We start from the raw sequence: 72,089 nt of genomic DNA, 5'->3' as shown, positions 1-72,089 counted from the left end.
TTTTCTTGTCTTCTTTCTAACTCCATCTTTTGTTTTGCAATAGACAAGTCATCTTTTGTGATAGCTTCTTGGTCTTCATTGTGTTCCTTACTTGATGTAGTAGATAAGACATCTGGACCCCATTCATACTTATTTGAATATGTCTCTGAATCATGATCTACGACTACTCCACTATATCATACAGGAATGTTGTCTGGCGCAAAAAGTTCCCTGATTTTTGCCATCTCTATTTTTACTGCTTCTGGAATATCTTGTTCAGATTTTGCATTTTTTTTGTATTTCCAAAACTTGTTGACAATATTTTTCTTTACCCTTGAAGGTAATCTCCTTGTCTTTCTTTTCATGTTCTTCTTGCTCCTTTTGTTTATTTGTTACTATTTCTGTCACTTGATGTAGCTTTTCTTGCCAATTTTCTTCTTTAGAAACTAATTTCTTTTTTCACTTTTGTTGTGGATGATTATGTTGCTTTTGATTGGATTTTAGATATCCAAGCACAGATTTATCTTCTTTGGATTGCGAGTGTGGACAAATAGGTTTTGAAATACCTTGATGTCGCTTCCCAATTGGCCCTTTTCCTTCATATCCCATTTTTTGCATGATTTCATAACCTTTGCCATATTGTTTTATGGGAATATTGACTTCTGCTGCTATTGCTATAGTTTTATCTTCATCCTTGTACAACCAACCAAGAATGTCTTTGTCTTCATTTTCTTCTTCAAGAGTTCCAGTACTAACAAATGTCCCTTTAAACATATTTTTTGATCTTTCTGATGTCTTTGATTGAATATATGTAGGCTTTCCATATGACTTAGGGGAAAGTGGAAAATTATGCAAAGAATATTTTCCCATTCCTTCATCATTTAATTTGAGCTTTTCCTCAAAATTTTCCCATAGCTTTGCTTGAATTTCTTTGGTAGGATATACTGATTCTCTATTATGTGGAACTCTTGTATCTTGTGTTGGCTTCAAATTATTGCAATATTGGCTAGAATCTGCAATTATAGTGATCTCTTGTCCTTCATGAGGAAATTTCACACATTGATGATATGTAGAAGGAACTGCTTGCATCTTGTGAATCCATGGTCGTCTTAGAAGAATGTTGTAAGAGAGGTTCAAATCTAAAACCTGACATAATGTATCCCTTTCCACAAGTCCTATTTTTATTGGTAGCACAACAGTTCCTTTAGAAGAACGTTCTCCTTCATCATAAGCCTTGATGGTTATTTTCTTTTTTGGGTCTACTACATTTTCTGAATATCCCAAAGCTTTTATCAAACTTAATGCACAAATATTTAAGCCGACTCCTCCATCTATGAGTACACGTTTGACACGAGTTTTATTAATGAATACTTCAACATGTAAGGGAGCATTGTGAGGATGTTGTAAGGATGCGTCATCATTTTCAGAAAATGATAAGTAATGAGGAGCTATAAGGTGTCCTACCATGTTTTGGAACTAATATATATCCAAATCTTTTGAAACTGTTGTTTCTACTAAAGCTTTCTCCAAAATTTCCTTATGCATAGGTGAAACCTTGAGAAGTTCCAGAACTGATATTTGAGCGGGCATTCTTTGTAATTGTTCTACTAAATTGTATTGTCGTGAAGTGGATGTTGGGTCTTTTCCTATACCTGGAAAGGTAACCTTTGCTTTGCTTCTAGTAATAACATTGATTGGCTATGAAGATGAATTATCTTTAACAATGATCAAATTTACCACATCATCATATGTATAATTGTAATTCACTTTGGCTTTCCCTTTGTCATCTTTTAATTGTGATGGTTCACCTTTGTTATAATTTGGAAGTGGAGTTTTGAAAGCTAGGTGTGATTTGTTTGTCTTATGGCTATCCATTGTGATGGTTCCATTATCGATTAGATCTTGGATAAGGTGTTTCAATCTTTGACAATCATTTGTTACGTGTCCTTTATTCCGATGGTAATTGCAAAAATGATTGTCATTCCACCAATTTGGCTTGATTGGTGGTTCATAACTTCTTGTTGTTCGTATTTTGGTATGGTTTTGTCATTGATGTCAGCACCTACTAAACACTAATCAACTCTGGCACTTTGGAGAATCAACAACATTCACCGACAAGCAAGTGACTCATGCACAGTCACCAGTATCTGGTACACCAACAAGATATAATGATCACCGACACTTGGAATGATATGGAAAACACTTGGTAATGTCAAAGACATTGTGTGGACACTTTGTCTTGGAGTTTTGTTTATTGGTATATTCATATTTGCATATTTGTTGTTACCGGCAAATAGGTCCAGGGTTACACCGGCAGGTTTATCTTTTCCAGATCAGCACGACACGCTATGGAGATGATTAATTATTGTTGTAAATGCATTAAGCCGACATGTTGAATCGGTTCTTGCATTGGATATTGTATTGTTTGTAAAATGTTTTTATTGTAATATCTTGTAGAGCCGACCTACTAAAATTGGTCTTAGGTTATGGTATAAATGTAAGATCTTATTTGTAAGATCAAAAGTGTGGAATGCGAAAAAGATTGTGTGAAGGTATATGCGAGAATAAGCAGAGCTATACACACAAACATCATTTGAAGATTGGAGGGTTTTTTTGAAGACAATCAGAGCTACACCGGTACTGAATCCAACATATGAAGATGCTATTTTGTGCTGTACTTTCTTATTGGATTTAACCATCCAACTGTAGTCAGTGTGACTCCCATTTTGTGATTGAGTAGTGAGCTCTAGGCGCTTGGCCTTTCTGCATGTGCAGACCCCATTTATGTACACTTTCTATCTGCAGTAATATCATCTGATTGTGGGTAAGGTTTCCCACTGTGGTTTTTCCCCTTACAGGGTTTCCACATACAAATATTGGTGTTATATGTTGTGGATGACTTTGTCTTTATGTTTCATGCACTAATCCCTACTGGTATAGCAATTAACTGTTAAAATTGTCTACCGGCATATTAAACTGGTTTACCGGTATTAAGCATTAAGTTGGTTAAGTTGTTTTTGGTTTGAATTTATTTGACAACTGATTCACCCCCCCCCCCCCTCTCAGTTGTCTCCAGGACCTAACAATTGGTATCAAAGCTTAGTCCTCTTTTGCAGAAGTTTAACAGCTTGAGGAGATCCAATGTCTACTAACTATTTCAGGAAGGACAATCCTAAACTTGATGGAACCAACTATGGCATATGAAAGATCAGAATGGAGACACATCTAAATTGCATTGGGAAGGACATCTGGGATGTTACAAAGAATGGTTATACTACTGCTGTACAAGGTCAGCCTAGTCCAACTAACTTGACTAAAGATGAGGAAAATGATTGCAAAGCAAGAGACGCACTTTTGAGCACATTATCAGATCAACAAATCATGGGACTATCAGATAGGTCTACTGCTAAAGCTATTTGGGATCATTTGGAAACACTGAATGAAAGAGATTCCATAGTCAAAATTGCAAAACTTGAAAGCTTCCGGGTCAGGTATGAACATCTGAAAATGGAAGGAGATGAAAGGATTTCTGCTTTTATGGAAAGAGTAAATGAGATTGTTTTGGGTATTAAATGTTGTGGAGGAACCTTAAGTGAAGATGAAATTGTTTCAAAAGTTTTAAGAGGATTGCCACCGACATATAAAATGAAAGTCACTGCTATAAATGAGTTAAGAACAATGCCTAATACATCAGTTACTAGGGATACATTGATTGGGAAACTTTCAAATTTGAAATTGAATAATTTGGTCCTGTTGCTACTATAAAGACAGATTTGGCCTTTAAAGCATCAACATCATCTGCTCCATCATTTGACAAATCTGATTGGAAAGCCTTTTATGCAATAGAACTTCAAGAAAGCAAGAAAGAGAATGAAGAACTTGAAGCACTATTTGCAAAGAAAATGCCTAAAGGTCCAGTTGGAAGTAAGTATGAAGGTAAAGCACCCTTTAAATGTTTTAACTGCAATAAGATTGGTCATATGGCTTCGAGATGCCCTGATAGACATGCTAGACTAAGAGAAGAAGCTAGAAGAACATTCAAGCCTAACCCTGAATATCAGAGATACAAATTTAAGAAGAATAAAGATAAATCTTGTTACATTGTTGATGAAGGTGTGACTGATGATTCTGATGAGGATCCAGTAGACAATGGATGGGTTTTTGTTGCTATAACAGAAGATCAACCGACACCTACTGCTCAACTGGTAGTACAGGCCCTGGCAGCTAAAGTTGAAGTAAAGGATGAATGGATCATTGATTCAGGATGCTCACATCATATGACTGGAGACAAAGGTAAATTCTTGAACTTTCAAGAATACAATGGAGGCTTAGTGAGATTTGGAGATGACAAAGCTTGTTCAATCAAAGGTAAGGGTACAATATCTCTTGATGGTAAGCATAACACTGACAATGTTACTATGTTGAAGGATTAAAACATAATCTTTTGAGTGTTGGTCAATTAGTTGAGAAAGGATTTCAGTTACAATTTAAAAATGGAAAATGCAAAATCATGAATAGAACTGGTTTGGAAATTGCAACCGGTAATCAGACTAGAGGTAATATCTTTCATTTGAATAATAGTGAAAAGACATGCTTGATTGCACATATAGATGAAAGTTGGTTATGGCATAAGAGACTCTGTCATGTAAACTTTGATTGCATGGTCAAAATCAGTACCACTAAGGCAGTTAGAGATTTACCTAAAATTGTCAAACCTCATAATATAGTATGTAAGGAATGTCAATTTGGAAAACAAGTTAGAGCTAGTTTCAAAAGTATTCCAGAAAAATCTAATAATGCTCTTGATTTGATTCACACTGATTTATGTGGTCCAGCTAGAACTAAAATCTTACAAGGTGATAGATATTTTATGCTAATCATTGATGACTATTCTAGAATGTGTTGGGTTACTTTTCTTAGAGAAAAATCAGAAGTACTGGGAAAGTTCAAACTATTCAAAGCAATGGTTGAAAATGAAACCAGTAAGAAAATCAAATGTCTAAGATCAGATCAAGGAGGAGAATTTATGTCTAAGGAGTTTAATACATTCTGTGAAGTAAATGGAATCAGAAGATAGCTATCAGCACCTCAAACACCACAACAGAATGGAGTTGTTGAAAGGAAAAATAGAACTATCTTGGATTCAGCAAGAAGTATGTTATTAGAAGCAAACCTACCACATATATATTGGAGAGAAGCAGTCAATACAATGGTCTATACATTCAACAAAGTTCACATCAAAGGTGAAACCGGTAAGACCCCTCATGAACTATGGTTTGGTAATACTCCTACTCTTAAGTATTTCAGAATTTTTGGAAGTAAATGTTATATCAGAAGAGATGAGTATATTGGCAAATTTGATCCTAGAAGTGATGAAGGAATATTTCTTGGTTATTCATCTAAGAGCAAGGCATATAGATGTTTTAACAAAAGATTATAGAAAATTGTTGAAAGTACAAATGTAAAGATTGATGAACAATTCAGAGGAACTTCAAGGTATATAGACTCTGAACCGGCAACAGAAATTTTGACAAATGAACCTACTCTAAATCCACCAGTACAGAATGAAGATCCAGTTACCCCGGTATCATCTGAGGATTCCACAGTAGTTGAGGAACCGCAACAAACAAAGACACCCCGGTATGTAAGACTGAATCATTCTGAAGATCAAATAATTGGAAACAAGTTTAAAGGAGTTATGACAAGAGGAAGATTGGCAAATGAAGAGGTATGTCTTATTTCTCAAATTGAACCATCATCTGTTAATGAAGCATGTAAAGATAAATTTTGGATTAAAGCTATGGAAGAAGAATTAGAACAAATTGAGAAAAATAACACTTGGACATTAGTTCCTCGACCTAAAGATAAAAATGTAATTGGAACCAAATGGGTATTCAGAAACAAACTTAATGAAGATGGTAAGGTTGTCAGAAATAAAGCAAGACTAGTGTGTAAGGGATATTCTCAGAAGGAAGGAGTTGATTACAATGAAACCTTTGCACTGGTAGCTAGAATTGAGGCAGTCAGATTATTTTTGGCTTTTGCAGCACACAAGAACTACAAAGTTTATCAAATGGATATTAAATGTGCATTTTTGAATGAAGATCTTGAAGAGGAAGTCTACATTGAACAACCTGATGGATTTTCTTTGACAAATGACAATGATATGGTTTGCAGATTAAGAAATGTATGGATTAAAACAAGCTCCAAGAGCTTGGTATGCAAGATTGGATAAGTATCTTTTGAAGATTGGTTTTACTAAAGGAAATGCAGACAACAATTTATATGATAAAGTAACTAATGATGACATCTTGATTATAGAAGTATTTGTTGATGATTTAATATTTGGAGGAGAAGATGGATTATGTAAAGAATTTTCTATTAAAATGCAACAAGAATTTGAAATGTCTATGATTGGAGAAATAAAATTCTTTTTAGGATTGCAGATTTCACAGACTGATAAAGGTATATTCTTGAGTCAATCTAAGTACTTAAAAGAGTTACTAAATAAATTTGGGATGGAGAACTCTAAACCGGTAAGCACACCTATGACAACAAATGACAAATTATCACAAAGGGATGAATCTACACCTGTTAATCCAACTAGATACAAATCTATGATAGGAGGTTTACTGTATTTGACACAAACCAAACCTGATATTATGAATGCAGTATGTATTGTTTCAATATTTCAAAGTAATCCTAGAGAAAATCATGAATCAGCAGTAAAAAAGATTTTCCGGTACTTACAAGGCACTATAAATCTTGGATTATGGTATCCTAAAGATGAAAACTTTGAATTATGTGCATACACAGATGCAAATTGGGCAGGAGATGTGGATGATAGAAAAAGCACCACCGGCGGAGCATTCTTTCTTGGAAGCATATTACTTTCTTGGTTGAGTAAGAAACAAAGTTGTACATCTTTATCAACAGCAGAATCAGAATATGTTGCAACAGCAACTAACTGTACACAAATACTATGGCTTAAGCAAATGTTGAAAGACATAAAGGTAAAATGCAAGGAACCTATTACTATCTATTGTGACAACACTGCGGCAATTGATATATCTAAAAATCCGATATTACATTCTAAAACCAAACATGTTTCTATCAAACTGAATTTTCTAAGGGAAAAAGTTGAAGCATAGGAAATACAACTGGTTTATGTGAATACTAAAGAGCAGATTGCAGATATCTTTACTAAACCTCTACCTAAGGAGACTTTTGAATATCTCAAAGATCAGCTTGGAGTCATACCCCCACCGATAGAGACTTAGGAAGATGATGATTGTCATCAACCGACAAAATTAACAGAGAAATCTTTTTTTCGGCTTTGATGGGAAGCTACTTCTTAGGGGGAGTAGTTGGTATACTAAATTGATTGGTATTTTGTATATGAACTTGGTTTTGTTGTAACTTTGGTATTTGATGTCAAAGGGGGAGAGATTGGTATGGAAAAACTTTGAAAAACACAAGGAAAACACATGTTGCTCCCAGGGGGAGAGATTGTTGTTTGGGAGAGATTATTACTCTCTGTATTTGTATTTTGATTTCTGGTTATGATCTCTTTTTGGAGATTGTTGGTTTTTGGTATTTGGCATTTCTGTTTTGGCACTTTGATGGTTTTTCCATCTTGTGTTGCCATCAATGCCAAAGGGGGAGATTGTTGGTATTTTGGTATGGTTTTGTCATTGATGTCAACACCTACTAAACACTTATCAATTCTGGCACTTTGGAGAATCAACAACATTCACCGACAAGCAAGTGACTCATGCACAGTCACCAGTATCTGGTACACAGGCAAGATATAATGATCACCGACACTTGGAATGATATGGAAAACACTTGGTAATGTCGAAGACATCACGTGGACACTTTGTCCTGGAGTTTTGTTTATTGGTATATTCGTATTTGCATATTTGCTGTTACTGACAAATAGGTCCAGGGTTACACCGACAGGTTTATCTTTTCCAGATCAGCACGACACGCTATGGAGATGATTAATTATTGTTGTAAATGCATTAAGCCGACATGTTGAATCATTTCTTGCATCGGATATTGTATTGTTTGTAAAATGTTTTTATTGTAATATCTTGTAGAGCCGACCTACTAAAATTGGTCTTAGGTTATGGTATAAATGTAAGATCTTATTTGTAAGATCAAAAGTGTGGAATGTGAAAAAGGATTGTGTGAAGGTATATGCGAGAATAAGCAGAGCTATACATGCAGACATCATTTGAAGATCGAAGGAGGGTTTTTTTGAAGACAGTCAGAACTACACCGGTACTGAATCCAGCATATGAAGATGCTATTTTGTGCAGTACATTCTTATTGGATTTAACCATCCAACTATAGTCAGTGTGACTCCCATTTTGTGATTGAGTAGTGAGCTCTAGGCGCTTGGCCTTTTTGCATGTGCAGACCCCATTTATGTACACTTACTATCTGCAGTAGTATCATTTGATTGTGGGTAAGGTTTCCCACCGTGGTTTTTCCCCTTATAGGGTTTCCATGTACAAATATTGGTGTTATATGTTGTGGATGACTTTGTCTTTATGTTTCATGCACTAATCCCTACCGGTATAGCAATTAACTGTTAAAACTGTCTACTGGCATATTAAACTGGTTTACCGATATTAAGCATTAAGTCGGTTAAGTTGTTTTTGGTTTGAATTTATTTGACTCCCCTCTTAGTTGTCTCCGGGACCTAACACTTGCTTCTGGTAAAACAATCAATTTGTTGGCAAGCAGAGTTTTTAGAGCTAATTCCAAAGGTTCTCCAATGTTTGTGAATTTCCTCCAAGGATTGGAGAAAAAGGACTTGGCTTTATTATTTTCTAGATTATTATTGCTTGGGATTTGACTTGATAGATTAAAAATTGGTTGCTGTTGTTTTGTAGTACTATTATCATCATTTCCTTCATTGCTGACATTCCTATTCTTTGACCAGAACTTGGGTTTGTCATTGTTATTGTTGTTGTTGTTGGAATTGTTGTTGTATGAATTATTTTAAAGTTTTAGTTCTCCTTTCTTTACCATTGCGTTCTCTATTTTCAGACCATTCTCGATCATTTTGGCAAAAGAGGGAGGACATTGCATTCTTAGTCGATAACTCATTTCACTGATAAGGTTATCAATGAATATGTCCATTTTTTCTTGATTAGGTACATCTCGGGGATACCTATTAAACATGTGTTTCCATCGTTGTAAGAAGATCATAAAAGATTCACCATTCTTTTATTTAACATTGTAGAGATCTAGCATCGTTATCTCATTCCTTATATTGTAAGAGTATTGTGAAATAAACCTATTCACAAGTTTTTCAAAAGATTTGATTCCGGATGGTAATCTTGAAAACCACTCCATTGATTGTCCATTTAAACTCCTAGGAAAAAGACACATAAGGTAAGTTTCATCATGAGAAAATTCCATTCTCATAGTACAAAACTCCCTAATGTGATCCTAAGGATCGGATTTCCATCGTATTTGTCATATTTAGGAATCTCGCAATGTTGCGGAAATGGTATCATATTCAAAGTCTTATCGAAAGGATATGGGCATATATCTTCTAATGAATACTTCTTGGAGCTTGTTCCATTTTGCATGCCTTGTATCTGTTGTTGTAAGGTTTTCATTTGTTGAGTAAGGTTTGATAATGGATTATCCACATAGTTTCTTCTTGTTTCTTCGTGAGTTCTTTTTTCACTTCACTCTTTTCTTGTGTCATCCCTTTTTTTCCTTGTTTCTTCATGACTTTCTTTGCTCATATCTTCATTATTTGGATCATCTATGTTTTGGGTGTTACTTGCCTCTACATCTTGTTTCAAGCTTTCTATGTTAAAGTCTTGTGGTAGTTTAGCTCCAGATTTTGCCAACATCAAGAGATATTTCTCTTTTTGTTTTGCCAACAATTTTTCCATTGGCCTATCAAATTTTAAATCTTGCTCGAGGTCTCTAATGGTGCTATTGACTGCTTCTTTGTCAACAACGGTAAATCCAAAAGTTTGAAATACAGGATTATCTTCTTCCTCCATTTGTTGTTGTTTTCTAAGTTGTTCATATTGGGCTCTACTCCAAATTGGCATGTGAATATTTCAAAGTTGTTGAAATTTCCAAAGAACAAAGTCAATAGGTGATTATTGGTTTAGGAAGATATGTTTTGTTAATTTTACCGCTATTGTTTGTTCTTTGTGATAAAGCGTCTCTTTGTTGAAAAGAATGTCTTTGCAAAATTTCACCGTCAAACTCTGTACCACAGCCACGTAAGTAGTGACAAAAACGGTGTTGGAATGTCCTATGTTTTAATAAGATCTTGCGATTGATATACAAGAATCTTATTCTTTTCTAAGTAGCTTTATAATTGGGTTTTCTTTTCTTAAGGTGATACTTAAAAGTCATATAAGCATTTGACAATTTACAAGTTTGTTTGATTCCAATGTTGGTACAATTCTGATTTTGATATAACCTAGGTTCAAAATAGGAAAGATATATCCAAAATTATGAACCTAGTATAGATTGATCAAGCTTCATGATAGAGGATTTGATTATCCTGATGAGAGACTTGATAATGATGTTGATTTTTTTGCACTTAAGATGTTTGAATCAATAGCTTGTTGAATGTTGAAGTTTATAGAACTTTTTGGGAATAACTTGTTGGATTAGAAACCTAGTTGTTGAGCTAGTTTGAAAATACATGATGGTTTAGAGACAAACCTACTTCAAGAATTATTTTGATACTGACGTTTTGACACTTTGGTTTTGATCTGGTGTTTGAAGTGTTAGAAAGCTCTTGTATTACCCTTTTGATCAAACTTTTTCAGCAATTTGTTGGATTTTTATTCACGCGTAGATGATAATTTTCTTCAATTTTTTTGACCATTTGGAACATGTAAAAAACATAGAAGACACAATGTCTAATAAAAAAAATGTACAAGCAAGTACAAATCTTATGGTAGGCTGAGACAATAGTTGTTGAATCTCACATGGGGTTTCCCTTGAGGCTACGCTATTCAAAGCGGATATTTAGATGCTTGACCCCACTGGCTCCACCCTCAACACTTACTTCTTTGGGGCAACCAAGCACCAGTTTCCATGAAAACTCCCCATGGCAAACTTTATATCTCTACTAGGAACCGTATGTGTGTGAGCCGCTTCAGAGGTCTGACCTCCTGCGCCAACAACTAGAACGATTTTGGCAACTAGTACAAGTGGTTATTAGTAAAGGCTTCCGGTCATGTGGCCATACATGTGACACTTTCAGCTCTGTAAATATAGAAAGTTCCCAGCCTATAGAGGTTACGCTCCATAGGGTTTATGGGGAAACATAGTGTTGGTATGAACTTATCAACACATGTTGTTTGGGACTTTCGTCACAAACAGGATTTATTTATAGTGGATTGGAAGGACTCGGTATTAACCCATTTCCACTTTAGGTTGTTCCCCTCTCACTGCCCCTCTCAAGGTAGCTCGGGAAGGCAGACCCTCTAAAGGATTTAATTGCTTGAAATTAAAGAAAGCATAAAAGAGTGGGTTTGGCTTTTTGGTCACCCAATTAAGGGGAGAGAATATACCTACCACTTTCGAGACACAGAATATAAGTGTTCTTTTTAACCTTTTCAAAGCAATTGTTGGCTAAGTCCTATTTGGAGATGTTGCTCCAACAAGCATGGTGTTTATTTTAGCCTTTTTAGAAGTCTATGTGCAACTATTTTAGAGAAGTTATTAAAAATGCAAGTTGCATGCTGTCAATTTATCCTCTTAGTTAGATTAAATGAACAAGACATGATATATTACTTCCCAAAATAAGGCCTTTAATTAACTAGATGAGGAAATGCATAAATTTGTCTTAAACACCATCCTGCACATGCATGTTAGTAATTTGAAAAATCTAATTTCTTGGACATTCGGGCCTGCAAGAAAATTTTGTTAGTTGGAAACAAAAACGCTATTCTAACATATGCGCTATCTTTCTCCTCAAAAGCGCTAACCTGTAGAGCAAAAGCGCCAACCTAGACTACAAAGGCGCTGCTCTATGGATACAAAAGTGTGATTTCTTTAATAAATACGCTAATCTAGAGGACAAAAGCGCTAACTGATGATGCTAATGCGCAATTTTTCATACAAAAGCGCTCACTTGCATGGCATATGTGCTAGCCTGTGATGCAAATGCGCTAACTTGTGATGCAAATGCGATAACCTATGAGCAAAAACACTATTAGAATTCACACATGCGTGTTAATTTTACTTTTTGCGAGATTTTTAAAGGTATGTGCGAGGTCTATGAGCCCCACAGTGGGCGCCAAAATGTGTGAACTTGAATTTCATCCTCAGAATGTTAACTGCAACAAGTTAGTTTCACAAAATATCAATGGAAATGCTATAAGAAATCCAAACTCAACTAATGAAACTACATGAAATACATATGAAATAAAAACACTATTACTACCTTCATGATTTATGTCTCATTGTGTCCTAACTCCACTGTTCCTGGTTGCAGATGGTGTGCTCTCAAACAATGCACTGATAGCTTCCAAGATGGCATATGAAGAATGGACTGATAACTGATAGTTAACAAATGTGATGCATAAGTTTCACAAATGATTTGCTTGAAAATGTACTTGAAGTCTATTGAAGTCTAACTCTCTCTCAATTGAAGCTCTTGATTTTATAGACTTTGAGAGGATGAGATGATGTGGCTTAGATCAACGGTCATGATCAAATCTGTAGATTTGGATGGCTGTGAGCAAACGTGAAGGTTAAGAGAAAAGGGGAAGGAGAAGACAAGTGTCACTCATCTCACCTTGACTGGGTTGCTGACTGAGGGAATCTAGGGATGGTTGGAGAAGATTTAGGCATGATAGGACAAGTGGACTCAAGTCGTTCCTAATATGTAGGGGTGTTGGAAAGAATATAGGAGATGTTATGAAATATGTGTACGTACACAATATTCATTGAATTTGGAGGTTGAAGATAAATGATGAATTAATATTTAAGAAATATTAATTTCCTTAGCCACATGACGGATGAGATGGCAAAGGGAAGATGAAGTGGAGATGGAAGGTGAGTTGGAAGAGGGGGATTAAATAATTTAAAAAATTATTTAATATTTGAGACTATAGGATAGGAGAATAACTATTAAATATTGGATATTTAATAGATTGGAGGAGATAATTAAATATTTAGATATTCAATTAACTTGGTTAGAAGAATAATTAAATATTAGATATTTAATTAATTAGAAGAATAGGATAAATGAATTAATTAATAAAATATTAATTAAAGACACGAAATGAATTAAATAAATTAATCTTTTCAAATTAACTATTTAATAGAAGAATAATTATTAAATAAATATAAAATATTTATTTAATTGCTCATAGCCATTTTTATGTGCACACACACACACACACACACACACACACACACACACACACACACACACACACACACACACACACACACACCTTCCTCTTTGTCTCTTCCTCTCTATCTCCTCTCTTTCTATCTTTATCTCCCCCTCTCCCTTTTTCTATTTTTTTCCCTCCTCCTCTTTTTCTCTATCTTCATCTCTACCTCTATCTTCATCTCTCCCCCTAATCTCTAGTTTTGCTTCCTTCAATACATCCATCTCTCTCTCATTCTCTCTCTTTTTGGACCTCTATATCCATATCTCTTTTCCTCTCTATATCTATCTCTCCCTATCACTTCTCTCATATTCTTTTATCTCCATCTCTCTCTACCACTATATCTCTCCCTCTCTCTCTATATCACTTCCTATCTCTATCTTTATCTTTCAATATCTCCATCTCTCTCCAACTATTTATTTTTCTGTTCCATATCTATATATTCCTCTTCCATCTCTCTCTCTCTCTCTCTCTCTCTCTCTCTCATATCTCTCTCCTCTCCATTTTCCTCTCCCCATTCTTCATCTATATCTTCAACTCCATCTATATCTCCATCTTCTTCTCTATCTCTATATCTATCTCTTTACCCATATCTCTCTCACTCTTACCCTTCTATATATCCCTCTTTCTAGCCCTATCTCAACCTCTCTCTTGAGCTCACCCTATTGCAAACATAACATGAGCATGTTGCTAATAAAACTTGATCATCTTCGTTTCATTTCTGTTATGATTGAATTCTTGTAACTGGATGCATAGATGATTTTAATCTATCACCTCTCAATTAAGTCCTTTTTTGCACAAACAACATCATGGCCACAATTTGACCTAATGCACTACACAAATATATCCAAAAAATAGACCAAATTTTCTCCAATTGACCTTCCACACCTCTTCAGCATACTCGTTGCACACCAAAGTGCAATTGCTAGTTTATATTATTTTACTAAAATAAGAGTTGTAGTTAATTTTACATAAATATAATATTCTAATATATTTTTAAAATAACAATGTTTCAAAACTATAATAATTAAAAATTAAAACAAATATTGTCCAAGGGGTTGAGCTTAATTGGTTAAAACACTAGGTTCTCACTATGGAGACCCAAGTTCAATTCCCAATAAGGACATCTAAAATGAATTCAAAGTTGTGACTCTTGGCCTTCCATAAAAATGGGGTAATAATAATAATAATAATTCAAAATACTGCCATCTATATTTAGATAATCACTTAGAACCTTAATATTAATATTTCCATGTCCTAGTTCAATGTCACACTATATCTGATTGATCTCACACCATATACAAAATTGATCCTCAAATTTCAATGTTAAAAATTTAAATTTTGTTGAACCTATCAATTTTGTTCATGTTATACATTGACATAGTACACATTTTACACAATTAATTATCATTTTTTCTCATTTAATGCACATTCATTTATCAAAGATCATTCATTAAAAATCTCACATTTCAAGAAGCATCATTCTAAGAATATTTCAATTTGGAGTATTAAAATGGATATAAATTTTGCATCAACATTTTAGAACATTTTCATAATTGAAAGGTACTAGCTTTGGTCATTTCTACAACTACAAAAACTAGTTTAATCAATCGACTTACTTAAGAGAACACGACTCTTACAATTTAATGATCTCCACACAATATTTTTAAATGTTGCTAATTCTCAATAGTTAAAACAATGCAAAAAATTGACAAATTAGAAAACAAGAAAGCATACTAGAAAATATACATAGATCCTACAACATGTACACAAAGATTTGAGGTGTCTAAAACTTACTAATAATAAAATAAAGAAAGAAAAAAACAAGATTATGAAATGATATTCAAACAACAAGAATCCATTTTCAATATATAGATAAATAGATTTTCCATATATAATTTGAAGTTCCTTCATTCAAATTACTTATAAAACTAAATATCTTTTTCCTTTTCACATTTAATTATTCAATTTATCATTCCAACTTACGATTAATAATTTAATCTAAATTAATAGAAATTAGGAATCATCAAAACATAAGTAGATCAATCAAAACATTAGACATGATAACATAATCAAAAGAACACTCATTGAAATGAACCTAATTCCAAAGCACATTCAATAGAGGCACAAAAACAAAACATTTAAAAGAAAATATCATGCAAACCATATGCTTCTTCCATGCGGCTCCATTGTTGTTCTTTCCTCTTCAATGGGTTTGTGGATCTCACCTACAAGTGCTCACACAATTGAAAGCAAAAAGCTCAAGAGTACTAGAAACGAAAGTTCGGTAGTTTGATAGAAATTCGGATCAGGTTTGATTGAAAATCATCCAATTTATAGAGAAATTGGATAAATGACAAGATTGGCATGATGCAATTCAAATGGAAATTGCAAATCAATATGACAAATTATGACAAATTATGCACTTTCCATGCACAATTTGATTGATTGATAATTAATGACAAATTATGACACATTCTATGTCAAATTGATTGATTGTCAATTATGACAATTTCATGACAAATTGAAATGTCATTCCCATAGAATTAGGAGATGAAATAGGAGGGAAAAGAAATTAGAAATTAAGAAAATAGGAAATTGAAATTGATGACAAATTAGGAATTTAGAAATTGAAGGAAAATTAGAATTTAGGAATTAGTGAATTAATTAATAATTTTTCATTTATTAATCAATTCACAAAGAGGAATAATTAGCCAATTAAATAAAGATTTAATTGTAATAAGAAGATCTAGGATAAATAAATAAATAATTTAATCCTAGAGGAAGAAAATGATAAGCAAGGTTAAATGACTAAATCATGAAACCCTAGAAGGCGAATTAGGTCTTGAAAGATGATTGACTCGATTTGATTTGATTTTGGATTGATAAATGACCAATGCAACAAAATGATTTGATCGATAGATGCACCAATTGACGAGGAACAATGACAAATTGATCCAAATTGACATAATTAAGACAGACAATGATCGATAGCGAAATGATTGCGAAATGACAAAATTGACAAAAGGACAAGAATCGATGACAAAATAGATTGCAAGATGACAAGATTGAACATGACAACAATCGATGACAAATCGATCGTTAAAATGACAAGATTGATAAACTGATCGCCAGATGACAAGATCGAAAAGAGGACAAAACCCTAATTAGGATTGACGATGTCCAAAATGATGACAAATGAATACGCCCATTGATGCGACAGGGTAAAATTAATCAAAATCATGATTGGATAATGTTGTCGACAAGACCAAATTTAAGGACAAGATGATTGAAGAATGTAGAAGAATGACTCGATGTTCGCAAATGATAAAGACCAAGTGCGTGACATAGGAGAAATGTTAATGCGACGCAAAAACCTAAAATGAGGCAATGCGCAAATGTTAAAGTATGACTTCGCAAGCGTTGACCATTTTTGGGTGTCTACAGAAAGGTACTAGCTTTGGTCATTTCTACAACTACAAAAACTAGTTTAATCAATCGACTTACTTAAGAGAACACGACTCTTACAATTTAATGATCTCCACACAATATTTTTAAATGTTGCTAATTCTCAATAGTTAAAACAATGCAAAAAATTGACAAATTAGAAAACAAGAAAGCATACTAGAAAATATACATAGATCCTACAACATGTACACAAAGATTTGAGGTGTCTAAAACTTACTAATAATAAAATAAAGAAAGAAAAAAACAAGATTATGAAATGATATTCAAACAACAAGAATCCATTTTCAATATATAGATAAATAGATTTTCCATATATAATTTGAAGTTCCTTCATTCAAATTACTTATAAAACTAAATATCTTTTTCCTTTTCACATTTAATTATTCAATTTATCATTCCAACTTACGATTAATAATTTAATCTAAATTAATACATTCAAAGACAATATAACTTAATCCTCACACATTTAAGTATTCAATTTATCATTCTCAAGTATAATTATTACTTAAATCCAAATTGATTTGATTTTCTCCAGCAAAGTAAGGACTATTTTCCATTACGATCTCTAAAAGAATGGAAATAGATCGGAGAGTAAAATGTCGGTGTGGGAAGAACTCGACTTGTTGAGATTACGGTTTGGGACATTGGCAAGAATGGAATGACCAGGTGAACGGGATTACTTGAAGGAAAAGGAAATTAAGGAATGTACAGCTCTGTCGAGGGTGGAGAAAAAGAGCAGCAGCTGCGAGGTGTCCTCCGACGAGTAGTAGAAGGCACAGCCCAGAGGGAGGATCGGTAAAGGGTAGAAGATGGAGGGTTGTAGCATGTACGCGTTGGATAGGGGAAAGAAGGGGAAGGGGAAGGGCAAGAGCAAAGGCAGGGAGTTGGACATGGTGGAGGCTGAATGCGTGGGCAGTTTGGAGGTGCAGCAGCATCGGCAGGTGGGCTTCATATGTGGCACTCTCCCTGTCACTGTTGCGCTCCCACAACACACTCTCCTCTCTCCACCTCACACTCAACGGTACCCTTGCCCTTTCCCTTTCTTTTCATCTCAATTTTGACTCCAGATTCTTTTTCAGCGCCTGTGCTTTTACTTATGCTTGATCATGCTCCTTCCTGTTGTTATTGCAGCGTCAGGGCACCTCGTTACAGAATGCTACCTACGGAGACGGACCTCAACACCCTTCCTTCACTTGGAATTTTCCCTACTGGAGGAGGAGGAGGTATGTATGATGTTAATTCTGAATTCAGGGGACTTTGTAATATATAGGGACTTCGCTTCATACTGAGTAGATATTTATCACTTAATTGAATTGATTTTGAGTTGCTTATGATTTAAGTCACACTTATTGCTATACCCAAGTTAAAAGCTCGGCTGCGCACAAATTCTCCAGCAGATGTTACACACCGGATTACGACCAATTGCAGGAGGAATCATCGCAACTTTGTAAACAGAGGAAGCCCAATTGTTTCATCTTGGCGTACCTATCAAGAATATTTTACCTTGCCGTGTTGTTCATTAAGTCGTGAGCCCACGCCTGATTTTGTTTTGATGTCTTGGTGTTGTCGGTATTGTCAATCGAAGTGGTGTTACTCTGTTAACGATCGTGGGACCATCTTTCAACCTATTCTCATATAGCTCACTTTTTCAACTTTGCGTAATTGATCATAAGTTTTACGTTAGGTCAAGCAATCAAGTACCAACGGGATTTGAATCTCTCTGATTTCTCCATATCATGCAGTGGCACCATCACATGGAGCCATTCAAGGAATGTCTGGTGTCTTTCCAGCATTCCAGGGACTGCATTTTGGGCTCTTATGTGAGACAGAAGTGCACGCACAACCATTCTTCAGTTCTGCACAGACTAATGGCCACTCAAACAGGTTGAAAATGGCCGTATCACTTGGATCTGGAAACTTCCCGGGGACCCTTACTAGATTGAATTCATAAGGATGTGAGGTTGTTGTGGTGTTGAATGAATAGATTATTTACTGGAAGTTAGCATTTGCACAGATCTATCTGTACCTCGCATTTATTGACTAATTGTAGCACTCATCACAACTCTTCATGACATCTCCTTAAAGTTCGATATCTCCAGTACCATTTTAAAGCTAGATTGATCCCTTATCTAAGTGACTTCAATCATAGTAATATTTTTAAAGGATGCATGCAATCCCAGTTGGCAAGCATTCTTGTTATTTCCTATAACGTAAAATACCTTTAGATTTAGCCTCTTAAAGAGTACTTTAACTGACTCAAAAACATGACCGATATTATTTAGAGGTACATTCTTCTCTGTCGTGTTCTATAATTCTCATTTTGGGCTTTCAGCATGGTTACAAGTTTGGAAATCAGGATTTGTTCTGGATTGTAAAAACATTGGGCTTTCAACATGGTTACAAGTTTAGAAATCAGATTTGTTCTGGATTGTTAAAAGATTTGGGATTCCAGCGTTCCAGATTTGGAAAGTCCAGTTTGTGGAATAAATATACAAAATTATACATATACATACATAGACACACACATGCACTCTCACGCACGCATACATGCATGCACATACACACACAGAGACGCACGCACACTCATCATAGTTGTTACACACACATGCACACAGGCATGTGTGCACACACACACACACACACATGTTGATTAGACCATTGTTGTCATGTGCACACTCTGTCACACACAGATGCACGTGCATGTGTGTGCACACACACCACGCACACACATGCACATACACACGGACACTCACACGGACACTCACACTCACACTCACACTTAAAATGATTAGAGCATAGTTGTGCAAGCTTTTGGAAAATTACATGGGGATTGATATTCTTTGGAACTTAAGCTCCCTCCTCCATAGCACATGCACCTTGTGCGCAACTCTTGCTATCATCACGTGCCACCACACATTGTTCATCGCATGCCACTACACATGACTATGCATAGCTTCACATGCACATTCAACAACTTCAGCAGATTTGTACACATGGACTTCAACCATGGAACAAAATGCTAATTGTTAGGATCGTTAGGTAGTTGGAAGGTTAGTGGTTCGAGACAGCCTATTACAACTTCTTCTTGTTTGTAGTTGTAATTCATTTACATATTTTTTCATCTCTTTGCATTGGTGAGGAGACAAATCATTGAATAGTTGTAAGCAAACCAGTTTGAGGTGTTAAACTCTGTTTATTCATATAGATCTTCATTTATTCCAACACAATCTATAACATCTATTGTACCCTATTCATTTATGATCGTGAATAGAATTAAGTAGTATACACATTTGCTAAAGTCTTTTGCTTGGTTGTTTTTGATTTTGTTGGGTTACTGTTGTGACGAATTCACATGTTGGCCCATTGCAAATGGGGACCCCTTCTTTTTGCTCTCTAGGATAGTTTCCTTAGTTATTGATCTTTGCATTGGAGAATTTTTGGAGAGCTCTTTGGGATAAGATGGTCTCTTTGGGCTAAAGTGAGTAAAATGGGTAGCACAGGACAGGTGAATTTAGATTTCCTTTTTGAAAGCCCCCCCCTTGGTTAGGCCTAGGACTCGTTTCTGGGTTTGAGTCTCGATTGGGTTTGAGGAAGATCAACTTGAATTCACTTTTGAAAGCGAACTGAGACACATTTGAACTTGAAGTTTTAAGTAAGGAAGGACAAAGAATTTGAGCATGAACATCAAATTTGCTCCTGACCCTTCCAAAGGTACAGGACTGAATTTCCCTAAAGCACCTATTTGCTCCTTGTTTGGGTCAAAGTCTTTGTTCCCATGGCGTGAGTGAGAGAGGATCAATGAATTGATGCCTTGAAAAGTGCCTTGAAAGCGAATTGCATGCACTTGGATCATGGAGAAGTTTGAAATTTGAGCTTAAAGAAGAATTTCGCTCTTGACCCTTCCAAAGGGACATGAGTGAATTCTCCTAATACCCTCCCTTGGTCCAAACTTTGGACCATAAACCTTACTCCTACACCTTGATTGAATGAAGATTGATTGATCTATGCCCTTGGAATGAGTTGCAACAATATTGGATGAGGAATTTGAGTGAAAATTGCCAATTTTGCTCCTAACCCTTCCAAAGGGTCAGGAGCGAATTTCATTAGAAGGTCATGTACCTCTCTAGGGTACACAAGCGAATTTCTAAAACTTGATGTTTAACCTCAACTTTTGAGCAAAGGCGCCTCCTTAAGGTGACTTCTTAGCATGATCTTAGGCCAAGGCAACTTGGATAAAGATGAAGATAGAGTGTTTGAGTGAGATCCAAGCTATATCCCCCAAATTCGCTCCTGACCCTTCCAAGGGTACATGAGCAAAATCCTTAGCCTTAGAAAGGTCTAATTTCTCACCAAAAGCACTGAGTGGACATCACTTTGAGGGCAAATAGACTTGATTGAGATGGAGGAAGGACCCAAAAGCTAAGTCTAAGAGCAAAGTTGAAGGAAATGATGAGAGTTTGAGTGCAAATAGCTATTTCGCTCCTGACCCTTCCAAAGGGTCCATAGCGAATTCTCTTGAAACCTCCTTTTGCTCCCAATTTACATCAAGCCTAGCCTTCATTGAGGTTGATTGAACTTAGAGGCATCCTTAGACATGCATTTGAGTGAGTTGTGGTCACAAAGTGTGAAGAATTTGTGCAAAAATGCAAAATTTGCTCCCGACCCTTCCAAGGGTCCAGAGCGAATTTTCTTGGAGGGTCCTGACCCTTCCAAAGGGTCCAAAGCGAAATTCCTAGGAGGTCTTGTACCTTGCCTAAGCCCTTGAGTGAAACCTATTCCTAAGCATTTTTGAAGGCAAATGACTTGTTTTTGATGAGAAAAGGATGAGAAATGAATTTCTATGAAGGAAATTGAGCAAAATGCCAATTTTGCTGCTGACCCTTCCAAAGGGTCTAGAGCGAATTTTTCTTGAGGCCTGTACCTTGCCCAAGGTCCAAAGCGAAATCCTTCTTTTAGGCCTTTTTGGGGGTCAAATAAATGTTGTCTTCAGGAGAGAGGGATTGAAAGGTCAAGTCTAAGACAAGGCTAAGTGAAAAGGAGTATGAATTGAGCCTAGAGGATCAAATTCGCTCCTGACCCTTCCAAAGGTACAGGAGCGAATTCTTTCAAAATTTACATCTCACCTCCAGTTTGGGTAGAATCCTTTGTTCAAGAACTTTGCATAAGGAAGAATGACCTCATCCAAGCCTTAAGGACCTATAATCATGGTTTGAGCTAGTAGAAATGAGTAAACTTGATGAATTTGAACACAAATGTCAAATTCGCTCCTGACCCTCTCTAAGGTACAGGAGCAAATTTCTTCTAAAAGTGTGTCTTTTCCTCCTAGCTTCAAGGGAAATTGATTCAAATATCTTCTTGTTGATGATTTAAGGTAAGAAATGCCATGCTAGAATATATATTATGTATTCTTAACCATCTTTTGTTTTCTTTGTAGATCAAGAAGGCCGGGCTAGAAGGAAGAACAGACAAAGACAAGGAGGACGTCATTAGGAAGCTTCATCATCCTCAAGGGGCCCCTTAAGCGCATAAAAGAAGACTCAAAGTGCTAAAGACTTTAATTGTTCAAGGAATTGCAAGCAATAGAACAAGTTATCCTCAAGATCTTCATTCTACCACATTAAGAGATCACAAAATGTCAAAGGAGGGATCATACAAACATTTCAAGGTAAGATGGGCTACTAGAGAAGGTGACTTGACCATGACTTCCTATCACCATTATGCAAAATCAAGAGGAGGCTTCATCAAACACAAGAGAGTCAAGGAAAGGTACGTCATACATCAAGTACATCAAGGAAGAAGGAGGATCAACCAAGGTCAGTGCAAGGGTACATTGAAGAAGCAGATAGTTTCAAAAGAGTTAATAATCAAAGTTAGCTTCTCATCATCATCATATTGAATATCAAGAGATACAACATTCCTTGATTAAACAAGTACCAGACAAGGTGGCATCCCAGTCGCTATTCCTCCAGTCAAAAAAGGCCACATCAGCATGTCCAGATTTGATGAATCACGCTTATGCATGAAGGCACAAACTCCGATGTACCTACCCCTGTTTCTTATTGGTTCTCATGCATTGAATGTAATTTTCTCATTGGCTAAAGGAGTTTGTTGTAACAAACCCTAATTAGGGTTTTCATCTTGTAATCCTAGCCATTGATTCTAAATCAATCTGAGCCATTGAAATGTAAAGAGCTCTCTATATAAAGCTCTGGCTCTTCATTTGTAAAGGTCAATAGAGGTTAGAATAGCTAATAGTCAATAGTGAGTAGTCAGTAGAATAAGCAATTAGAATAGAGTAGGAGGAGAAGGCAAGAGAATGTTGCCCAAAATTGTAAATAAACCTCATTTTTCATTGAAGTTAAGGTGAAATGTGTTGTTTCTTGCAATATGCATGGTTTCTTGTTGGATCTTCAAGTTTGATGGTAGATAATTAGATTGAATGGAGAAAATTGTTGAACGCACTCGTGTGGAATCCGCCTAATCCATACCACTAGCCTCTTACTGATTGTAAGTGCGCCTTGTGTGGTCAACTGACATTAAAGAGCTTAATTTCAAATTGTTATACATCCATTGTTCATGCTATTAGAATATTTAATTATATTTTAGTCACCTATATTTAGTTCCTTGTTTAATAGTCATTTAGCTTTTAAGCTTTATTTAGCATTTAGCTTTTTCTTTTTAGTTAATTAGCTTTTAAGCTTTATTTAGCGTTTAGCTTTTTAGTAGTTCACTTTAAACGCTATGTTCTAATTATAGAACATTGTCTTGTAACCTCTATATATACGTGTGTATATCGTTCAATGTAATCATCCGATTATTGAATCATTCATTCAATTTATTTTTCATGGTATTAGAGCATGGAAATTAAAAATTTCGAAACTTTTTGTTATTAAAATTTTTCGAAGTTTTTTATTGAAGAGATTTTTTTTAAAACTGTTTTTTTTTTTTTTTAAAAAGAGCAGATTTTTTTTTGTAGGTTGAAAATTTTCCTAGGGTTTCTGCAATTTTCGACTAGGGTTTTGACCCTTCAGTTCAAGTCGAAATTTTATTCTGGTTGCAGATTCTTGGTGGGTTTTTTGCGACCTCAATTGGCTCATCGTTAGATTTTTCTGGGTGCATCGTTTTCCGTGGCTCGATTTTTGAGCCGTCGGATCTGCATTTTGTTTTCAGATTCTTGGTGGGTTTTTCGAGAGATTTTTCGGGTTGGTCTCAATTTTTTCTGGGTGCCTCGATTTTTGTGCCAGCGAATTTGCCTTGGAATTTAAAAACAATCAGCGATTTCTGCTAATTTTGTAGACGTCGGGAATTTTGGTGTCTTTTGGGTGCCGTTTATGTTGTACATCCGACCTAGGGTTTCTGCCCCTATTTTTTTTTGCGTTTTTTTTGGAAAAAAAATCGTCAATATTTTTCTTTTTTTTTTACAAAAAAATCAGAGAATTCTCCTCCAGGATTTCAGATTTTTTGTGCAGCTGCTTTTATTCTGATTTTTGAATTAGATCCTTCTGTCTCATGCTTTCATTAGGTTGACCTCGTTCAACCTCCATTTTTGTGATGGCATCTTTGACCAACATCATGTTGGAACACAGACAAAAGTTCAACAATTGCCACAACACCTAGAAATAGTGCATGTTCACGATATCTGAATATCGTTGCCTTGATCAGATTGATTTAGGCCAAACCTCGTCTTACAGGCCCCAAGGTTTTCACGATTTTTTCCTGAAAAATTGTCTGTCGGTTCTCTGATTTTTTCCACAAAAAATCATGGGAGGGTTTTCACAATTTTTTTCTCAAAAATTGTTCGCAGGGTTTATAACTTTCCCTTAAAAATTATCTCATCTGTAATCCGCGATATTCGCGTAAGATTTTAGTTATCTCGGTTTTACCGTTTTTTCCCACAAAAACGATGATTTGTAACCTCAGATTTCTTGGTTTTTCGATTTTCTCCTCAAAATCGTAAATTCTCTTTTCAAGGGTTCCCATTTTAGGGTTTGACGGTTTTTTTCTCAAAAATCCTGCTTTGTTGCAGTTAGTTTGGGTCGCACCTGCTAGGGCGAACATCTGCAACCGTGGTATCTTGCAGTCAGTTTTGGAGTTGGTACTCTTTTGCAAAAGGGTTTGCTGATTTTTTCCTCAAAATCATTGTTTCAGGCTTCAGTAATTTGTGTGTGCCAGATCTCTAATTCGCGTGTGAAGGCTACATTAGCTTGGATGGCTTTTGGTATTCTTGGTCATTAACACTTTTCAGATCCAGGGAGGGTCTTCACCACAACAGAGTGTTCTTTTCATTTGTGATCAAAAGACCTGCAATGTCTTCTGTAGGGTAGTTAGTAGATAGAATGACCATTAAGGGAGGGTATTAGAATATTTAATTATATTTTAGTCACCTATATTTAGTTCCTTGTTTAATGGTCATTTAGCTTTTTAGTTAATTAGCTTTTAAGCTTTATTTAGTATTTAGCTTTTTCTTTTTAGTTAATTAGCTTTTAAGCTCTATTTAGCGTTTAGCTTTTTAGTAGTTCACTTTAAACGCTATGTTCTAATTATAGAACATCGTCTTGTAACCTCTCTATATACGTGTGTATATCGTTCAATGTAATCATCCGATTATTGAATCATTCATTCAATTTATTTTTCACATGCTTCAACTTGGATGGTGATAGTATTTGATGGAAATGATTTGAAAATATCTAAAACGTCTCTTAGAAGATTGCACTGAGTTGGTGTCGAATTGTTCTGTCTGATGGTGAGACCCTAGCCCAGTAGGACTCCACCTAGTTGTTCATCTATATTCTTACATTCTAGGTCCTAGAATAGATTCTCTAAACCCTATGTTTTTGATATTTCTTTATCTCCCAGTGAGTAGTTAGTACTTAAGCTCCAGCATATCAAAGCGTTCAGGCAATCAAACATAAGTCCCTTTGTGAATCCCAACAAAATCACATCACACCAACAGAGCTTATCCACACGTAGATACCCTACATATATGAACCTTGGAGTTATTTCGATTGATCCTTAGGAAAATCTTCAGCATTCGAATAACTTTGTTCAAGAGAGGATAAGATACCTTGGTATTTTATTCTGTGTTCGCATGTGCATAAAAAACACATCAACAATTACTAATCCTTGTTTTCCTTGGTGTAGTCCATAAATTCATCTTTCTCAAGATGGGATTGCCCATTAGACCACATAGGATCTAAATCATTGATATCAAAGTAGTGTTTCTCACATGCAGATACAAAAGTGTGCACAATGGTATTAGGAAGGTTGTTTGCTCTGTTCATCTTCCAAGTTATTGGACAAACTTTGTAGCATAAAATGGCCGATGCAAAGAAAACATTATAAGTGCCTCTGGACATTTTCAGAATGTTCAATGAAGTGCTAGAAGCATGATGCCAAGAACTCTTAAAATGATTTTGCAAATTTACCTGGCAACTTGGATTGGTATCGAAATTCAATGTTTGTGTGCAACCCAAGGCCCTTTCGGGGTACAAGTCAACTTGGACAAACCAAGTTAAAAGGTAAGGTCAACATCACAATGTTCCACAGCTGGCTGTGACAATTGGAAGTGTACTTTTTGTCAATCAATTCACAAATGGAAGTGTACTTTTTTGGCATATGCTAAACATGTAGTGCAAGAGGGATCATGGTCTGATTTAAACATGGGCATCCTTTGTTAGCACTTTGTGGGAGGAGTACAACCCCTTAGATACAATGTAGATGAGTATGAAATTTTGGTAGTGGCATCAGCATAAGGAGCAATTAATTGAGGACTATACCAACTAGTTCCTTAGCTACTATGTGCTCCTACATCAAAACACTCTCGAGCAACACAAATTGCTGAAGTATATAAGCAGGTTATTTACCTTTCATCAGTTTATAGATGGAGTTAATAACTTGAGGAGCATTGGGTCAAGCATTTTGTGATGCATCCAAGATCGAAGCGAAAGCGATGCTCAAGTAGAAGTTTCTTCATGCATGAACAAGCTTGCGCAATAAATCACTTCGAATCCTTCCATGTAGAAGTAGAATGCGTTTGTGTAGAAGCAACAATAGAACTCCAAATAATTTGCAAATAACTCCAAAGCCATAACATTGTTTATGCCAAGCAAGGACAAAAGCAAGAAGAAGCAAAGTGATAAGTGGTGTCATCCTCATGGTATGAGTTCGCAAAGTGTCAATGAATGTAGTGCACAACAATCTCTCATTGTGAAAACCACATCAAATCCTTTGTAGCTTGAGGATACTCATAAGGAGGCATTGTGTCTTAACTCAAGTATCATGATAATTGTCTCTTTAGAAGAATAAAAACGTCTTTTCCATGAAGTGTTGTGTCTGTGGACGACAAGTACATCTCAAAAGCAATAGTGACAATGTTTGTTATGTTGCACCTGAAATTTAGTGCTTTGTGGTTTACATCATTTCTCAAGGTTTCATAAGCAATTGTAACTTTGGCTATTTCTTTGGATTCAAAACGTTTCTCACACATAGCATTTTGCAACATGAGGTATTAATACATAAAATGATGCTCAATCAAGTATGATGCTTCTAAGATTTGTTCAACTAAAATTTGGAATAGGAAAATAAGCTCTTATTGGCATTTGTGGTTTTGGTACTTCGGTATATTCTTGTTTTGTTAAACTTGGTTCATGAAAGTGCTTATGTGGCATTTTGCAACATGAGGTATTGATACTTGAAATGATTTTCAATTGAGTATTATACTTTGAAGGTATAGCCAATTGAAATTTGAATAGTAGAATAAGCTGTTGGGACCTATAAAATTTTGTTAGTTTGAGAGGCCCATTTCAAAATTCTGCTTTGCACTTTTAGTATGCCACTTAATGAATCAACCTGAATCGCCTAGTTTGAAGGCATGAAAAATGAAGCCAACATCTTCTCCTCGCGTGCTTGTGAAAAGTAAAGGCATTTCAAATTTTCAACCAAATGCAATGCCAGGTAGAAAGTCTGTTTTCCCCCCAATTTGGTGTTTGAGCAGACAATTAAAACTTCCAGGCAAATGCATCTTGGCGGGCGTAAAGGTTTTAGAACTTTCCAAGCAGTTTCAGTCGCCAGGCATGAAGAACCATTTATCCCACATTGGTGATGGGGAGGAGAGTTTTAATATTTAAATACAAAGCCCCACGCATATCAAGTGTCAAAGCTTAAAGGCTTTTGACAAGGCTAGCTCAGCGTTGGTGGGCCCCCGCGTGCGCGCGCATCTCAAAGCGCCCAAATTTTGCAGCAGAAGGGCAAATTAACTAGCGAACAAGTCGGGTAGATCAATAGTGATCGCAGATGATCCGACGGTGGTCGCTATACTGCGATAGAAAGATGCCCGCCAAATACTCATTGCGGCTTGGCGACAAAGCACAGTTAAAGATTGAGCAGATCGCTGAGATCAAACGGTTGATCCGAGGAAGATCAACGGTGGAGTAAAATTCCAGGACTATTAGTGGCTGTCGCTGTACTGCGGTTGTGAAGTGCCTGAAATGAATACCCTCGCGACATAGCGACTGGCGAGGTGGCAGATAGGTGGCGCCTAGATGGTGGCCAGTTGGATGCGCAGCCAAACCAAAGAGTGACTTATTGAACAGACCTTGGCCGCGATGGATCTCTAAAAGGATTCACCGAAAGCATCAGTTCCATCGACATAAAGTACATTGAAGAAATCAGAACTGGTCCCGCCGATAAAATAAAAAGTATTGATGAAACTACAGAATTAATGAGACTTGTGAACAACTCGACGAGGGAGGAAGTTTGGCTGAAAGAATAATATCGAACAAACCGACAGAACCAAAGGCGACGTGGCGGTCCAGGTGGATCCGCGAGCGGGTCGTAAGCTGACACGTGGCACGAGATGGACGAAGGATAAAGAGCGTGCAAGTTTGATGAAGATCAACGACCGTCGCTATACCGCAAGATGAAGATGCTCGCTAGTTATCCCCCGCGACATAGCGACTGGCGAGGTGGCATCCAGTGGCGGATGAAGTGGTTGACACGTGGTGACATGCGGCAGAAGGGAGCAGATCAGCCAAGGTAAAGGTCGAGTAGATCAAGGAGGATCAGTCGGTGATGCGAAAGATCCAACGGTGGTCGCTATATTGCGATAGAAAGCTCGCCAGTTATCCCCCGTGACATAGCGACTGGCGAGGTGGCAGTTGAGGTGGCCGTCCAGGTGGGTTCAGAATGAATCAGGATGTGCCACGTGGTAGAGCGTAGAAGAAGAACCAAGGCGGGCCCAAGTCCAGTGGTGGGTCTGGCCGTGCTTAGGTGGCAGGACAGGTGGAGTCTAGAGGGACTCATGAGCCAATCTAGAGGTGACATGTGGTAGAGATCTGCATGGGAAATTCAAAGTTTAAAATATAGTTTCAGACTATAGTGAAAAGGCAGAAATTTAAATGACTGAGCTCATCCGAGAGATTGATGGCTGAGGGATTATTTTTTGCCCGAATATATAAGTATTATATATCGTTGGAAAGCTCTAAAAACGAGGAATCCATTTCTGCAGTCAAGTGTAACCCACGACAAATATTTTTGGGGTAGTTACCTCGAGATCTCAGAATATATTTTTTAGTCAGAAAGAGAAGATTTTTAGCAGGCCAAGTGCGTGGGCCGTTAATGCAAAAATTTAGGATAGTTGTCCTTGTTTGATGAAACCTAATCTCGGTCTCTTCCTTCTTATTCTAGGGTCTTCTCATTTTGTAGGGGTTCCAGAATTTTTGCGAGCAGAGCTCCATATTCTGTGTTTCCAGCTTTGAGTTTTTTTCCAGAGTTTGTAAAATAATGTCTTCTTTCAAGTAATGGGGTATATCTTCTTGCTGTAAGTGTTTCTAGTTGCAGGTTTATATGTATGTAAGGCATGCATAAATTCACACAAGATTGTCTTTACATATGTATTTCTTTGTTACAAATTAAATCCTCAAGGAGGCTGGAATTTGTCATCTCAAGGAGATTGTTGTGATTGTTTGTGGGTATTCTTCAAGGAAGAATTTAAACTATGTAATCAATCATAAATAATGGAATATATATTTTAGATCTGATGATTTCGTGGATGAGCTGAGTAATGCATTTATGCAGGAATATTTCAATATGAAGATTGACTTGCAATAGAGGTTCTCATTTACAGTTTGATGAATGACTCTATGCCCTTGGATAAGGCATTGGTCTTGCAGATTCTGGGGATTCTCAGAGATTTTTAAAATCAAATATCCATTTACTTTTATGTTTGTAGTTTTAGTTTGTTCCACCTATCTCATGCTTCAACTTAGTTGAGATGTCAATGTAGATCTAGCCCATCTGCAGTAACCTCCTAGTTGTTTAAGCCTTATGAGATCTATCTGCTTTTATTGATGCTATCATATGTGTGTAATGAGTCTGAGTCAATGCATCAAAGGTACACCCACCTAGGTTTTGCAGAGCCTGAAGAGTAGAAGGATTTAAATCCTTGTTATGTTGTCCAAGTCCTGAAGTTCTTCATTGTATGAAGTTGGCTATTTCATAGATAGATTGTAGGTGAACTTGGTTTGCTCATTTTTGAGAACATCATAAGCTATGGTTGACAACCATTGAATTGGTATCTTTGGTATATTTTTGTTTGGTCAACTTTGATTCATGAAAGTGCTTACGAATTTCAAGTGGTAGTCCTCTTCTACAAACTTCTTAATATGGTATTTCTACTCTAAGGTTATTGTAGAATGCAAAATGCCACATTCCATATTATGTTGGACATATTAGGAATGGGTTGAGCCTTTGCTACCATCCTATGAAGGAGTTGTTGTAAAGCACCAAGAAGCTTTGTAGGGTCTAATTGAGTAAATTGCATTGAAATGGAATATATCAAGGGGCGAAGAATTACTTAGTGTAGAGTATATGCAGGTTTAGTGGAAGAGGTAAACTCTTGTAAGAGTGGGGCAAGACTGTCACTAGGACTAGTTGGCACTCCACCTATTGGTGTAGCATTTTTGAAATTGTTGTGGTTTGAAGTGAGGTAGTGAGTGGGTAGGTCTTATAGGATGAATATCCAATGTGTCCATGGGAGCACCCATTTGATCCAACCACAACTCTATGTGATAGATCTCATTTGATAGTGGAAGGACAAGGGTTTGGGGGAATGGGGGGCAAAGGAAAGAGCGAGCGCTTGGCTGCCCTCAACCTTTGTCAAAGTCTCCCTTAAACTTATTATTTTTTCCTCACTAGTTAGTTGCATACTCCTCTAAGGCTTTGACCAACTTGACTTTCTTGAATATGAAGTACCTTTTGAAGGATCGACAATTGTTGGTTAGGTCTCAATTGTTGGCCTTAATTTTTTATAACCATTTGGTAACTTCCACTACTTTAACTGATAACTAAAATAAGTCTTCATAACTTATTTAACATGACATAATAGTGCAATATTGGCTACATTATCACTACTACTTGGCAGGTTTTGTAGATCTCTTCTATATCTTGCTTTAGATGGTGTTTAGCAATGATTTTTGCTTCGTGGGAGCTTTTTACCATGTGTACATCTTGGCCCTTGGTATTCGTCTCTTGTTAGCTCCTGCCAAGGCAGGATACTATTGCATCCATTCGATTTTATTTTCTAATAAGTTCAACCAATCATGTCAAAGAATTAAATTTTTTAGACAAAAATTCTATAGCTTATTTCTAATTTTTATTTTAAATAAGTTAAAAATATCACTTTTCTTTTTTCCTATTGGTTCTAGTAGGAAAAAAATTCAATTTACACTCCCAAAATATAAAATTTTGTACATTGACTATTATTATTTTTTGGATAGTTAAACCGCTGGAAGGGCGAGCACCCATTTGAAGGTCGCTTTTGACTAGAGCTATGAACCGGTGGGGTCGCAATGGGGGACTCCATCCTCATGGTGGTGTAGCTGAGGCCTTAACGCCTCCTAGATTTGTCTCTTGCTGATGTCACTTCCATCATCTTTTCTTCTCAATGGCTGATCCATGCCACATCATCCCGCAACTCCTTTGCCTCCTTATCGCTCCGTATTCTCGCTACTCCTTTGCCTCCTTTATTTCTCTCCTTTGCCTTCTTATTACTTTGCATTCTTGCTACTCCGCTTCCTTATCACTCCACATCCTTCCTCCTGCTGCTCCTTCGACTCCTTATCGCTCCGCACCCTTCCTCCATTCCCCCGGCTGCTCCTCTGACTCCTTATCACTCTACATCCTTCCTCCAAGCCTCGTTGATCCTCCGCTTCATGTGTTTCCTTATCTCTCCGCACCCTTCTATATTCTTCTGCCTTTTTGACTCCTTATCTCTCCACACTAGCTCCTCCCCTTTGCACCACTAGTTCCTCCTAGCCTTCGTTCCTTCTCTGTCTTCGCCAAATCTCCCAACTCCTCCTAGCCTTTGCATCATTTTCCTCCTATGCGCCAATTTTCCCGCTCGACCATCACCTACCGGGTCCACGCATAGCCGCCTTCGAGTCCACGCACAACCGCCTCCTATCTCCTGCCTGCTCCATATCCACATCAGCAATCATGGGGATATTAACACCCCCATTGTTGGTCAATGATCCGCATCACCTGATCACACACCACCTGCAAGGGCTAGCAGAGATAACATTGAAACTGCCACCGTTCAACAAGTAGGTCCGAACATTTGAACCCATGACCTCTGTATAAACATGGAGTTGCAACTTCTGTTGCACTGCGGGGTGATCCCCTTGTACATTGACATTATTATTACTAACATTATTACTAATAAAATAACATAAACACATTTTACAACACTCGACGTTGGCAAACGTCAAATGTCATCGGTATTCATGTCAGCAACAGTACTTAACAATTTTTTTTAATATAATTCTCTTCTACATTATTACTCCCTTGTTGTACGTTATGTTTACTTTTAATATTGCTTTTCTTGTATCTACCGGAAAATATAAAATGAATTAATTTGCTCTGTAAATTTTTCAAATTACATTGATTTCACAGTTAAAAAAATATGCAAATAATAAGTTTTCCTAATAATTGGGAGGTTTTGTTTTTATTATTCGTTGGAATGGATTACATGTATACGTCAAAGATTTGTACTTAAACTTTAACAAATCCAAATATTTGAAAATAATTTTCTTTTAAAAGTTAATTTATCAATATAATAAAATTTTATTTTAATGTATTAATTATTATATCCATTATAAATAAATCAATTTTTTTAAAAGATATTTAATTATTATTGATTTCATAATGATTAATTTAATTTTTTATTAAAATATATTGAAAATAATCTTTTAAAAACAATCATTTAAAAATTGATAATTACAAAGTAGTTATTTGTAATTTATTTTTTTAACATTTTTTCATTTTACAAGTTTTTTTTTAACAATTGAAAGATCAAATTTGTAAATTAGTTTAATCTGTATATATCTTAATTACAATTGTTAGAGATTAGAAGATAAGGATTAGAGATTGTTATATTTTTAATACACAGAATTTTTGTTATATTAATATGATATTTTTTAATATGGTAATTAATAAAATTTAGTTATTTATTACTATTAGGTTCTTCTAAAATGGAAAATAAAGTTTTTAAATTTATTTAATTTAAAATTATTATATAGTAGAATTTAAAATTGGTGATTATTTTGTTTATAAAGTGATTGGTTCTTTTAAAAGTTAAAGACATATGAACCTTAGGGAAATTGTTACTAGGAAGAATCTCATGGTTTTAGGTTTTCCACTGTCTAACGGCAAAGCTTCTAAGTCATATAGTGACATCATAACTCAATTAACATGTTATATAAATTTAGTAATAAATTTTTAATGCAAGTTAAATTAAAAATTAAAAATTTAGTCATTCAAAATTAATCTAAGTTGCCAGATTCTTCCAGAATTTCTCAGGGTCTTGATTCGGTTTTGTAGAAATTCTGGTCCTTTACAAATTCTTTGCAAATTCTTCTAGGGTCTCGAATTTGCCCTATGGGTTTGTTGAGGAGGACTTGGGGAGAACTTTGGAGAATTTGTAGCGAATTTCAAATTCAGCGGCAGAACCTGGGCCGAATTTGGGCACTAAACACGTTTTTTAATTTTTTAAAAGTTTTTTTATTGCCTATTTTTGAACTAAAACATTGATATGGTGGTGTATTTTGGCATTTTGGTATGTTATTTGCCATTTGGACTAAAACATTAGTATGTATGGTGTTGTATTTTGCTATGTTACTTTACTATTAGTCTATTAGCATAGTTGAAACCTGAAAGTGGCATATTATGAATTTATTGGCTGCTGCATATATGTATATATTTTTTTAATTTTATATGTTTTTGTACGGATGAACCCAAAGTGAACCTAAACCCACCCCCATAAAAATTTAAACAAATTTGCGAACCCGAATCTCAAATCAGAATCCGAATCCGAACCGGGACCGGCAACTTAGAAATTAATTGTAATAAATTTATAGTAATTACTAATCTTAAACTAATATTCATTAACAACAACATTTATTTATAATCTAGTAACACTCATTTTCAACATTTAAGTACTAAAAGTACAACAAGGGAGTATCCACCCTAGCTCTCCTCCTCTCTCTATCTTCTTATATCCCTATCTGTATCTTTCTATCATAATGCCACATATGTGTTCCTCTCTCTACCTCTCCTACATCTATCTATCTCTTCCTCTCTATCCCTCCCTCCCCCTAAATATTTATCTATCTCTTTATCTTTCTCTACCTTAATCTCTCCCTCTACCTCTTCCTCTTTGTGTATCTATCTTCTTATATATATCTCTCTAAATTTATCTTTCCCTCTACCTCTTTCTATCTTTCTATCTATTCCTCTCTCTCTCCCTCTCCCCCTATATCTTCACCTCTACTTTTATTATCTACTCTAGACTAACTAACCTAATGGCAGGAACTTGACGCTTTGCGTTCCTTGTTTAAGATGTGTGTCCCCTTTAGAAAACCCATATGAGGGCATCTCTCAACATTTGAGGAAGCTTTTTTTGTCTATATAAATCTCCAAAAAGCATTTCATGAAAATTGAAAAAAATCTTAGAGAGCTTTCTCATATATATCTTATGTTTTACTTAAATGTTGATGTGAGGTTGGCAAAAGCTAAAAGTACTAAACAATATATTAAATACACTAATAGTCTTGTAATTATTTTATTTCTGAGTTACCGAGTTCGACCTCCTAGACCCCCGGTACTGGTCCGGTACGGTCCTGGTTCGGGGTTCGGGTCCGGTTTGCCTGTGGTTCGGACAGGGTTCGTGGTTCACAGGCCTGGTTCGAACCGGGGCGAACCCAAGAGGACCCAGGGTCGAACCCAAGAGGACCCAGGTTGAACCCAAGAGGACCCAAGTCGAACCTAGGGGTTTGACAGCCCAAAAATGGATTTTTTTTTTGCAAAATTTAATTTTTTTTGAATTCCACCACATAAAAAATTAAAATGACCCTAAAAGTGAGTTTTAAAACATTAACTTGGCTCATTTCACACAAGCAACATGACTACAAGCAAGGGGAACCGAAGATGTGGGATATGGAGCCAAAACATACTGATTTGGATAAATTCACTTCTCAGCTTGTTGCATTTGATGACTCAGTTAGCGAGCAAACTTAAAGTGCAAGTGCAAGTGTCATTGGCATTGGCATTGATTCATCTAATGTCAATGTCAATGATGAGGAGGAGGAGAATGAGGATGACGAATTAGAGAATCCATTTGATGATCAAACTTTAAATTGTTGAAAGTTGAAACAATGATACTTGAATATTTTATCATTTTGATATTAAACTTGATGTATATGGTGCTGTTATGGTATGATCATGATGCTATGATTACAAGTTTATGTTGGTTTTGTTGTTTATATGATGCTATGTGACCTGCTAATCTTAATTCATGCTTGTAGGCTGCATATATATATATATAATTTACATGTTTTTGTACTAACGAACCCAAACGAATCCAAACCCCTTTTCAAAATTTTGCCGTACCGGCGTACCGGTTCTTCGAACTTGAACCAGTGCCTGAACCCGAACTAGCAACCTAGTTTTATTTGTATAAAGAAAAGAATTTTCTTCAATTAGAATTGTTTAATATTGAAACCTTAAGGAAGCAGTTGGAATTTTATCAATTGATTGAAAATTTAGTCATCTCTAAGGACTCCTATACTGTGTTTTTAATATATTTGCATTCCCCTCCTAGCATCTTCACCATTTATACCATCTAAATTTAATTGTTTCTATTAGGATGCTGACTATCATATGTAAAATAATTAATCTTTGCTTTTCATTGACATCTATATAAATACTTTAAAATGTTAATTGTTTTAAAGTTTAAGCATTTTAGTATTTTTCATTCTTTAAGTTTGTATATCCATTGATGTGTTGACATCCAATTTGATAGTGTTTATACTTGCTTAAATCCTAACTCGCTTCCCCATGTGCCTAGGCCTCCATTCAACCATCATAGATAACCGATCTTAGGAAACTCCAAATGGGTCTCCTTTTACCAACTTTTCCCAAGTGTTGCTCTTCTTCATCCCCCATGTGCTTAGCACATCCTAGATGTTGCAAAGATCTCCCCCCCAAAAAATATAATTGTGTGGTGTTTCTCATTATTTTTTAAAATGTGGGTATCTTTTTAGAGTTTTGGAATTTTCTATCCGAGTATGTTTCTCCATCGACCCTTGCACTCCTATGCGTTATAGTTTACACTAAGTTATCTTTTGGAGTTGTGGTTTCAGTCATTCCTTTACCCACATTCTCTGTGGCATGAGTTCTTGGGTATCCTCAATCCTTGACTTCTGACATTTCCTTTCATTCACTTTTTTTCAGTTTTAGAGATACAAAATACCTTAAACATGATACTTTTAGGCATGCGTTATAAAGTGCTCTTGAGTCTCGACTCTTGATCCTTAACATTTTGCATGATATTATCCTTTTAGGCTCATGAGTTTGGACCTATCCTTATTTAATTGCCTTGGCAAGCATTTTCATATGTCTTTTTGGAGTTAGTGATGCAAGGGTATTCTAATTTTCTTGTTTCTGGCATGAGTTATGGAGTATCCCCAGTCGTCCATCCTCGACATTCTCAAAGCCTCAAAACTCCTAAATTAAGCACTATTCATCTCTACTTACCTCTTTACACAACTGAGGTTGCCATTAATGATCAAATTTGATGCCACTATTACTCCAAGGGGTTTTCTTATCTAGAAATATTTGTTCATCTCAAGGGAATGAATTGCATGCAATTTCAATAATGGAAGATGTCAACACCATGCCTTCATTAATGTGATGATTGAGTTTTTGACATGGATGGTTTCCATGCAAGCTCTAGGTTGCAATTCTGGCAGATTTAGTTGGAATTTGACTTGTTTGACATGCAACATTGATGGTTTGCAATTCTTTATCAATTTCCAAAGTGATAGGGCAAGCAACAAAGCACTATATATGCCAATTCATTTTCTATAATGGAGGTTTGCCATTTCTCTTTTCCACATGACTACAAGTGCCGGGAGCTTCAAGGATTTCATTTCCTTTAAATCTTGTTGTTGTTAGAGCAACATTTTTGTAAGTCACATGGTCATTGTATTGTGAATGGTTCTTATAGTTGAATGTCTGTAAGGTTCCATTTGTAGATCTTTTGGGAAATTTTAGCTTAGGGTTTCCACTTGCCACATGTGTTGGTATGAATGTAATAATGATTAGATGAAAGAGACAACATTCCAATTCGTTACAAGCTTTGTAATGGTCTTTTCTTTATTGCATATGAATTTTTGTAGTTTGGTATGGATAACTAAGAATGTCCAATTATTTGATATCATTGTTTGTGGTGTATGTTTATGCACAACTCATATTCCTTTGTGACTTCGATATGTTGTCTCTCATGGTACGCTATGACTATAATTCAATGAGCAGGCATTGGGCCTAGAAACATCTAAATGACAATGTCTTTCACTAGTAGATTAGAAGTAAGTAGTTTGCATGCACCTCATGGTTTAGTATTTCAACAAGGAAAACATCTTCAGTGATCTATTATTGTTATCATCTTGGAGAATCATGTTCTGCATACCCACATCTTGCATTTGTGCAATGATGTGCTTACCAGCTTAATAGAGGTCTTATGAGCTGTAGGTTAGTCTTGGGCTTAGCGAGAGCTTTTCGGACCAAGAATACATTGGCTACTATTGCATGTTTGTCTATTTGCAGTGAATATGTCATATAGTTTCGAGACTCGCTTGGACTCAGGGAGACTCGAGCCGGGTGACCCGGGCGAGTCCTAGGGGCTTGGACTCGGGCTCATTCGAGTCCAGAGCAAGACTTGCCAAGAATTGGGACTCGCAGACTTGGCTCGAACCTGGCGAGTCTCAATGCCTGGACTTGGCCAGAATCAATTTTTTTTTTTAAATCTCAAAAAAATAACAAAAACTGACATTTTTTGACATTTTTTTCAAAAAAAATCCAAAAACCCTAAAATGTCCCTAAAACTTAAAAGCATCCTTTCGCCCAATACAAAGATCATTTTGCTCTCCACTCTCGCATTTCTCTTTTTCTAGAAGTTTTTTTTCCCTTCTATTGTTGGGTTTTTCTCACATCTAACACTTTGTGCAGCTTATCATTGCTACCCCTCAAACCCATTAGTGTCTCCACTCCCAAACCCCCACTAGTTAGTGGGACTTACCTTAGATGCCTTCGTAGAAGGGAAGTAGGCTCCTTTGAGCCATAGATTTCTAGTTATTGTTTTAATATTTGTTTGGAACATTTGTTGTCATGGATTTCATATTCCATGAGTTTTGTATACATGTGACAATATTTAAATATCTAAGTGTGCTATTTCCTTCAACTATAATTTGTGTTTATAATTAATGGAATGAATGAATGTGTGTTAGGCAAGCATAAAATGTGTAGAACTGTTGAGTGTGGATAAAGAAAAGTTTCAATCAGAGATTTAGAAGAAAATATTGTCTGACTGGAAAACAAGCTTTGTTATCTCCCTGCAACAATGAATTACGAGAACTAATGGTTGGACTTAAACATGAATAGAGATGCCACTAATGCTTTCTAGAACAAGGACTAAAACTAGATTTAAGATGTCTTGTCTTAATAGGGGGACAAAAGCACCAACTTTTTCTTCAATATACTTTTAACCAAGTTCGCTATAGAAAAAAATGGCTCTATTCATATTCGGGGAAGGTTGTATGATGATCTAGAGGAAATTAAAAGGCCTTTTTATCATCTTAGAAGTCCTGTTTTCTTTTGATGGATGTAGTGAAGAGATTGAGGGGGCCAGAGACTTATGTAAGGATATAATCCCAAAGAAGTTGAATATGATTAATGCCTTGAATCTAGAATTTGTTTTACCACAGATAAGAGTAGGGTACTCATTGGATCATTAGAAAATTATAAATCCCCTCATTTGGATGGTTTGTCAATTGAATTTTGTAAAGCAAATAAAGAGTGGATTGTTTGTGACCTCTCAGAAATATATAAAGAGGCTTTTCAAGCTGGCTTTCTTGGGAAATATATTAACAAAAGCTCTTTGTTGAACATGGGGACAAATCTCTAATTAGAAAATGGAGACTTGAAATTACAAAATACTAGCTACAGTGATTGTTTTTAGATTGGAGAGCGTTCTCTCCCAAATTATTTCTTGGTCTGCATATTGGAAATTTTGATTACGAGATGTGCTGGGATGGAATGGCCATAAGCATTGGACATAATGTTTGTATGGCAACACTTGGCTTTGAAAAAGCTTATGGCAGAATTGAATGGCCTTTTATCAAATTGGTGATGAGAGCTTTGAAATTTACAGCTGTAGAATGGTTGAAACTCTAATGATGCCTTTGTACATGTGGCACTTAATGGATTATCTTTGACCCCTTGGTTCCCCCTTGTTTCTTCAGAGATCCATCAGAGAACCTTGTCCTCTACCTCCTTCCTTGGTTGTTGTAGCTGTTGAAGCAATGCATTATGTCCTTGAAGATTTGTCTTATAGGCCCCTCGTTAAAAACTTAAAACTGTTTCTTTCCCGCATGGCCCAGAGTTGGTTGATATTTAGTTTGCTGATGACACCTCCCTCTTTACTTATCTGGATGAAACTAACTTGTCTAATAGGATGATCAGACTTCAGTTGTATTGTGTTGCTTTTGGATCTAGGCTTTCCTTGTATAAATCTGTGATTATGAGTGGAATTGATTCTCCACCTCATTGTTGTAGGCCTCCAAAAATGGTTAAATACCTAGGTAATCCATTGCCCTTATTCCTTTTTGGGTGATATGTTTATGTGTTCTAAAATGTTGACAATTGGCAGATTTCAAATCTACCAAAAATCCTTTTCTTCTAACATTTTATATTATTCATCTGCATCGCTCAATGAAAATTCTTAGGTTGAAAAGCTTTGTAAGTAATTAAGAGATTTTCTCCAGTCTCATGGAAAAGGCAGTAAAAAGAGACATGTTGTTGCCTGGAATTGGTGTTGTTTACACAGAAAATATGGAGCTATGGGTCTTAGAGATATGAAACTCCAAGGTTTAAGTTAAGCTGTTAAACAAATTTGAAAGTATTGGATGGTGGTGAACCTTGGAGGGTATTGGTAAAATACAATATTATCAGCTCTATATCCAAAAACAAAAGGGACTGAAAAGACCTCTACCCTCATGATTTGTTGTTTGGAAAATTTCCTGTTAAATTTGCAGGATCTAGAGTCTTCTACAACATTTGGAGAGCTTGGGAATCTGTGAAATATGTTCTCATAGGGCATGAAGTATCTCCAGAAAGGATGCCGACATTCAGAGTTCCAGGTCTTTGCAGTGGATTGAACCCATCTCTTTCTAGAGGCTGCTCAGCTAAGATCTAGTTTTCAAAAGGGATAAGGGTCTTTGAAGACCTGTTCAGAATTGGATTCTCGATATTTTGGGATGCTGTTAGATCTATTTTTTTTTATTCCAAGATCTCAAACAAAAACATACTCTATGGTGTGCAAGACATGGAATCATTTTGCAAAAGAGATTAGCTGAGATGTGGGACAAAATGTAGTGGAAAAATGGATCTCCCTTAACAAAATTTTCCATCAGGAATTTATATGATATACTGTGTTGTAACCAGAGAGTTTTTGAATACCTCTAACTTGAAATTGTTTGTCAAGATATCCTCTAAATTTGGTGAGTCTAGATTGTTTGAGTTATGGTCCCCATGATTAGAACGTAATAAAGCCTGTTTTAGATGGCTGCTGCTGTTGAGACATGGACCAGCTAGGACTCAAACCTAGGACCTTCTATACGCTGCTGGAGTGCTCTACCACTGAGCTACTGGCCCCCCTTGGACCAGTCCATCGTCGGTCCGGGTGTGGCTTATTTCCAACACCAACACCCCCCCTTAAGCCACACCTCTCGTGTGCTTGGGGCTCCTAGCCTGGACCTGGCTCTGATACCATGTTGAGACATGGACCAGCTAGGACTCAAACCTAGGACCTTCCATACGCTGCTGGAGTGCTCTACCACTGAGCTACTGGCCCCTCTTGGACCAATCCATCGTTGGTCCAGGTGTGGCTTATTTCCAACACCAACAGCTGCTTCTTGATAAGCTAGTTGTGGGTTCTGTTATAAAAGACTCTGATTTCTCTGTGCATCTGTGTTTAATTTGTAATGTTGAAGAAAATTGTCTTCATTTATTATTTGACTGTCCATTTGCCAAAAGCATTTTCTTTATGTTCCTGGTTGATTGTGTTAGTTGGGCTAAGAAGGTTTGATATCATATTAATGACTTGAGTAAAGATAATCATAAACTTTGGCTTCCTCCATCAATTGAAATTGTGGTGTATTTGGAATTTTGGAGAGCTAGGAACGATGAGTTGTTTCAGAGAATTTGGAGTTTGTTTGGAGTTTGCTTACTGACTTGTGTCTTGAAGTTATTCTCTCATTTTCTTGTTTGTAGGTTACAATGCTTTGAGTATCGTAAATGATAAATTTTTCAAACTGATGAATAAATAAACTGTTAGTTATGCAAGAAGTATTAAGGATGCATAATGGTGGCTGGATTTTGAAGATGAATACAATCTTCCAAATTCTAGTATGGAATTGATGACCTTATTGCAGGAAGTTACGACTGAAGTGACAAAGAACAAAATATTCCTGATGTATTGTTGAAGAACAGTTGGTGGCTGGATTTTGAAGATGAATATAATCTTTCAAATTCTACTATGGAATTGATGACCTTATTGCAGGAAGTTACGACTGAAGTGACAAAGAACAAAATATAGATGCATTGTTGAAGAACGGTGTTGACGAATAATTTTTTTGAAGGAAAAGGCAGAATCTATACCCAAATTAGAACCAAATTCTAGCTTTTCTTTTTTTGATAAAAATGCTGATATCTCATTGGTTGAACACTCATGTCTTCTAAAGAATAATATTGAAGCGAAAAAGAATGCTGAAGAAATATAAAAGGATAATATCTATGCTCAGGAATACATCATGCTTCTGGTCATTTTTCCCAATGTGTGCAATTTGTTGAAGTTTGAGTTTCTCATTTGGGCATACCTTTTCATTGCTCCCTGATATTGTCCTCTTTTTCTGTCAAGATTTCAAAGTTTTCTTTCTTGGCATACATTTTCCCATCCCTCGCCTTTTCCCTTGCCTTTGTTGGAGTTTCACACTTTTTTATATTAGAATACCTTTCATCCGATATCTGAATCCTTGATCCTTATACTAAGTGACCTTTCAGAGCTGAAATTTTGCCACCCCTTACCCGACTATTTTTCTTTCGTATCCCCAATGCTAAACTTTTGGCATTTCCTTCTATACACTTTATTGAAGTTGAAGATGTCAGAATACCTTTAAAGTGGCATGAGTTATAAAGTATCCCCAGGTGATTTCCTAACCTCAACATTTCCTTCTGGGTTTGTGAGTTTAGGCCTATCTTTTACTTTCTTTCCTTGTGGGATAAATTCCTTTGTGTGTTTGATCCACGATTCCCAAAACTCTCGTGTTTTGCAATATTCATTCCCACATACCTCCCTACTGCACCACCTAGCTCGCCGTTAATGACTAGATTTGATGCCATGACTAGTCCATAGGGTTTTTCTTGCTTTAATCTGAAGGGTGTGAATTCAAATGTACTTTCAGCGATGGAGGATGAGGTAAACTATACTATCATTAATAAGGTGGTTGTGCTTTTGATGTGTATGGTTTTTGCACAAGTTTAGGCAGCCATTTCAATGGATTTCACAAGATTTAAGGTTGTTTAACACGTAGCATTGATGGCACCCTATTCTCAGTGAATTTTTAAGGGATTCAATGACCAAACAAAGTGCTATATATGCCAATTCGTTTTCCAGAATAAAGGAGCCATTTTTTCATTTCCATATGATTTCAACGTTGAGCAAGATCTAATATTTCAATCCCCTGCATGTTTGGGTGTGCTATTAAAGCAACTTATCTTGCAAATCACAAACAGGTAGCTATCCTGTAGTAGAGATTTGTAATTAAATGACTCTTTGGCTAGTTGTGAATCTCTAGGAAGACTTCCAAGCGATGAAGTGTGGCAGGTTTTTCTTAGCATAGGATTTTTCTCACATCTGTTGGTGTGAATGAAATAAGGATTCAATAAGTGTCAGCATTTTAATGCATTGCAGATTGTCATTTGTAATGGTCTTTTTCTTATTGCATGTGATTTTCAGGAAGTTTGAGAGGGGGATTATTAAGCATGTTTGGTTCCTAATGTCATCTCTTTTGCCATTTCTACGTGTTGAGTATTTTGTTTGGATGTGACTCTGTACCTGAGTATGAGGTATAATTCCTGGAAGTATTTTCTCTCCATGCACCATTAAAATGAATAAAATCATTCACTAGTAGTGTAGGAAGTTTGTTATATGCATTGCATGATCCAGTATTATACGTAGGGAAAAAATTTGAAGCAAGCCGTGGCAGTTTTGCCCTTAGAGGATCATGTCCTGCATATTTGTATTAGGATGATAAAGGTTATAGCAATAGGTCAGTCTTTGATCTAGCGACAAAATTTTGGGTCAAAGTGTACATTTGTATACTACTGCAGTTTGTTTATCTTGTATATCTTCAATTCTGAATCTCTGATTAAATCTTGTTCCTGATAACCTCAAAACAAAAATACATTTTGATTATGCATATAGTTGACCATCATTTTCTAACTAACATTTTCATTTTGGCTCTCTAGATCTCCTCTTGCTTTCTTTTTGGGCCTCTGGACCTAACTTAGCTAGATGGAATTGTCCTACCATGGGGTACCAACCTCTCGAGAGCTATTGCTTTTACTCACATATTGGTGCACTATGTAAGAATACCCCCTGATTTTTTTATTTTGAAATTGTTCATTAATCCATCACATGCAAAAGTTAATTTGCTATCATAAGGACTGTTATAGCTTGCATGGAGTCTCATCTGCCAGTTCAGTTTTTTGTGGCATCAATGCATTCCAATAAAGTTCCATTTCACCATGCGAGTATGCAAAAGAAAGTATTGCTGTTATACCGCTGCTGTAAAGAGATTATTACTAATGGAATGCATACTATATTGACTTTCCAAGAAATCATTTAATTCCCATTGATTGCCAATAAATATGCACATTTAGAGCTTCATATTTCTGAGTTATCACAATACAATTGTTCATATGAAATAAATATTGATATAACATGCCATGAATGGGCATACCATACTGATGCAAGTGGGGAAAAACTGACAGTGAACTATTGTTCGGTGACAGCAGATAATGAACACCCTGCACATGCCTTTGAACCTCCTCTAAGCTCTTTTAAGCACCCTCAGGTATAATAGAAATTAAAAACTAGTTTCCAACACTCAGAAAATGCACTTGCACAGTCAGCTGTCTCTTAGTGCTGGAACAGGGTGACGCACTAAAGTACTGCAGCAGCTTTATAAACCCTGAAATCTCAGACCCAAACAACTGCAATTACTTGTCAGAGGCCAGATGTCAATCACAAGTGTTAAACTCTTTCACGTATCCCAATCACTTGCCCGCTAGGTGTCATGCCATGACCAAGGTACAGATCGGCCAGCCAATGGGGGACGATTCAAATAAAATTAAACCCGCAAGAAAAAAACTTCAAACCTGCTCCAAAGTGGCTGCCTAGGCAAGACTGATCAAACCCAGGAAGGTGTCGTGGAAAAATGAACAATGGGGGTTGACCTCTTCTCATGCACCCAAAGTCAGCCCAGTTAACTCCAACAAAAACTCACGCCACAATCACCCAAGAATCTCTACAGTTGTAGTAGAAACAAATCCACAAAATCTAGAGTGAAAACACCATATTAATCCTCATCTTTTTTGAAACCCCGAATCACCAAAGCTCTTTGAAAATCAATGTATTTCCTAAGTGAAAATACCAGACCAGCTAGGGTGGGTTTCTCACCACTGAAACTAGTAAGATTGAAGAGGGATTTTGTCGTCAAAATCTCTTGGAAGAATTCCTCTGTTCAGTCCGAGAGCATCTCCTTGAGCGTGCAAATTTTGAATGAGAGAAATGAGAGCCAAAACTCCAATTTATAGAGTTTGAAGGGAATTAGGGCATTTAAAAATTTAAATATTCTATTTTCCCTCAAAAAAGCCCCTGCAACGTTTTAAAATAACTTAAATGCCCAAAATCTTCTAGGCATCCAACTTGGGGAACGAAGAAACACCTTTTAATATTTAAACACTAAAGTGAATAGTAAAATGTCACTTTATTACTCAAGTGCAGATAATATTATCAACCACCTTATAGAAAACTCACCAAGACATCGGAACGGAAGTGGATCATGTTGAAACATAACTGATGTTGAATGTTGAAACGTAATGGAAGTGGAGCATTGATTATAAATAGTAGGGTTCTCCAAGGACTGAGGAGACTAGACCCAGAAAAACCTAGAAAGGCCAGTACCAAAATGAGCACTTACTACAATTAGCAGTTTTCTCCAAGGATTGAGGAGAACAAACCCAAAAAACACAGAACACTACAAAAAGCGTGGTCACCAACTATAGAGCACCAACTGAATTCCAACCATCACCAAATGCCAAGAAAACTGCCAAAAGTGAGCCAATGCTCGCAAAACAGGAAGGCATAAAAATGAGAACGTTACACACTCAAAACCATCTATGTATGTTATCATTGCATTTGTCCATGTGTATTTGCATCATTAGGGTATCATCGCCCCTATTTTCCTTTGCCATGAGCAACTTGAACATATGCATGCATACTCTGTAGCAAAAAGGTTGAGTCAAGGTATGCTGATTCCATCATTTCATTTCATTCAATTTGGTTATTTCCATTTACTTTTGATTTAAGCACCATAACTTCTTATTGCATGGTGAGTGATGAGCCTTGTGAGGTCACATGCTCTCTTGAAAGTGAGCTTACTAACCTTATGTTTCCTCAATGCTTGTGGGTACATGATCATCCCAAATTTGGAATTAGGGTTGTCTGACTTAAGTGCTTGTTGAGAGGTGTTGCAGGTCATCATCTTTATTTAGTTGCCTTTAATTTAGAACCCTCCCTTTTGCCATTAAAACTTGATATTTTGTCCTTTGATAGCCTCCCATGTCATTGCTTTTGTCCTTCTATCACATAGATATCCTCATTGGACTCGTTAGACCCCACTTACAAGCCTTTTTAAGGAAAATTCTTTGTGGCCAACACCACTGTTTATGGACAGTGATGAGGATTTTTTCCTTTCTAGATGACACCATAGGCCAGGGATAGTGAAATTCACAATATATCTTTAACATCCTTGACCATGATCTGTGATGTTAGCTATTTTGGAAATTTGGTGTGTAGGTCTAGAGTCGGACCTAGTAGAGTTGGCTAGACCAGTATAGAGAGGCCTCCCATTGCCATTTCCAGAAGCAGGAAGTAAATGATTTCCTTTACTTACACACATATTTACACATACACCCTTAGGGTTTTGCTAGAGGTCTAAGGGTACTTCACCAAGGAGAGGTTACAACTCAAGGACCTTTGAAGATTCAAGAATAGAAGATTCACCTCTAATGCATGCCAAGTCCTGAGATTCCCTTGCTGTGTTCTACTAGGGCTTCTTCTATTTTTCTTGACTTCACCTACAACCACCTCTTCACAAGTGCTTAAAGCAAGGGAGAGGATAATGCACCTACAAGTCAACCTGGGTAAACATCTCTTCACCTTACCTCTTTTCATTTTTGTAGTTCTGATACGCTCATTGCATGCTTTTTACTTTTTCACTTATTGCCATTTTTTTTATTCAGTTTATTCTCATCCATATTGCTTTACTTGTAGAACATGTCTTAACTCTCCTCTTCTGCCTTATATCTCCCTGGCATTACTGTCCCTAACTTTATATCCGATATCTTATCCAGCTTGATATCCTATATATATTATTTTTGTATTGTTTCCACTAAGAAATGTTCTACCTTTTCATAATTGGGGGTTGATATCATTAGAGACCTTATCTTATTGTCTACAGATATTTGACCATATTATTGGTTCCATTAAAATGAAGGCAAAATAGTAATATATCTTGCTCCAACCTCTGTTTGGCCTTTGATTTCTTCAAATTTTAAGTCCATGTGTCTTGCTGTAGTTACACAATGATTTCTTGTATGTTTTCTATTGTGGATGTGTTGTATTTGATAATTTGGCTTTCATGTTCGGATGTATGGCTATGAAAATATCCTTCAAGTGAAACACCTTGATTAGTGTTTTATATGAATTAAACACATCTTCATCTGGTAATGTATCTTGTATTTGTCTTTCTATAAGAATGGTTGCTTGTCTGGTAAGGAATCTTTAATTTGTTGCTATAGAGAATCAGAAATGGTTGTGGCTTCATTATTTTCAACTATAGTTTGCCTGTTGATGGCCTTTTGCTTAATGGCTTCTACTTCAAATTCCATGAGAAGAGACATCTATTTACTAATTCTACCTTTAAGAGAAAGGCCTTTCAAAATAATTGATGATCAAGTGTAATCTCTAAGCTTTTCGGTGGCCAAGTATTTGGTTAGGCAATCACTTACTGCTTCGCTATAGCGTTCTCAGTGGGAATTAATTTACCAGTAATGTAAGACATGCCATCTTCTTTTCCAGTATCATCTTGTTGTGTGGTGCTGATAGAGGTGGTGTAGATATGTATAAATTTAGAGGATGTTTAGAGGAGGATGGTCACAGGATAGGAGATTTGAGTAAGGACTTCTTCATTGAATCAAACAGTCTTTTGCATTGTTATTCCATGCAAGGTTTGCTCCCTTCTTAAGGAGGGAGGCGAGCGTATGAATACAATGGGCAAATTCAGGGACAAATCCATTAATTGCCCCAAGCTTTCCTAGAAATGATCATATCCGGGGAATTATTGTTCGTTGTGGCATGTCAATAGTGTTTTGATTATCGAGGGATCTAGATTAATCCCTTGCCTAGAGACTGAACTCTGATTTTTTTGGATGCAACTCCAAAGTTCTTTTTAGGGTCAACTCTGAATGTGTATTTGTGTAGACATCTGAAGAATTATGCTTAGGTTGTGAAGATGGTCCTTTTAGAACTTGGATTCCCAAGGTTGTTTACATAGGATTTAACTTATGAATGTGTTATGACAAATTGTGTGTAAGTAGCAATAGGTGCCTTACATGGTGGTGAAGGTAGTCTTTAGTTGATCTTATGCAAGTTGGATCTGTATAATCTGAGAAACCATCCACAAGAGATCTCATTTCTGACCATAGAGTCCATTATAGCATTGATACAAGGTAGTGTTCAAGTTATCTTCTGGCCCTCTGGGTATGTGGGCATTAATGTTTCTAATATCTATGCATATGCATATGACAATAGCGTTATCTTTGGACCTCTAGACCATTAAGATTCATGCACAAGATCATACAGCATATTCACTCTAGCGCTACTATTATCCTACTTTGCATTCGATTGTTACTCTTGTTTTGGAGAACTTTCAATATTTATTGCTCTATAAACATGAACTGAATTGCACTGTATACTACTCTATTGGAAGTTTTTAGCCTTGTATGATTTTTGTAGGATTTGTTGTGTGATCAAAGGTTATTGTTATTTAGCAGATCTACATGGTTTATACAATGCTTGCAGTGGCGACCCTTTTAACCAGCCCCTTGCAAGGAAGTGTGAGGCCCTTGCAGTTAGCGGTCTAGCAGCTTATGGGGATGAGATAGATGTTGTGGCCCCTGTTGACATATTGAAGCAGATTTTTAAAATACCGTATTCCAAAGCTCGATTATCTGTTGCAGTTCATCGTGTTGGGCAAACTCTTATACTTAATACCGGGTATTGTTTTATTCACTGAGACACTTGCAGTTAGTAATGTTTAGATGGTTTTTTATAATTCTTAAGTTCTTGTATCCGTTTCTATTGAGCATGCAGACCAGATGTAGAAGAGGGAGAAAAGCTTGTGAGAAGAAAGAAGAATCAATCAAAGGGTGTAGACCAATCTCTTTTTTTAAACTTTGCTATGCACTCAGTGCGGGCAGAAGCTTGTGATTGCCCTCCATCGGCAAAATCTACAGTTCCAAATGATGCAGCTAATTCTACTATTTTTCCAGGGCAGTTTGATACAGGGTTTATGGAAGGGGATTGCTTATCTTCTTGTGTCAATCCACAGTCACATTCATCATGGCATTTTGTAAATGATGATGAGCCAGATACTGCTACAGAAGATTTTCATCTGCATGCCCAAGGATCTTCACAGTCAAATAGAGACAGTATTCCTTGGGGTGGTACGCATGGATGCAGACAGAAGAGTAGACTTGATTCTCTCAAGAAAGCAAGGCATTTTGGTGAGAAGCAATGCTGTCCTAACTATGTTCAGGACTCAGAAAAACATCGGCGACTTAGCAAGGAAGGTTTTCTGAGAGTCTTATTTTGGCAATTTCACAACTTGCGGATGCTTCTAGGAAGTGACCTTCTGGTATTCAGCAATGAAAAGCATGTTGCCGTGAGCTTGCATCTATGGGAGGTGGAGCGACAGGTAGGAGGGTACTTTCAGCAATATGCATGATTGTGAATCCTGCTTTTATGAACACATGCCATATCTGATTGATTTTCCCGTGCTTTTGAAAAAAAATGTAAGCATTGGATTGACTAGCCTTTTTAGAATTGCAAGGATTGAATTGACTAACTTGGGAGGTTCACAGGTGACTCCTTTGATGTGGCTTGATGCCTGGCTTGATAATGTAATGGCAAGTGTACCTGAGCTGGCTATTTGTTATCATCACAATGGTGTAGTTCAAGGCTATGAGCTTCTGAAGACAGATGATATTTTTTTATTGAAAGGTATTGCAGAAGATGGAACTGCCATATTTCATCCTCAAGTTGTCCAGCAAAATGGTCTTTCTGTTTTGAAATTTTTGCAAGATAACTGCAAACAGGATCCTGGATCGTACTGGGTAGGTTTATTTTTTAAAATTTGATTAGGTATTAGAAGAATGTAACATGCATTTTTTTCATGTTTGAATATGTTTGACTGAGATTCTGGAACCTAATGGTACTTGTGTCTGGAGAACATATTATATTTTTAAATCCATATTTTAGTAGTAACAATAATTTTAATGTTGCCTCTGATCTTACAGCTCTATAAGAATGCTGGAGAGGATTTGATACAACTCTTCGATCTTTCTGTGCTATCTAAGAGTTGTTCATCTGATAAAGATGGAAAAAGCTGTAGTTCACTTCCTTCTTCCAAGAATAGAGGAATTAGGGACTACTCACTACCACTGGGGATTCTTTTGTATCGGGTGGCTCATAGGTTGTCTCTTTCAGAGGTATTAGAAGCATCTTTTTATGTTTCACTGCTAGCTGTGTCATTTTCCACAATTTTCAAGGGGCTTTTCTAGTTATTTTTGTGAAATATGTATCATGCTTAGAGATTGGCACATTCTTGCTGTTCTGCTAATGATTTTCTTTTTGTCACAGGTCCCAAATGACAGATCTAGATGTGCTAAGCTTTTCAAAAAGTGTCTGGAGTTTTTGAATGAGCAGGAGCATTTGGTATGTACATTTGAAGGTCTCCTTGTGCTTGAGAATTCTAAACATTTGTTCATTTTAAGTGTTGAGTATGAAATGGAATTGTCCTCTAAATAAAAGTAGTGACCACATTTCAGGAGAATTGAGTTTTTTAAAGCACACAGTTATTTTGTGAGTGCAGATGGTACGTGCATGTGCTCATGAACAGGTAGCCAGACTCATATTGAAGTGCTATGAAGAGTTGGGCTCAACAATGGATATTTTCCTTTTGGAGTCCAAATCATCTGTAGTTGATGTTGAAAAGATGTCATCCCTGGAACTATCATCAGCATCATCTGAGCCAATTATCCAGGAACATTCATCTGCAAACATGAGGGAAGCTGGAATGCTAGCTTTTAATTCATCTTATAATGCTTCTGAAAATGTTCATGAGACATTTTCACAGGCTTCAGAGCCTAATATCAGCTTGGAAGCTGGAAGTGATTTTAATGCAACGGAAATCAGAGATTTAGAGCCTCTAGGAAGAAGTGTCACAATTACACCATTTTCTAATAATGAAGACAATTTAACTGTATGCCAAATTGGAGAAGCTTCTCCACAGCTGTATGAGACTGTTACTGATCCTATATCTGCAAAACTAGCTGCTGTGCATCATGTTTCACAAGCCATAAAGTCTCTCAGGTGGCAGCGGCAACTTCAAGGCACTGAATTGAAGGTAACTGAAGATTATAATGGATCGGGTAGATCTCCACATGTGCAACAACTTCCTATATGTGTTTGTGGTGATATTGACTGCATTGAAGTTTGTGACTTACGAGAATGGCTAGCAGGATCTCGAATAGACCGAAAGCTTTGGCAGCTTGTTCTGTTGCTAGGAGAGTCTTATCTCTCTCTTGGACAAGCATACAAAGATGATGGGCAATTGCATCGGGCACTTAAGGTTGGAGAGATGGGTTGCTCATTGTATGGGTCCATGCCTTCAAGTTTAGAAGAAGTTGAACATGCATCAATTGGGAAGAAAAGCAGTTCAGAACTGTCCAATCAAGACCAGGTCAAAACAAGTAAAACAATTGATCCACTCTGTGATGGGGGTCAAGAGGTATACAAAAACAATGAAAACAATACTGCTTATGGTCCATTTCCTTGTAAAGGTTTATTTTGGGGCCAGGCATGGATCCTTATTGGGGACATCTATGTGGAATACCAGAGATTGCTGGGGGAAAAATTACCAGATGATTGTCAAGAGAAAGATTCAAGGGACGAGTTGAAAATGGCTTCAGAAGTTATGAAAGAAGTAAAACGATTAAAGAAGAAGTTAGCACAGTCAAAGCGCAACTGTAATTTTTGTAGTTTGACAGACTGTAGCTGCCAGAGTGATCGGGTAAGTAGTGGAAACAGTGCAAGCAGCAGTAGCAGTGATGGATGGTCAGTGACTCATAACAGAAAGGAAAGCAAGAAAGCAAACTCAAAGCATGCATTGTCATCTAATTTAGAGAGTTCAGAGAGTGATTCTGATCAATGTATTTCTGGCAGTGCTAATGGCGGCAGTTCTGAAAGGAGTGATTCTAAGAAAAGCAGAATTGCTGTTCAAGGGCCTGATGATGGTTGTTATGGGTCGACTAATGAGAAAGAAAGAACCAGAGGATCGATAGAAACTAAAGATGTAGAAAGGACTCAGAAAACATTGCATCAACTCACAGCAGTTTCTAAGAGTTTGAAGTCAAAAAACACTGACACATATATAGGCAAACCTAGAGACATTTTCAGTTTTTTAAAAGGACCTAAAGGAGATTTGGAGACTAATCTTTCAGCTGCTGCTGAGTGTTATGATGCGGCCAGGGATGCTCTCTGTGGCCATTGTGCATACACACAGGATTCTCAGTTGGCTACTAGGAAGAAAGGCTGGGTGTGCAATGAATTGGGACGGTGGAGGCTTGCAAACAGAGATCTCAAAAGTGCTGAAACTGCTTTTGCAACAGCTATAGAAGCGTTTAGAGAAGTTAAAGATTTTACCAATATTGTATTAATTAATTGTAATCTGGGACATGGTAGAAGGGCACTTGCAGAATCTTTGGCAGCTAAGATAGATTCCTATAAACAGTGTGGCATCCTCCAGAAAGCTTATAGGCAGACACTAGATGATGTGAAATTCCAGTATGGAGAAGCTTTGAAGTTTTATGGTGCAGCACAATTTGAACTCAATGCTGTCGAACGAGAAGGAGATACAATGACAAACAGATTATGGCATGAAGTCAATACACAATATGCTCATACATATTTGAGACTTGGAATGCTTCTTGCAAGAGAAGATATCTCTGCAAATTTACCTGGAAATATGAACTGGAATAAACCACCAGCAGAGTCCACTGTTCTGACTAATGAGAAAACATGGAGATCTCCTCAGAAAAAACATGAGATTGCAGCCAATGATGCAATTAGAGAAGCTTTGGTGTTGTATGAATCAATGGGCACATTGCGAGTACAAGAAGCTGCTTTTGCACACTTTCAACTTGCTTCATACCAGAGGGACTGCTGTCTTAAAGCATTGAACCTTGATTGCAAAGAACCTGCTTCCGAAAAGTGTGAAAGTGCTAATTTTCAACAAGCAAAGCGCTATGCTTCTCTTGCAGAGCGACATTGGCAGAAGGCTAAAGACTATTACTGTGCAGAGACACATCCTGACATGTTTTTACAAATTCTGATGGAGAGGTCAGAGTTGTTTCTTGCACAGTCAACATACTACCACTCAAATATGGTAAGATTTGTCTGAACATTTTTTCTTAAAATTTCCATTTATTACTTGCTACAAGTTAGACACATCTTTCTGTTGCTCACAAGTTATACAAGTGATTACCTCCAGTGTTCCAGTATTGGCTACATCAATGCCAAGGTTACTTTTATTTTATGGATTTTCCCCGTTTCTCCTGATTTCTGGTTTACTATTAGAGTTATAATATTTCTGTTTGAACCTTGAGGGCATTTATGGTCATTAATTTTTGGTCTGATGGTTTTCACTTAGTAATCCTGAGGTAGCATGTGTATTCTTCAGATTGTTCTGCATTTCTTGGATGGTAGCTGTCATTTTTTATGGTTGTTTTCTCAGCTCTTGGATTCTTATAAAAGTCAATTTCATTTAAACCCTTAACTTAAATTTAGTTTTCTAACTAAGATGGGGATATCTTTTAGCAATTACAATCACAAAGATGGTTGTTAGCTACAGTGTCTTCTTAAAGATGGACTTAAATTTTAGTATTTGAAAGGAAGATGATACTTGTTGCAGTGCCTTGACTAAAAGATTTGTGCTGTGGCAGATGCTGGAATCAGCATTATCTTCCCTATTGGAAGGAAAAAATGCATTTGATGCTGGAACTAAAAATTTCCTTGGAGCAAAATCTGTTGGATATGGCAGAATTATTGAAAACTTTTCCCAGCAATTGCAGAGTCTGCTGAAGACAATGCTGGCAGCCGCAAATAGTGCAAGCAAACATTCCAGTAGGGTTTCTTCTGTTCAATCTAGATCAAAAAAGTGTACTAAAAAAAATTCACGTGGGGAGGTGCAAAGTATGGTGAGAGTTACAGATATAGGGAAGCTTAGAGAGTTGTATAGAATATCCTTGAAGTCTGACGTTGTGCCTGATTTATGTTCTATGTATGAGATTTGGGCATCATGAAAATTTGATTGTAAATGGTGTTATTAATTTCTGGTGATTAGCCGGAACATTTTATATTATCCTTTCATCTTTTGCTTTAATTGTAGTGGTTTCTTCAGGGGCTTGGGGAACAAAATAATAAGTAATAAAAGCATATGGAGGATCTTCACGAGCATGTAATTTCGGATCTTGTTGTTACCATGTTGTGTTGAACTAGACTCTGATTGGTGTTCTATATGCTAAGCTATACTTGGGAACATGTGTTTGATATTGATATAACCACTCAGAAAAGTAAGTGAAGGTGAGGCGCAATAATGAATTAGAATATATTGAGTTATATTGAGAAATTTGTGATTTACATTTGTGTGGATTCTATTGATAGATGGATTCATTGATGTTCTTTCAGCGGGATGATACTATCTGGTGTTACACATGTTTTCAATTAGTAGTTTTAGAAATGATCCTTTCTACGGTATTTACGAGTGCTTCATCTGTTGGATTGCGTCATGTTTCTATGCAAACTGTATATTTACTACTTAGGAGATTTCATGCCTTCCTAAATCATGACCCTGCCTGCGAATATATTATTTACAAATAATGATTAGAGGTACTTATCATTATATTTTTCTTTAGCTACAGATGTGTCAGCTGAACGTACGAGGCTTTACTCAGGTATATAGTATTGCTTTGATTAATATATAGGGGAAGAGCACCAGTAGTTGAGCATGTACCAATTGTTGTGAGGGTTGTTGATACCTTTTGTTCCAAAAATTGAACAAATAAAACCTATTGTTTGAAACAAAAAATATCAATTTTTGTTAGGAAATGTACCAACAGTTGTTAGGAAATGTACCAATATTTGTTAGGAAATGTACTAATATTGTAAAAAGTAATCAATCAGGTGATGCCATATCAGCTGCACAACTGTTGGGGTCTCTTTTGCACACCTATTGGTCTCACTTTTTTTTGGGGCTGTTTTGGACACCTTGGCAAAAAGCATGCTGATGTGGCATCATGTTTGATGACGTGGCCCTGAAACCTTAGTTATAAGCAGGGGACTTGCCAAGTAAGCTGCTGTAAAAAAATCGGAGTGATTTGAAATTTCCAAGTAGGATTTTGAGAAGCGCAAAGTTAGGGTGCACAACTATTGGGTCCTTTCCCCCACTTATCTTAAGGTCGAGAAATGAGATTTTATTTTTGGGCTATTGCTGCATGGAAGAAGGGAAGAACACGGTAGGTGAATAAATAAGACACGTCAAAAATAATTCAGGAGGTATGAGACATTTATGAAGACGAGATTTGTTGGAAGAAAGTAAAAAAAACAGATTTGGAAGAGATGAAAAGGATTTGACAGGGTTTTGTGTGGGTTGTTAATTACCCACGGTTTGTGGCATCTTGGAAGAAAATTGTAGGTTCATTCATATGGGCATTTGGGCGAAAGCAGAAATTGACAGTGGGAAGAAGTTTGACAGTGGGAAGGTACTTCTGCACATAGAGCTTGCGTTGTTGCTGGTATTTATTTATATGTGCACTTATTTGGAAAGTGCCGTGGCCAGGAAAGCTCCATGGCCGATTCTAGATTCCTTCATTTCTTCGTTTTATTCTGATTGCTATATGTGTGCAATGAAGTAGTGATTTGGGGTTGGGATAATATATGTAGTTATTTTCCTTGTGAATGTAGCTAAAACATGCCCTAGATAGTGGGCGAAAGAATTTTAAAGCTTATATCAATGGTTGAAATTTTGTTGCGTTTCAGACTCTTTTGGTAGGTGTATTTATAGTTGAAAGTTCGTTATAAAAGGTGTGCAAAAACTCTCTTTGTATGTGTAAATGTTGGCTGAAAATTGTGTACGGAAGCCCTTTTGTATGTGAAATTATTAACTGCATTTGTAAAGTTTATACTAGTAAGCCCTCTTTAATTGTTTAGTTTGTGGCCTTAATATTTTAACCTGCCAAAGAAAAAAGAAAAGAAAAGAAAACCCAAACCCTCTTGGAATGCAAGATGGCTGAGCATTTTACTCATATGGACTTCCTAATGGTTTAGTTGGATGAAATTTTATTTACAATATAGTTATATAAATGCTTTTTGAGTGTGCATACCACACATCTCGGGTCTAAATAGTGTTGGAATATGTTATAAAAATATTAAATAGTGTGTACTTTTTGGAAAGGCTAGTGGCTAATCTCCACTCAAAATGGTGCACCTGAAAAATTTGAATCCTTATAACACGTTGGTTTTTCGTCGATTTTTTTGGGTTTTAATAGTATTGTGAAGGCGGATTATGAGGATTGCAATGGTGAAAGTCGCATAAAAATCCGTGGTGTTTTTCAGATTCTAGTTTTCGTACCAACGACATTTTTGTGTGGAGATTAACGACTTTCCAATGTTTCTAGGTTTAGTATTTAAGGATATAGCTTTAGATTTCAAGGTTGAGAGTTCTAAGTTCTTGCTCTAGTGTCTGGTGTTCATCTTTTACTATTTAGTGCTACTATCATAAGTAAAATCCCAACTAATAAATACACAATTCTCAAATGTTTAAATATTTTATTTGCAACTATTGATCACTTTCCAAAGTTAGTGGTTTAAACATTTTGAGAATGTGTATTTATTAGTTGGGATTTCACTTATGATAGTTGCACTAAATAGTGAGAGATGAACACATTGGACCAAGAACTTAGAACTCTCAACCTTGAAATCTAAAGCTATATCCTTAAATACTAAACCTAGAAACATTGATCTTAAAATCCAAACCTTAGCATTGAACCCTTTACGCAAACAAACAATTGAATTTGAATGTTAAACAAGCAACATTAAACACAAATCGATATATCTAAATGTTAAATGATAAACCTTGAATACAAACAAATAGATCTAAATGCTAAACATTGAATGTTGAACCCTTATTAATCTTGAACTTTGGACCCTTGTTAACATTAAACCTTGAAAGTTGGCTATTCAACACTAAACATTGAATTGTCAATGTTGAACCTTGAGTGTTGACGTTGGATACTAAATGTTGAATGTTTAGCCTTAAATGTTGAATGATAAGTATTAACCAAAGTCTTGAACCCTAGATCTTGAACATAAGCCTTGAACCTTAGGATTGGTCTCAATCCTCAAGTCTTGAGCTGAAGGCTAAAGCCCTAAACCTTAAGCCCTAATATTGGTTTGTGAACCTTGAACTGAAAATACCAAAGATGAATTCTAAGCCTTAAAACTGAAACCAATATCATAAATGTTGAATGCTAAAATTGGTAGCAAACATCTACAACTATAAACCTTGAACCTTAAATATTGAACCATGAACTCTTAAACATTGGACTAAGAACCTAGGACCCAATTCCTTGAACTATAAACCTTAAGCTTCAATCCTAAACCTAGAACTTTGACCTTGAAATCCATAACTTTAACATAAGCCTTTGAATTCATAATGATGACAATTGAGCTTAAACCCATAAACCTAAACCTCTAACCCTCAATCCTTGAACCCATTCTTGAACCTTGAACAATAAACACTTGTAAAAATAAACCTTGAACCTTGAATTCTAAACCATAAACTGTAGATGTTGAGCCCTAGGCCTATGTTATTGAAACTTAAACAATGAACCTTTGCATTTGAACTTGTACACATAAAACTAAATCTAAATATTGAATGAAGAGCTCTGAACACATGCCACTAAATACTAATGGTAAACATTGAATGTTGAATACCTTATGCTGAAATTTGAACCTTGAATATGGACCATGAACATTGACATTAAACCTTGAATGCCTTGATTGTGAGACATGAACATTGAAATGGAATTTTAAAACAATGAGACCTAAACACTATATAATTAATGTTAAACCCCAAAGATGGATACTAAATGCTAAATCCTAAACCTTAAAAGTAGAATGATAAATATTGAGCTATGAGCTTTGGACTCGAAACTTTGAACATTGAGCTTTGAGTCAAAATATCAAAGTTCTAATCCTCGAGTCTTTATCCATGGGTTGTAAACCTTATAGCAAGAAATTTTTAGCCATAATAAATAATTTCCATGTAACTCTATGAGAGAAAAATAAGCAAACATGTATTCAAATGCACAATACAAAATAATAGACAAACATACATTCAAGGTGACACAAGATGTACCTTGAGAAATCATAGAGAAAAACCCAACCTCTAGAAGTACTCACACACCTCAATGTATTCTCTCATGAACAAAAGTTATAATAAACTTATAGAGTATCCATGCAATTCCTATATTGCATACTCATAGCACAATATTAGAAAGTGATCACACCATTATTCCACAATATTAATTAATAAAATCAATAAAAAAATATGAAAACACAACACTAACACATTATGGAAAACATTCCAAAATATTCGAGGGCTACATCCTCCCTATCATAACATAGTGCACACTATCACAATAAGACGAGGATACTCCTTGTGAAAGATGTCTCATCTTTGCAAGTAGTACCATATCTCACCAAACCTCCCATAGAACCTTCAATTATGTAATTGTCCTATTGTGGATTTTGAGCTTCGTGCAATCCAAGATCCTATTAAGATCCATGTGACTCCCCTACATAACAATGAAATGAATAAACAATGAACACTATCACAATAAGATGAGGACACTCCTTGTGAAAGATGTCTCATCTTTGCAAGTAGCATCATATCTCACCAAACCTCCCATAGAACCTTCAATTGTGTAATTGTCCTATTGTGGATTTTGAGCTTCGTGCAATCCAAGATCCTATTAAGATCCATGTGTGACTCCCCTACATAATCCACCTTAGGTAGCTTCTAATAAATCATATGTAGAGGATCATAAATATACTTTGTCAACAAAGAAATATATAACACATATTGAATTCTATAAAGTGTTGATGGTAAAGTAACACAATAAAGAACATGACCAATCTTTGAAAGTTTTTGACTTTGAAGCCACCTAGAATGCAAATGAATGAAGGAAAGCATAAGTAGGAAATTATGATTGATAAAATAAACTATATTGTAGTTAATAGGAATACAAAGCGTACAAAATTGAGTGATTACAATGTGAGCTATAAGTGAGTATATATAGAATATATCACCCAAGAGACTAAAGACATAATCAATGTGGTATATTATATAAAAATTCCCTAATTAAACTTCTTATTCTGGAAAGATCCTAAGTAGAGAACTAGCTAGGAAATGCTCCTTGCTCATACTAACACCTCCACTTAAGTACAACTTAGGGGGAAGGGAAAAGGTGCAAAAGATGGATCTTGAGTACAAGGCTTGATGAGGTATCCATGTACAATAAAATCCCCTAAAAAAAAAAGAAAGGATCAAGTGGTAAAAAGTTACCCCCATGAGAGGATGAAACAAGAAGAGCTAAGTTAGCCCCCTTGAAGGAATGATATCCCACACCCCAAGCGATCACATAGGTAGAGATACTTGTTCTTAGCGAAGGGTTTGGTAAAAATATCTACATTGTACTACTATGAGATGATAGTACAAATTAATTATCTACTCCCAAATCAACTCTTATAGAAAGTACATGTGGATGTCGATGTGTTTGGTTTATTGATGATGGATTGAATTCTTTGAGATCTAAATGGTACTTTGGTTATTATAGTAGATAACTAATGGCTTCTAAAAAGTGATGCTATTCTTAGTGATATATTTTGAAGTTAAATGGTGTCGGTGGTGTTATTAACAACCCCTCAATACTCAACCTCAATCAATGAGAGAGCAATGACACGTTGCTTCTTTCTTTGCTAATAAAATGGGAATAAAATTAAGGCCAAAGATATAAATAGATGTGGACTTATATACATCAAAATTGCCAACCCAATTAGAGTTTGTATATCCAATCAAATGTTGGCAAATGCACACTCCAATGAGACATTGTAGGTGATTGAAGGTTTTGTCATTGATGGCAACCTTACAATCCTATGACACCGGCAAGGCAATCCACCGGCACCAGCAAAGTTAGATTCTACACCGACACACAGACCACCGACACCGACAGTGAAAGGAAGCATATCGACACAAAAGCCGATAGGAATTTTGTTATTATTGTAAAATCATTGTAAGTTGACTTGGCAAGTTGTAAAATGACTCTTATATAAGAGAGATCATTGTAGAACATTTTGTAATAGATGGAAGGAAATATACAGGCGAAATAAGGCAGACCTATTATGCGAATTATAGGTTAAGGGTTTATGTAAGAAGCAAAGCTATAAACCGGTACTGGATCTGGCATAGTAGATGCTATTTTGAAGCCGTACAAGACATTGGATTTATATAATCCATTTTGTAAGTCAGTGAGACTTCCCATTTTGTAATTGAGCAGTGAGCTCTAGGCACTTGGCCTTCCTGCATGTGCAGGCCCCTCTTGTAGCAGTGATATTCTCTTATTGGCCAGTAAGTGAATATTGTGGGTCACAAATCCCACCGAGGTTTTTCCCACACCGGGTTTCCTCGTTAAAATCTTGTGTTATGGTGTGGTTTTTATGTGGTTGTTTTTATCTCTGTATATTGCATTACTTTATGTTTACCGGTACACAATATTAATATGCTCTACATGTTTTAAGTTAAGAAAATCTTATTACCGGTTAGATACTGATTCACCCCCCCCTCTCAGTATCTGTGGGAATCCTAACAATTGGTATCAGAGCTTGGTACTCTATTTTTCAGAAGCCTAACAACTTGAGGAAGATCTTGACACCGGTAGAGATGGAAAACTTGATGAAACAACTAGAAGGAGCTCTCTCAGACAATGATGCAGAAAAATTGAAAAATATCAAACTTGAAGATGATCTAAAGGCTGCTCAGGATATCATTCAAGCACTTCAAGAAAATCTTACTATTTCAAGAAACAAGAGAAGAGAATTTTGTGAAAAGATGCAAAATGAGAATGATGAAAAGGAACCTCTTAGTGATCCGCTGAATAAGCTGAAACAAGAAAACATGTCAACAAAGAATGAGATGCAAGATATGACTATGAGATTTTGTAAAGAAATTGAAGATAGAAAGAAAAATGAAGAAGACTTGACTAGAAGACTGAATGATGCTGCAAATGAAAACACAAGACTTAGTTATGAAAATGATATGTTGAAGACAGATCTAATGCATGCACAAAATGACTCAAATGAACTCATGAGACAAAAAGGTATCTTGGAAGGAGAACTGGTTGCTGCAAATCAACATAAAGAAAAATTCAAGAAAAGCTCAGAAGAACTTGGTGACTTGTTGAAGAATCAGAAACCTAATGGTGATACTAATGGTCTTGGCTTTGAAATTGGTGAAAGCTCCGGTACTGCAAATACACAAGATCATAGCAAACCGGTAAGACAACCTACTGCTTATAAATTTAATGGCAAATGCTTTAACTGTAACAAGTATGGTCATAGAGCAAATCAATGTAGATCTAGAAATTATCAGAATACCAATACACCCACCGGTCAATGTTCAAAATGCAACAAAGTTGGTCATAATTCTGAAAATTGCAGAATGAATGTGAGATGTTATATTTGTGGAAGATTTAGACATTTATCCAATCAATGCAGAACACAAACTGGCATAGGTTATGGGAAGGCTATTCAGAAAAGTAATGTGACTTGTTATGCATGTAACAAAATTGAGCATATTGCTAAATTTTGTAGAAGCAAGTCCTCACCGGTAAACAACAAAGGTCCTAGTTTGAAAGGAAAAGAAAAGGTTGAAGAAGTAAAGCAGGAATTCTCAAAACAATGGATCGAGAAATCAGATATAAATGTTGATAGGAATACTCCTCCACTAGCAGAACATAGTAACACTCCACCGGTAGAAGAAAGTAACACTCCACCGGAAAGAGACTCTTCATCCAATTGAAGAAAATTTCCTCGAGGGTTTGGCAAACAAATGAGAAATATGCTATTATTCCCTCGGTTGATGGTAAGAAGTTAAAATTACTTCTATACCGGTAGATATGTTAAGTGAGTACTTAACCGACAAGCATTAAATGTGGTAGTTGGCAGATTGACATTATAAATTAGTGTTTTTGGCTCCATTTTACTTCACTGAGCATTCAAACATTCGAAGAGCGCAGAATTTCCAGAGCTAAGGCATTTCGAGCAAAGAAGCAAAGCAATTCCACAATCAATCTTTCCAAAGGCAGAAAAAGGTATTTATAATCATGACATCCTCTTCTATACCTGAATTCATAGCAAACCCTACTGTAGTGGAGGTAATCAAGCACCCTAGGCCCGTTTTTCAGTTAGTTCCCGAAATTGCAAAGAAGGATGATAATGTTGGTGCTTTTTCTCAAATCCCCAAAGGAGTAGTTTTTGCAGAAGACCCTAGGATGTATATTCATTGCCATATAGAAGAATTAGGAGATGAGGAAATTAAGAACATGTACAAGACTGTTATTTGTGATGATTCTGGTAATGTGAAACCTGAACACAAAATAATTGAAACCCTAGGATTCACAGAAATTCTTTGCATTCCGGAATTCCCTAAGGAAGTGATAAGGATAGTGTTGAGTAGGGTTCATGGTGAATTTTTCTGGCTGGATTCAATTCACAAATTTACTAAGGAAGCTGTAAAAGCTGTAACAGGATTACCCTCCACCGGTAACAGACCTGACAAGACAAAGAAGGTCTCAAATGACCTAGTAATGAACCTAACAGGTGCAACATCCGACAAAAGATCTTTAAGGGCGAATGATGTAACTGACATAAATGTGAGATTCATTAGCATGATTCTAGGCTACAAAACAACACATGCAAACAAAATAAATTTAGTTTCCAGCTTATGCATAAAGAGTGCTCATGACATGATTAAGGATAATGTGAAAATTGTTGTGTGTGAATGGTTGAAGGATGAATTGATTGACAATCTGGGAAAGATCAAGAAGGATAAGAAAGGGACATTTAGATTTGGCAACTTACTTGTTTGCTTAATGCTACATATAACCAAACAGGTGCCCGATATAGGTAATAAGAACCTTCGATTTGACATACCGATAGGCAAACAGTTATTTGATTTATTGAGTAACATGGGTGAAAACAAAGAAAAGAATATTAATGAATACTTTCAAGCATTGAAAGCCCGGATGAACACTAGAGTAAGAAATTAACAAACAATTGTAGATAAATATAAAGATGACATATGTTTTGTGATTAAGAAGGATGAGATCTGGATGGAGGCAGTCATCCCAAGAACAATTTGGGAAATTGAAATGGGTTATGAGACAGATGATCACATCATTGAAACATATGCAAAAGCCCTTCTGGAAGCACCCAATGAACCTAAGGAAGAGGTATTTGGCAGTGCTGAAACCATTGAAAATCAAATTGAATCCAAGAAGAGAGTGAAGAAAGTAGAAGCAACAGTGAGGAGAGGTTCAAGGTAGGCTAAGGCTATCAAAGAAGATGTACTGAAACAAACCGGTATCACTGAAGATGAGTTACAAGCACAACAACCAGAAACTCACCTTTCACCGATAGCAACTTCTTCGGAAAGTGACATGCCAACAACATTTAAAAGAGTTGTAAGGAAAAGGGAACCCTCACCGGTATCCACACCTTCGCATAGAAGAACCAAACAAAAACAACAGGTAGCAAGGCCCCCGGCTAAGAAGATAACTCCAAAGAAGAAAAAGTTAACACCAAAGAAAAGGACTCAATAAAATATTGCTCTAATTGACAAACTACTAGATGAAATAATAGAGGATGGACAACTGAAAAACATCAACAAATTATATGATTCACTACCAGTTGATGACAAGGAGAAAGTTGAAAATAGTGTAATTCTACACTTGGATATCTACAAGAAATTTTTGATGCAAATTGTAGATGAAGTACCGGTAGAACTATTTAAGAGACTTGAAGCTAGGAGGCAAGTTGTTATAGAGCTTGACAAGAAAATAAAGATTGAGAAACTACTTGTTGTTTATCCTGTTAACTCACCAAAGGAGATAGATGACATGATCTCAGAGGCTAACCGAGCAGTATTCTCAACTGCACACCGACATGCAGCACTTATGGTTGGTAGAGTAAATGAGGTTGCAGAGGAAACTACTAACGCATGGGATATATTCCTTGTTGAGAAGGAAAAACAAGAAGAATATAGAAACCCCAAACCAATCAAGGTATATCAGAAAGATAAGGATAAGGGTAAAGGAAAGGTTGGTGGACCTCCGAGCATAAAAATAAAAGACAACTTATCCCCACCGCCTCTGAATACTCCACCGGTAACAACAACTGAAGATCAACCGGCTGATGAGAGTATGGATATATCACAAGAGGATACAAATCCTAATTCTGAGGTATTATATATAGTAGATGTTGATACTCAGAAGGTCAACATTGTGGTAGATAAGGACACAACCGGTAAGACAGATATGGCTAGTGAGCCACTGGTAACTAATAACACAGATAACACAGAAAGTAAACCGACAGATGGTAACTTAGAACAACAGGGAGAACAACAAACAGAGCAACAAGCAGAGCAATAGGCTCCAGCACAAGAATAGGTTAATACAGAATCGGTGCCACCGACAACTGCTGAGCAAAACAAACCATTGCTTAAGGAAATGGAAACACAAACTAACCTTCCAGAGGTCACTGCAAACAAGGATATTGCTCCCACTGGCGGAATTCAGAGTGTTGGCTCTTCAACTGCAAGATTCAAGACAACAAATGTAACTGAAGTTCTTTTAGACTCTATAAAGAAAATAACATATTGTAGTTCATAGGCATATAAGGCTATAGATGACACAATTCCAATTTTGAAGATGATAGCTCCAAAATGTAATGTGGATAATAAGGATTCTTTGAGTCAACTTGACACTTTGTCTAAGTATATTTCTGACAACACAGTGATAGTTAAACAAATAAAGGAGGACACATTCAAAGAGAGGTTAGAAAAGGAAAAACATAAATTCTTTGAGGAACAAAAAAAGAAGTGTACAAGGCAGTTTGACACACTTCTACCCAAATTATGTAGCACATTAAAGGAATTCAAAACTTTGTATAGAGATACTTGTAAGACTAACTTTTGATAGTTGATATAGACAAGAAGATCAGCAAGATACAAAAGGAAATAAATCAACTAGCTGACAATTTCATTAATTCATCTGATTCATTATCAGTTTTTGAGCAAAAGATAATAGGTTTTGAGGAAGAATTACTAAAGCTAGAAAGAGAAAAGGAGAGAATAAAAAGTAAGGCTAAGGATCTGAAATTAAGACTAAGTCCAAAACTGGACTACCTAGCATCCTTAAGGAAAGAAATATCTGATGCATTGATACAAGGACAGAAAACACCGACAGAGCAAATGCAACACCTCACTGGTACAATTCAGAGGACAGAGGCCGCAATTAAAGACAGTAAAAAGTTCATTGAGAACTTGAATCTGGTTTTGGCAGAGCTTTTTCAGATTATAACCAACCGGTTACAAGGCTGAGACAGGAAACTACACTCTATTGACACTTTGACAACCTTTGTCATTGATGCCAAAGGAGGAGTAGTGGTATGAGAAAAATCCAATAACTTAGGGATCATCTACTTAGGGGGAGCACAAATTTTTGGTAACAATTCTTGGACTTCAATTTTTGGATACACTTCTGAATTTTTCTCATGAGTGTTGCCATCAATGCCAAAGGGGGAGATTGTTGGCAAATGCACACTCCAATGAGACATTGTAGGTGATTGAAGGTTTTGTCATTGATGGCAACCTTACAATCCTATGACATCGGAAAGGCAATCCACCGGCACTAGCAAAGTTAGATTCTACACTGGCACATAGACCACTGGCATCGGCAGTGAAAGGAAGCATACCGACACAAAAGCCGACAAGAATTTTGTTATTATTGTAAAATCATTGTAAGCCGAATTGGCAAGTTGTAAAATGACTCTTATATAAGAGAGATCATTGTAGAACATTTTGTAATAGATGGAAGGAAATATATAGCCGAAATAAGGCAGACCTATTATGTGAATTATAGGTTAAGGGTTTATGTAAGAAGCAGAGCTATAAACCGGTACTGGATCTGGCATAGTAGATGCTATTTTGAAGCAGTACAAGACATTGGATTTATATAATCCATTTTGTAAGTCAGTGAGACTTCCCATTTTGTAATTGAGCAGTGAGCTCTAGGCACTTGGCCTTCCTGCATGTGCAGACCCCTCTTGTAGCAGTAATATTCTCTTATTGGCCAGTAAGTGAATATTGTGGGTCACAAATCCCATCGAGGTTTTTCCCACACTGGGTTTCCTCGTTAAAATCTTGTGTTATGGTGTGTTTTTTATCTGGTTGTTTTTATCTCTATTTATTGCATTACTTTTTGTTTACCGGTACACAGTATTAATATGCTCTACATGTTTTAAGTTAAGAAAATCTTATTACAGGTTAGATACTGATTCACCCCCCCCTCTCAGCATCTGTGGGAATCCTAACATCAAATCTAAACTTGTGCATACTACTAGTGAATCCCATATTTGTGAGTGCCTTGTATGTAGTGAAGAATGGGTTCGGATGCTTTCCAATGAAACTCATCAGGCTCTTGCATGAATCGTGAAACCATACCAACTACAAATGAAATATCAAGGTGAGTATGAGATAAGTAGATGAGGCTACCAACAAGTTGGTGATATAAGGTAGCATCAACCAATGGAGTAGAACACTTGGCCTCAAGTTTGATTCTTGATAGAAAGGGAGTTGATGTAGGATTACTATCATCCATATAAAACAAAGAAAGGAGATCAAGGGCACAATCAGGTTGTGAAAAAGTGGTCTTGGAAGAGGACTAAGTGATCATGATCCTAAGAAAGTAGAGTAGCACACCCAAGTTAGTCATGGAAAATTTGTTGTGTGAAGTAGTCTTTGTCTATACCAATGATTGATGGCAATCATCTTGTAATAATTATTTCATCAATATAAAGAATAAAAAAGAGAAGACAATTCTCCTATCTAAAGATGTAGACATTCAAATTGGATTGATATTGAGATAATCTAACCAAGAGAAGAAAGGAGTCCATCTTGACGTACTAGGATCATGGGGCTTGCACTTTAAGCCATAGAGACTTCCTCAACTAACAAACTAATGAAAAATATTGAATAAATTACTGTGGTGTTCAATGTAAATATCCTTAAGTAGATTACCATAAATAAATGCAATATTCACATCCATTTGATTTATATCCCAACCATGAGCTCCAACAATGCAAGAGTTAGGTGTATGGAGTTCATTTCAGTGATAGGAGAAAAGGTCTTAGTGTAGAGAACACTAGGAACCTACAAAGAAATCTTTGAACACAAAGCATGATTTGTACATGTCAATTAATTAATATATGATAAATTTGGTAGGATAGATCCACTTACATCAAACCATTTTTCTTCAAGAAGTGGAACAAGATCCTGGATGTGTTGTTTTGGATCAAAGAGTTGTACTCTTCCTCCATGGATGAATCCCACTAATATATACTTGATGATTCATAAATAATTGTATATATCAAGCTGTGCCAATGTAGAAATGTGGAATATATTGGGATGGTGACCATAACCTTCGAGTTTCAAAAGGATATCAACAAAAGTATCCACAAACTAAAGAGTTTCTTAGGCACATTGAGGTATAAAAGAAGAAGGAGATGGAGTATGAGACTCCTCAACGTATAAATATGAACTCAAAAAAGGTTAAGATGCAACCTAATAATAAACCCTATTTGTGGAATAAGTTAGAAGAAAGTGCTCATTATTACTATCCTCTAAGTCCATTATGTAAGAAGGAAGAGTGTTAGAGAGAAAAATAGGAGAGATTTACTTGAAATGAACACACTAATTAATAAAGAGTTCATGTGTATTAGGATCCAAGAGTTGATATCCTTTTACACCTCTAGGGTACCCAATGAAGATGCATTACAAACTTTGAGGATCCAAAGCCATATATTTCTCCAAAGAAATGCAACACCATGCATGGCAACAAAAAAAATTTAAATTACAAGACAAGGGACAATTCTCCTACATCGAGGTCCAAAGGGATTGATGATATTTCAATGCTTTATGAGGAACTCTATTCTAAATGCGAGTAACATAGTTGATAGCTTTGAGCCAATATAGATATGAACGATGTAGCCAAACATGTCTTTCAGGGATTATTTTCTCTTTGCAACACCATTCTAATGAGGTGTGTAGGAAACTAAATGATGAAGTTCAATCCCTTGAAGAGTTTTGATGAAATGTTTCACATACTATTTGCTAGTGTTATTATAGATAACCTTGACAAAAAAATTATACTATTTTTCTAAATGAGCTTTGAATTCTTGAAATATGTCAAACACTTCATCTTTTCATTGAAAGAATAATACTATTGTGTATCTATAAAATCATTGATGAAGGTGAGAACATAATATCTATATTGCCGAATGAAATAATTAAAATAAATCTATTAAGTCATTGTGACTGAACTCAAGGACTTGTGAAGCCCTCCAAGATTTCCTTTTTTCAAAGTTATCCTCAAGATGTTTTACCAAGGCATGACCTTGATATACTACATCTAAAAATATTATCTGAGGAATACCTATATCCATTTCTTGTATGCTATGCTATTGCAGGTAGCAGTAGTTGAGATGGCCAAATTGCTCATTCGATAGTTTGTTCACGAAATCTATATGGTTGAGAAAATTAATGAGTTTTAAGTACAAAATCAGAGAAAACATGATGCATAGGAAGGGTGTGATAAATGAACCTTTAATATTTATAAGGGAAATACAAGGTTCAAACCCTTAGGCCTACTAGCACCCAAATGGCTCAAATAGGTCAAATGCAAACCAACACTTCTCCAAATGATTCCAAAGGTATGGAATGTTTTTAATAACTCCAAATAAGACGTTTCAATTGGTTTTGTGGTTTCAAGAACTTTTTTAAGTGCAAAGTCCTCTTTTTAGCCTTCTAGGCCTATTTGTCCAATTAGCCCTCCAACGAGGAAAATGAATTGTTTTCACTCAACTTTTCCAAACAAATAAACAAAAAAATTATATATTCTGACACCAATTTGGCTTCCCTTTAACATATCAAAAGATTTCATATGGTTGTTTCGGAAAGTATATGCTGTCCTGCAACTATGCACTGTTTTTGGACTCCAAAAATTGTAAATTTGCAAAGGAAGTATATAATGTTTTAACTCCCTGAATCCCAAACTATAAAACGTCATCCAATATGGTTCAAAACCAAGGAAAATTCAATTATTTTCAAGGTTTAAACTTCCTAAGTGAAAGATCTCTAATTTAGCCTTCCACAAACCCTTAAAAGTAGGGTTTCTCACATACCCCTCTTCCAAACTCTATACCGACCAACTGATGATGGATAAAACTTCCATAGGACATGTCTTGACACTGTCAATGATAAAATATAGCCCTCCTTAAGGCAGATTTGCTACTGCTGCTCTTTAGCAAGCAATTTCAATGCATTTTTTGCTCATTAGCTCATGGTGATCACCCTTCTCTCAACTTATTTGCACATACCCTATTATATTTCTATAATAAATGTTAGAAACATGTCATCCCATGAATTTAAGGCTTGGAGAATTCATGGAATGACTTCATTCATTGAAAACTATCAACTGTTATGAAAATGCAAGCAAAATTGTGAAGACAGTCAGCCCAAACGTGCAAAACTGAGACCAAAATGAATTCTTAATGCATCCAAATGATAATTGGAAGGTTAAAAACCATTTAAAATCATTAGTAAACAATAACCTATCAATATGTTATGTAGATCATGCAAAAATAACAATAAAATGGAAGAATTTGATTTTTATTGCAAGGTTGCTGTCTCAGTCCGTACACCAGCATTCTCTCTGATGTACAAAGCATTACAAGATCCTTTTATAACTTCTCCCTAACTATATAAACCGCCTTTGATTGGTTACATTTCATGGTTAAAGCATTTAACTCCTAAAAACTAATTCCCCCCCAAAACTACCTAGCCGTTGCCTTTCAAATATTCAAATTTGTCAAGTATGCAAAATGACATAATTTGATCAAAAAATCCTAGCTATTGACACTCAAGGTCATGAAATGTTTTATTAAACTTGTCTAAACCTTCTAGACTCTCTAATCCCTAAATTCCTATTACATCTTTTTGTTGGTCCTAAGGTCCTTACCAGGTCCTTTAGGACAAATTACAAACTTATTACAATTTTCATCATTAAAGGCCATAATGGTCCTCAAAAAGTCATAGTTTATTGTTCCTTCACTCCTAAGACCTTCAAAAGTCTTTAATGTCTTCATTGAGTTCTTTGGTCTTCTAAGTGTACCTGCACCATGCTCCCCAAAAATGAAAAAACTCTTGTCCCAAGAGTTTGGTTTGAGTTTGCCTCCATCAACTGGCCAATGCCTCCTCATTGGTTAGTCTCCCAATGTGATCTTTTTCTTGCCATCACCTGCGCTCACTTTTCCAAAAATATTAGAATTAAAACAAAAATTATCAGGCCCTGCTTTAGGATCAGACTGCTGCCTTGCTGCCCCATCTGATTTTGCTGCTTCATAGTGGTTTGTTGTTTGCTGCACCACCTGAACCTGTTCTCCCTTCATTTGACCTTCTAATGGACACTTAATCGTGCTTATTTGAACATAGTTTAAGTCTCAATCGACTGCTCTTTTAGGACTGATCTGCTGCTCTGTCATAACCAAATTTTTGTTGCCTTGGGTTCGCTGCCCCCAACTAGTGTCATACTCATCTCTACCCTGCTCATTCAATGGAATGTTGCTTCCAAAACACATCACCATCTTGTCATTACTCCTGTAATCCAGAGGTTGTAACTTATATCTTTGTCCACCCTTATGAACAATGTAGGCATTTGAGTAACCATCATGAAGAGTTCTTCTTGCCCATTGCCATGGTCTACCCAAAATTATATGTCCACAAATCATAGGTATGATATCACACATTACCTGATCATGATAGGGACCAATTGAAAAATTAACAAGAGCTCTCTGTCTAACCTCCACATTCAACACTTGATCAAACCAAGTAGCCTTATAAGGGTTAGGATGATCTACTATTGTCAATCCTAGCTTAGTCACCATATCAAATGAAACCAAATTGTTATGTGAACCATAATCTATAATCAATTGACATAATTTACCCTTGCTCAAATAGTATTATCTGAAAATGTTCACCTTTGGTTCTTGTATTTTCTCACCTTGTCTCACCATAAGGAATTCTCCCTCTGTCTCTGGATATGCTAGTACTGGTCCACCGTCTTCCTTCTTCTCTTCTTCTTGTGTCAAACCCACTCTTCTCTCTTTTCCTTTATCTGATTCAATCCACTTAGGACACCTAAAGGATTTATGACCTACCTCATTACAATTAAAACACTTGCCTTGAAAGGTTCCACTGCCTCTTCCTACTTCAAATCTTCCACCTCTATGGTTGTATCCTCCTCTTGGTTCTGAAGTAGTCCCCTTGTCTTTATCCTTTTCTTCCCAAGTCTGATTTGTTCTTCCTTCTCTTCCTCTCATGAATCCACCTCCTCTATTGTTTCCTTGTCTTTCATTCTTCCTCTTCAACTTCTCTTCTGCTCTGACTGCTAATTGAAAGCATTCTCCAAGGGTTCTTGGCATATTCAACGCTATCTCATCCTGAATATTTTACTTGAGGCCATTGATGTATCTAGCCACCTTCTCAT

The 72,089-nt window shown here is 36.3% G+C and overlaps 1 protein-coding gene across 1 annotated transcript; it reads left to right on the top strand.

The window, feature by feature from the left end:
- Positions 1-17,399: 17,399 nt before the first annotated feature.
- On the top strand, positions 17,400-54,606 carry LOC131075072 (uncharacterized). The gene is made up of 9 exons (XM_058011869.2): positions 17,400-17,874; positions 17,985-18,076; positions 48,864-49,086; positions 49,183-49,786; positions 49,953-50,204; positions 50,388-50,579; positions 50,731-50,805; positions 50,963-53,536; positions 54,093-54,606. The coding sequence occupies exons 1-9, from the start codon at positions 17,663-17,665 to the stop codon at positions 54,450-54,452; spliced, it is 4,584 nt and encodes a 1,527-aa protein (XP_057867852.2). The 5' UTR covers positions 17,400-17,662; the 3' UTR covers positions 54,453-54,606.
- The last annotated feature ends 17,483 nt before the right edge of the window (positions 54,607-72,089 follow it).

Source organism: Cryptomeria japonica, chromosome 3, assembly GCF_030272615.1.
Source record: "Cryptomeria japonica chromosome 3, Sugi_1.0, whole genome shotgun sequence".
NCBI lineage: Eukaryota > Viridiplantae > Streptophyta > Pinopsida > Cupressales > Cupressaceae > Cryptomeria > Cryptomeria japonica.
This window is presented reverse-complemented; position numbering and strand designations above follow the sequence as displayed.

Coding starts and splice junctions, on each gene's coding strand:
- LOC131075072 (XM_058011869.2), top strand. CDS start 17,663: ATGGAGGGTTGTAGCATGTACGCGTTGGATAGGGGAAAGAAGGGGAAG. Junction 49,087..49,182: donor ACTCTTATACTTAATACCGG/GTATTGTTTTAT, acceptor TTGAGCATGCAG/ACCAGATGTAGAAGAGGGAG. Junction 50,580..50,730: donor ATAGGTTGTCTCTTTCAGAG/GTATTAGAAGCA, acceptor TTTTTGTCACAG/GTCCCAAATGACAGATCTAG.